General features: G+C 60.2%; 5 protein-coding genes across 23 annotated transcripts in view; 3 read left to right on the forward strand and 2 right to left on the reverse strand.

Moving 5' to 3' along the window:
* The first annotated feature begins 4135 nt into the window (after positions 1-4135).
* On the forward strand, positions 4136-22502 carry CSK (C-terminal Src kinase). Of its 3 annotated transcripts, none has more exons than XM_072809667.1 (13): positions 4136-4268; positions 17701-17780; positions 18127-18240; positions 18367-18479; positions 18781-19000; positions 19758-19851; positions 20010-20075; positions 20159-20258; positions 20350-20440; positions 20845-20918; positions 21004-21199; positions 21322-21408; positions 21624-22502. In XM_072809667.1, the coding sequence occupies exons 2-13, from the start codon at positions 17766-17768 to the stop codon at positions 21804-21806; spliced, it is 1353 nt and encodes a 450-aa protein (XP_072665768.1). In that variant the 5' UTR covers positions 4136-4268; positions 17701-17765; the 3' UTR covers positions 21807-22502. The 3 variants fall into 3 exon arrangements, with proteins under 3 accessions (XP_072665768.1, XP_072665769.1, XP_072665770.1); XM_072809668.1 differs by lacking the exon at positions 4136-4268 and adding an exon at positions 4911-5203; XM_072809669.1 differs by lacking the exon at positions 4136-4268 and adding an exon at positions 9295-9360.
* A 5116-nt stretch (positions 22503-27618) lies between these two features.
* LMAN1L (lectin, mannose binding 1 like) lies at positions 27619-40045 on the forward strand. Of its 7 annotated transcripts, none has more exons than XM_072809662.1 (13): positions 27620-27998; positions 31354-31508; positions 31626-31733; positions 31822-31880; positions 33121-33220; positions 33612-33732; positions 34546-34601; positions 35230-35362; positions 35684-35835; positions 36948-37003; positions 37865-37988; positions 38610-38737; positions 39775-40045. In XM_072809662.1, exons 1-13 carry the CDS (start codon positions 27818-27820, stop codon positions 39908-39910), a joined length of 1509 nt encoding a protein of 502 aa, XP_072665763.1. In that variant the 5' UTR covers positions 27620-27817; the 3' UTR covers positions 39911-40045. The 7 variants fall into 7 exon arrangements, with proteins under 7 accessions (XP_072665767.1, XP_072665764.1, XP_072665765.1 ...); XM_072809661.1 differs by having other exon boundaries at positions 31825-31880; positions 36936-37003; XM_072809660.1 differs by having other exon boundaries at positions 27621-27998; positions 36936-37003.
* A 147-nt stretch (positions 40046-40192) lies between these two features.
* CPLX3 (complexin 3) lies at positions 40193-45256 on the forward strand. Its single transcript, XM_072809670.1, has 3 exons — positions 40193-41131; positions 42428-42515; positions 44151-45256. Exons 1-3 carry the CDS (start codon positions 40968-40970, stop codon positions 44373-44375), a joined length of 477 nt encoding a protein of 158 aa, XP_072665771.1. The 5' UTR covers positions 40193-40967; the 3' UTR covers positions 44376-45256.
* Positions 45257-49779: 4523 nt separating this feature from the next.
* ULK3 (unc-51 like kinase 3) lies at positions 49780-56153 on the reverse strand. 10 transcript variants are annotated; one of them, XM_072809672.1, is made up of 16 exons: positions 56027-56153; positions 55570-55707; positions 55370-55490; positions 54764-54868; positions 53927-54070; positions 53656-53738; positions 53003-53158; positions 52754-52859; positions 52348-52569; positions 52188-52230; positions 51998-52062; positions 51834-51912; positions 51710-51750; positions 51322-51369; positions 51057-51207; positions 49780-50959 (listed from the first exon to the last, which is right to left on the reverse strand). In XM_072809672.1, the coding sequence occupies exons 1-16, from the start codon at positions 56126-56128 to the stop codon at positions 50929-50931; spliced, it is 1635 nt and encodes a 544-aa protein (XP_072665773.1). In that variant the 5' UTR covers positions 56129-56153; the 3' UTR covers positions 49780-50928. The 10 variants fall into 10 exon arrangements, with proteins under 10 accessions (XP_072665773.1, XP_072665779.1, XP_072665777.1 ...); XM_072809678.1 differs by having other exon boundaries at positions 51057-51123; positions 52188-52290; positions 52529-52569; positions 55570-55710; XM_072809676.1 differs by having other exon boundaries at positions 52188-52290; positions 52529-52569; positions 55570-55710.
* A 559-nt stretch (positions 56154-56712) lies between these two features.
* Positions 56713-65888, reverse strand: part of SCAMP2 (secretory carrier membrane protein 2) — a 22800-nt gene continuing 13624 nt past the window's right edge. Inside the window, exons 4-10 of one of the 2 annotated variants that reach the window (XM_072809684.1) lie at positions 65397-65525; positions 64184-64301; positions 63500-63628; positions 62697-62856; positions 61553-61654; positions 58427-58547; positions 56713-58249 (exon numbers count right to left, since the gene is read on the reverse strand). In XM_072809684.1, coding sequence (XP_072665785.1) covers positions 58115-58249; positions 58427-58547; positions 61553-61654; positions 62697-62856; positions 63500-63628; positions 64184-64301; positions 65397-65525 — 894 coding nt within the window. In that variant the 3' untranslated portion in view covers positions 56713-58114. The remainder of the gene's footprint in view (positions 58250-58426; positions 58548-61552; positions 61655-62696; positions 62857-63499; positions 63629-64183; positions 64302-65396; positions 65526-65888) is intronic. The other variant, XM_072809685.1, reaches the window with a different exon arrangement.

A 65888-nucleotide genomic window follows, 5' to 3' on the forward strand; every position in this document is an offset into this window, starting at 1 on the left:
TGTTGTTAAATGTAGCCAGAATGTCTTTTTTTTTTTTTTTTAAAGATATTTATTTATTAATGAGAGACACAGGCAGAGGGAGAAGCAGGCTCTATGCAGGGAGCCCGACGTGGGACTCGATTCCGGGTCTCCAGGATCACGCCCTGGGCCAAAGGCAGGCACCAAACCACTGAGCCACCCAGGCTGCCCTGTAGCCAGAATGTTAAATGAGCATCATCCTCCACATCCAGGAGTTTCCAGCCTCTCTTTTTTTGACTCCCCCCGGGGTGGAGACAAGTAGCCCAGGCCTGGGAGAGTGAGTGCTGAGCCTACTTGGCCTGGGGGAGGTAGGGTGTGCTCCTCTTAAATTTACTCCCCAGTCCTAAAACCCAAGGACTTTCCTTCTCTGATGATTTTTTTTTTCCCTAAAGTCTTCTGAGTTTTGAGGCTGTTTGGTGCTCTAGGCTTTGGCAGTTCTCAGACTCGAATCCCAGTCCTGGGGGTGGGTCTCTGGGAAAGGTCTTTATATCCAAGCCTCGGTGGCCTGGTCTGTAGAGCTTGGCTGCAAATGCCAACGTGACATCTCCAGGTCTCACAGGTGTCTTAAGCCCAGTTTGTCCAGAATCCAGCTTTTGAGCATTATCCTCCCTCCCAAATCCTCCCCACCTCAGCAAAGAGCACCACCATTTCCCCAGATGCTCCAGCCATACCCAGGGATTAGGCCCACTTCCTCATGTGCCCTTATTCCGCACAAATAGTGCCTAAGCAAGAGCCATCAGGTAACTCACCTTTGTCCCCAGGGGCCCATGGCCATCACCACTGGCTCCCCACTGGCCATATAATAAGCTCCAAACTCGTGTAATAAAATGTCTGGCCCACAAGGACCCCCAGGACCTGGCCCCTTCCTCCAATATCTCTCTCCCTTACTTATGGGCCTTATCACCTTGGCCTTCTGACTGTCCCTCAAGCTGCTGAGCCTCTGTGCCTGGCTCCCCTCGCCTGTTCTACTCCATCTAGCATTCACTGCCTTCCTGCCACAGTGTCTAATCACCCTGTTTGTTTATCCTGCTGGGCAAGGACCATGTGACCTTGCTTTATGCCTTCATCTCTAGCATCCAGGACGGTGGCTGGCACTGAGTAGGTGCTCAGTGTTTGTTGAGTGAGTGCCTAAAAGAGAAGTGACTGGAGAAGTTGGAAATTAGTTAGCTCTCCCACCAGAGGATACCTAGCAGGCCAGGGCACTTTATTGATATGTCCCCTAGGCCTAGGGTTTGGGGAAGTTAAAAAATATATTTCACTCTGCCGTGGAGAGGTGGAGCCAGGCTTCAAACGCAACTTTATTTGACTCCAAAGTTCACTCCTGGCCACAGCAAACCAGGGGAGAAAATAAAGTGTGTTGGGGGAAAAGGAAGATGGGTTGGTGACAAAACTGGAACACAAATTAGAGCATTTCCCCCAAATCCCCACAGTCCTTTCCCATTTCGCCAGCTGAGCCCATCTGGGGAGAAGAGAGGTCAACTTCTCCCTTTCAAAAGCCTTTTGCAAAGCTGCTGCAGTGCTTTCCTGCAGGCTGACATCTGCCCCACATGGCACTACTTTATCATTCCATCTTGACCTCAGAGGAAAGAAAGGGAAACCAACCGAGCTGAGCACCCTCCTCACCCCCACACCCAGGGCTGTTATCTTGCTGAATCTGCAGCATCTCTCATGAGCAGAAGGATATTTTGAGCCTGATCTTACAAAAGAGGAAACTGAGCTCAGAGACCTTAAGTAGCTAGCCCAAGGTCACACAGCTAGTAAGTGGCCCAGCTGAGATTCAACTTTGAGATTTGAGGCCCCAATCCGTGCTCTTTTCCCATTACACCATAGCAATCTCTGAGACTTGATGTCTCCTCAAAGGGCAGAGGTGTGACTACTAATTCCCTCCCTTTCTTGTTTTTAAGTCACTTATTTACTTATTTATTTAGAGAGAGTGAGTGGGTGTGCACATGTGTGGAGGGTGGGGGCAAAGGGAGGGAGAGAATCTTTATTTTTAAGACTTTATTTATTTATTTATTTATTTATTTATTTATTTATTTATGAGAGACAGAGACAGAGAGAGAGAGAGAGAGAGAGGCAGAGACACAGGCAGAGGGAGAAGCGGGCTCCATGCAGGGAGCCCGATGCGGGACTCGATCCCGGGACTCCAGGACCATGCCCCCAGCCAAAGTCAGCGCTAAACCGCTGAGCCCCCCCAGGGATCCCTGGAGAGAGAGGATCTTAGGCAGGCTCCACTGCCCAGTGCAGAGCCCAACTCGGGGCTCGATTTCATGATGCCGAGGTCATAACCTGAACCAAAATCAAGTCGAACACTTAAGGGACTGTGCCACTGAGGGGCCCTTGCTTCCCTCCTCAGAGGGCTAGCCCCTCCCCGGGAAGCTGGCCCAGGGGTACATTGGGTCACAGGGCCGGCCTGTGGTTTGTCCAGGGAGGCACACCCAACTCAGGCTCCTGGCATTTGAGGTTCTTTGCACACTGCAGCCGCACTGTCTCTCCAGCTCACTCTCCCACAGGCCCATTACTGTCCCTCTCAGGCCTTCAGTCTGGGTATACTAGACCTTGCCAGGATACGTCATGTCCCCCACCAGCCTGTGCCCCTCCTCTCTGCCCACCCAACCCTGGCTCTTCCTTCAGGGCCCAGTCCCTAAGAAGTGCCTCGATGCCTCCTACCTACGCCAGAGTCTGGTCTCCCCTCCGTCACTGACCACCTCCCCAACACACACACACACAACCACACACACTGTCTGCTCCTGTCGCTCAGAGCAGACCACGTTCCTGCTCCTCATTGACTAGGACATGTCACGGCGGTGCTTGACCCAGCGCCGATCACGTGCCAACTACTGCACACTAAGCACTTTACATGACTTAACTCATTTCCTCACCACAAAAACCTTAAGAAATGGGTGCTCTTATTTCCCCCATTTTACCAAATGGGAAAAACCGTAGCACAGAGGGTTTAGGTAACTTTCCCAAGGTCCCACAGCTGCCGACCACAACCTCATTGCCTCCAGGCTGAAAATAAAGTCCAAGGAAGTCCCACAAGGTTCCTTGCTTGGATCTCTTGTCCCCGCAGCTTGCAGAGACCTGTCCTGAAGCCCCACTGCCAGCTGCAGCCCTACTGAGCTCTTTAGGCTTCCCGGAGCCCTCGAGGGTTCCCCCCATGCCCTACCCTTGTCCACGCGGTTCCCCCACCTGGGGTCCCAGTTCTATTAAGTCCTCCCATCCGCCGGCCCCTCTTTTCTGCCTTCCCGGACCTCGTCCCCCGGCTCTCGGTGTCTCTGCCCCGGGCTGCCGGCCCGTCCGTTATCCCGCCGAGGCCCGCGACGGGGAGGAGGGCCGGCCGCTCCCGGAGGCTGCACGGCAGGGCCAGGAGCCGGCGAATGAATGAGTGAGCGAACGGATGCCTGCTCGCGGCTGCCAGCGAGGCCCCGTGTCTGCGGCCGGGTCGGGGGAGGGCGGCCGAGGCCCGGCCTCAGTGGCTCCGGCGCGGGGCCCGAGCCGGGAGCCGGCGGGGTTGCCCCGGGAGGGCGCGGGGCGCGGCGGGGGCAGGGCAGGGCAGGGCAGGGCAGGGCAGGGCAGCGCAGCGCAGGGCGCGGACACACCCCCTGCAGTGCCCCCGGCGCCCGGCAGGGGGCGCCGCCCCGCCCCCGCCCCGCCGCCCCGGGCAGGCCCCTCGCGCAGGCGCGCTGCGGCGGGCGGAGGATCCGGGCCGCGCTTCCTCTCGCCAGGCCTGCGAGCTTCCTCCCGGCGGAGCCCCGGGCGAGCCCAGCGTGTCCGCCGCCGCCCCCCGCCCGCGCCCGCCCGCCCGGGGGCCCGCGGGGAGGGGTCCGAGCGGGGCGCCCCCGCCGTCGGGGCCGCGTCCCGGCCAGCCCGCGGCCGCCAGACCCCGCCCGGCCCTGCAGCGCGGGAGCCCGCCGCCCCGACCCCGGCCCCGGCCCCGGCCCCGGCCCCGGCTCCCCGCCCCGGCCCCGGCTCCCCGCCCCGGCCCGGCCGCCACGTCCCCGCCCCGGCCCGGCCCCGGCCCCGGCCCGGCCCGGCCGCGCTCGGAAGCGGAACTCTGCGGGGCCGCGCGGCTACATTGTTTCCTCCCGCCGCCCCCGCCCCCGCCCCCCCGGCCGCCGCCGCCGCCGCCGCCGCTTTGTACCGCGCCCCCGGGGACCCCGCGCCCTCCGCGCCCCGGCCGCGTGCGCCGCCCCGCAGCCCGCTGATGCTGCCCGCCGCGGGGTGGCCGGACCGCAGCGCCCCGAGAGGTGAGTGCGGGCGGGGTCTGGGGGAGGGGGCGGCCGGGGGCCGGGGCAGGTCGCGCCTCCCGCCCGCCCGGCCCGGGGCGCCGCGCTCGCGTCCCCCCGCCCTGACCCCCGCCTTCCCGGTTTGAATTCTCCCGGGAGCCGCTGTCAGCCCGACGGGGGGGGGGGGGCCGGAGGTGCTGCCCGGGAGCCCCACGGACCCCTGCCCTCCTGGCCCCGCCTGGCAGGGCCGGCTGGAGCCCCAGGGAGCCCCAGGGAGCCCCGAGGGGGTCGGCGGGAGCCCCCAGGCCCTGGACCTGCCCGGCCCTCCGCGCGGGCCCGGCCTGCCTCCTTCCGAACCCCCTCCCCGCCGGGGCCGAGGCTCAGGAGGCCCAGGGCCCGAGCACCTCCTTGATCTTGCAGGAGGTTCAGCCTGTCCCCCTCCCAGACGGCCAGGCCTCAGCCGAGAGACCTGTGACCCTTGGGTGGAGACACTGGGCAGATCCTCTGTGTGTGGGGATGTGACACCGGGCCCTGGGACGGTGCCCCCCCTCCCGGCAGCCCGGTCATCTCATTCTCCCAGACGCCTCGAGGCCCAGGCCCCGTGTCAGGAAGAGGCGTGTCCGGCCACCAGATCCTTGGTGGTTAACTTAGGGGTTCACCTCCCCTCGCGTTTTGTGGACCAGGAAACTGAGGCTCAAAGTGGGAAGTTGCCACCCCAGGTCTCCGCCAGGGTCCGGCAGTCCTTCCAGGCTCCGCTCCGCGGAGCAGGACTGTTGTAGATGGAGGGAAGGCAGGCAGGTGCCTTCTCCCACCAAGGACCCAGGCCCCCAGCCTGACCCGGGGGACCTTGTGGGTGAGCACGTGCTTCCCTCCAGAGGGCTTCCGGCCCCAGCGCTGCCCGGCTCTGGGCTCAGGCCGTGTCGCACTGCCCACGGGATTTCCCCTTGGTGCCTGAGGTGGGTGCTGCTGACAGGGGATGTGGCGGGAGGGGGGCACCTTGTCTGGTGTGGCCACGGCACAGAGTGGAAACAGCCTGGCAGTCAGTCCCGACCCAGGCCTCCCACACACTGGGCCCAGCTGCCCCAGGAGCAGCCAAGTCCAGAACACGAATGGGGTCCAGACAGGGAAGGGGAGAGCCCCGCTTCCACAGCCGTGGTGGAGCAGCGTGGCCAGTGGGCACACACAGCGGGCCCGTTCCAAGCTCCCCACGCTTTGGTGGTTCCAGCATCTTTCTTGATGGGGCCCCAGCAGTAACGGGGCAGAGGCAGCACAAGGAAGGCTGGGAGGGTGGCAGGGTCCTCTTGCTCCCTGGAGGGTAGGAGGTTCCCTGGAGGCTGTTGAGCTCTGTCTGGGCCCCCGTGGGGCCGTTGGTAGTTTTGTCCTGCTCCAGACTCTGCCCGTGATGTAGTGTTTTTCCAGTTGCCCCGCCATGCACAGCGAAGGGGACCCAGAAGTGGTGGGCCTGTGAGGCGCCCCACACCCGGCCCTAACTTCCTTTCCGGCCTGAGGGCCTGGGACTGAGGCCTGAAGATCGGGCACTTTTATGCCAACTGTGAGCTATGTGGATGCGGCCCCAGGGTCCCCAGGCCTTGGCAGAAAAGGGTCTGGCGTCCGGCCAGCGCACGTGTGGAGATGTGTTTCTTATCTGGTGAGCTTGTTGCCTTCCCCCCTTGCAGAAGTGGCTGCTCTTCTTTCTGCGTCGGGTCAGGGGCAAGGAAGGACCACATGATAGTCTCCGGGGCTGCTACAGGGGGCACCAGGGCCCAAGAGGTTGAGCCACCGTGAGCAGACCGGGGTACAGGTGGGGCTAAGGCCCAGGGGTCACAGTGCATAATGCAGCCGCCCGAACAAGCTGCCAGCTGGCCTCATGGGGGAGAACGGCCTGGGTCCAGTTCTGGGCTCTATTTTTTGAGGCCTCTTGAAGCCCCGACACAGAGTTCCCAAAGAAAGAGTTTGGTCCAGGAAAGAGAAGGTAGGGAGGGACGGCTGGGTGGCTTAGTGGCTGGACGTCTACCTTCGGCTCAGGTGTGATCCCAGAGTCCCGGGATCGAGTCCCTCCCTGCAGGGAGCCTGCTTCTCTCTCTGCCTGTGTCTCTGCCTCTCTCTCTGTGTCTCTCATGAATAAATAAATATCTTTAAAAAAATAGAGAATGTAAGGAGGGCCCTGCAGGTGCCCAAGGGGCTGTTCCAAATCAGAAAGGCCGTCCCTCCGTGGAAGACGTCCCGGACGTCAGGGCCAGATCTGGGGGGGGCAGTCAGGTCCCAGGGGAAGCAAGTCTGAGCTCAGGAGAAAACTATGTGATGCTTTCTTTTTTTCCTTTTTTTTTTTTTTTAAAGATTTTATTTATTAATGAGAGACACAGAGAGAGAGGCAGAGGGTGAAGCAGGCTCCATGCAGGGAGCCTGATGCGGGACTCGATCCCGGGTCTCCAGGATGGCACCCTGGGCCTAAGGCAGCACTAAACCGGTAGGCCACCCAGGCTGCCCTATATGCTTGTTTGTTTGTTTGTTTCTTTCTTTCTTTTTTTTAAATTTTTTTTTAAAATTTATTTATGATAGTCACAGAGAGAGAGAGAGAGGCAGAGACACAGGCAGAGGGAGAAGCAGGCTCCATGCACCGGGAGCCCGATGTGGGATTCGATCCCGGGTCTCCAGGATCGCGCCCTGGGCCAAAGGCAGGCGCCAAACCGCTGCGCCACCCAGGGATCCCCCTATCTGCTACTTTCTTAATGCAGAGAGTAACAACACAGCATTACAGAAAACTTAGAAAACAAAACAAGAATTGCAGTTTCACTAGCGGAGGAAGTGTTTGCCTTTTGGAGTTCCCTGCCTGTCTTATTCCTGATTTTTTTTTTCCGCCTTCCTCACTGTGTCATTGGAGGGTGCGCACCATGGTACCTTTTTTCGTTTCGTTCTGTGTCTCTGAGCATTTCCTCACGTTGCTGCCCAGCCCCGGGAACCTCACCCCTGAGAAGTTGCCCGGTGTTCCAAAGCTCTAGGCTGCAGTGACCTCACCCGGGCCCCCTGACTAAACTCGTTTTCACCAGTTGCCCGTACAGCTGGTGTGACCACAGGCCCCCTGAGCAGCCTGGGGAATGGCAAGGAGTGGGCAGCTGCTGCAGGTCCAGGCCCAGCCACGCCATCTAGGCCGTCACCCTCTGAGATGGGCTTCCTTTATGGGCACCACAGGATGGCCATACCTGGGGCAGTGGAGACTGTGAGCAGGGTCCAGGCTAACTAACCAAGGTACTAGAAAGCACCTGGCACCGCCCCTCGCCTCCAGGATGCACTTTGTAAGGAGAGGTTGGCGTTGCTCAGAGCCTGCAGGCCGCCTCTGTGTGTGGGGGTGACACCTGGGCCCCTGGACTGCCCTGGCCAGTGCCCTGTCCCACCCCACCCACCCATCACCACCTGATTGGCTGGTCCAGGACACGGACCTGGCCTTGGGAAGATGGGTTACTGGCTGGGTTCTGGAGAGTTTGACTGGGGCGGTAACACCTGTCAAACGGTAACGCAGGTCCTAAGGCGAACTCAGGGAGGACAGAAACCTCCCGTGGAGCAGAAGGGCAAAAGCTCGCGTGATCATGATCCCCCTTTGGTCTCCTGGCAGCAGAGCTGACTGGACCAGGCCTCTCCTGAGAGCCTGGCCTCCTCCTACCCCCGCTAGCTTCAGCTACTTCCGGGGCCACCCCAAATTTCCCTACTGGAGACAGAGGCCTACTTTCCCTGGGAAAACCACAACTTGGGCAAGGAGCCCAGGCAGGCATCCTGAGCCCCAACCCAGGGATGGCATGCCAGCCTCTTCTCCCTACCCTTTCCCGGTGGCAGAGGGTGGGGGGTGAAAGGAAAGAAAATTGGCTGAGGGAGGGGGGTGCAGGGTTTCTAGCCCCCCGGATGGGAGTTGGAAGGGAACATAGACAAATCACTGGGGAAGTCTTGTGTGTTAGCGGCCTCCTCTTCGGCAGGTGTTCCCTGGGTCTGACCCGAGTGCAGACTGCTGTGCCACTCCTTGCTTCCTTTTGTTCTGCCTCCTTGGAGACCACAGTAACTGGGAGTGCCCTCCTGGGGCCATGCCATGGGCAGTGGGAGGGAATCCTTCTCCACTTGGCACTCCTGGGGCCTAAGAGACCGTAGCCCCAGATGACCTAACGGTAGCCTGGGACTAATCTGGGCAGGAGGTCCTCCCCTAGGTGGCCCATCCGATGCAGAGGTCTCCCAGGCACGTGACCTCAGATTCTAGCTGCTAGATGTTTGCCCGTGGAGCGTCTCCCTCCTCCCTGGTCTTGGCGCAGGGGAAGTGGGCATTACAACTGCCCTCCTGTCCCACAGCTTGGGCTGGGATGAGGTCACAGGGTGGGGTCCCCTCCAAGATGCTGGCCTGGCTGGGGTAAGCCCTTCGGCTGTTTCTCAGTCCCCTGGCCTTAGTTGGGGACAGGATGGGTGGAGGAGCAGGCTGCCCCCCATGCCAGGCAGGGAGCACTGCCTCCCTTCCTCCTCTCCTGTGGGTCCCTTCATTCGAGGGCTGGAAATAGAATCCGCTAAGTAATGATTAAAGTCAAATTCAGACCTAAAAATAAAGAGCTGGTGAAGGAAGAGCTAGTGTGCTCCCTGCGTGGCTGAGGGAGAAGCGAGCAGGGCGAGGCTAGCTTTGGGGGCCAAGCCCCCACTTCCCGGGAGAGGCCGGAGCTGCAGGGGGATGGCAGGGGGATGGCGAGTGCTCCGCTAGCTGGGGGGAGCTCGTTTATCCAGCAAGATGCAGCCGCCTGGCAGGAGGGAGGGAATCCCATTCTTCCTCTGGAGAGGAGAGGCCGAGGCCCGGAAGGCCCAGGCGCTCCCCTTGGCAGGTGCCCGGGGATCCGAGGGCCCCTCACAGCCCAGTGTGTTCTTTCTCCCTGCTCAGTTTCTCTTCCTGGTTTTGAGGTACTGCGAGGAGAGGAGCTTCTCATCACACCCTGGCTTTGTACGCCTCGGCGGCCTCCGACCGCAGCTTCCCTCCGTCCCCCTGCTCCCCCCACCCCCGCCCCTTCCTGGTCGGGGCCCAGAGCTGCAGGAACAAGCAGGAGGGAGACACCCCGCGCCCCGGCTGCTCTCCTCACAGCCCAAAGCCCTGTAGGTGGGTGAAAACCTGGGTGTCCTCTGACGCCTGCCTTCCCGGGCTGCTGCTTCTCAGCCCTGCCCAGCCCCACACCAGGTCTCCACCCTGGTCCCCGGGACCTGCGCTGGCATCCTGTGCTGTCCCGGCCACAGGCCGCAGGCCTCCTGGAAGGGAGAGCTCCCCTGCTGGCCAGCAGAGACCAGACTCCGCGAGGGGTCAGGGGAGGCCTGTGGTTCCACTTCCTGGCAGGGCTGGTGGGAGCTCAGAAGCTGGGGATCTGCGTAGGCTGGAGCAGCCAGGAGGACTTCCTGGAGGGGAAATGCCAGGAAAACCAAGGGTTGGAGCTTCTCCCTTCCTAGGGTTGCTGGCTCCTCTAGCTGCTGTGTGGCCATGGACAGACTCTTGGCCTCTCCGTGCAAAGCAGGATATGGAGCGAGGAGTGGGCCCACGTGTGACCTCTGCTCCCCAGAGCAGGAGGGCCGAGCTCTAGGCAGGCCTCCCTTCAGCCCCCGCTCTCAGCTGGCCGCCAGTTTTCAGGGTGTCCTCCATCCTGCCCAAGGAAAGGCTGGGGCTTTTTCTCCTGACCAAGTTCAGACAGATCTGAGTTCACATATCTGCTCTAGCCCCTTTGAAGCTGGTGGCCTGTCAGCCTGGTCCCTCCTCTGTCAAACAGACATAACAGTAAAACCTCATGGGGGTTTTTGAGGCTTAAGTACCTGCCAGGGGGCCGGGCTGGGGGGCTGTCATTCCCATGCTTTCATTTTTATAGCCCATCCTGCTAGGGGAGAGTGTTGACAGCGTCCTCCTCCGTCGGGTGGGTAGCAAGGCCGTGAGTCCTCTGTGTTGGGCTCTGTGTTTGAGGGTCCCAGTTCTGCAATGGGGAGACCCGAGAATCTGGGGGCCAAAGTTCAAGGCAATTCGTGGGCCTCTGGGCCTCGGTTCCCCCACCTGTTATGTACATAGGGGACTTGAGGTACAGGACAAGGACACTCGGGATTTTTAACTGTCCGTTGGAGGTCAGTGCTGAGAGGCTATATGTAAATGTAGGCAAATGGCCATGCAAAGACCACAGCCTGTGCAGGGTGGGGTGGGGGCAGGGGACAGAGGCCTGTGTTAGGACCTTGGGGAGGCCCCAAGTCCCCCCTGCCCAGTGCATGTAGGTAATTAGGTTCCTGAGCGGTAATTAGAAACCTTTCTGGGCCAGGAGTGTCAGCCTCAAGCCCCAGCGGTGCCTTCCCATTAGCCTTCTATAACTCCAGCCCCCGTGCCTCCCAAACCACTAGATGGGATTTCCGGTCCCACGAGCCATTGGGGGCAGGGAAGAGGCCATGAGTTGCTGTAATTTAGTTTTAAACATTTTTTAGCCATTGACTCACCCCTACCCTTAGGGCAGGGGTGCCGAAGACTGAGGAGACCCGGGGTGGGGGCTCTGCAGCCAAGGTGAGGCCATCCTCCCAGCCTTCCTCGACCCCCAGGGAGGCGTGGGCATCTCCAAGGGTCTCGGGCGCAGTTCCGCAGCCTGACCCTGAGATGTGTGTGCAGGGGCTGCTGAGGGTCCGGCCCTCCAGCCCCCTGCCTGCTGCGCGGCCGGGGCATCACCCTGTCCTCAGCCTGAGTGTCATCTCCAGAGCCGAGGTGGGGCTGATGGCCCGGCTGCCAAACCAGCCCAGCTGCTGGCGCGCCCCGCCCCCTCAGGTGCCCTGCCTCCAGGGGCGCGGGCCTCAATCAGCAGCTCAGTTTTGCCTGTTATCTCCCTGTGGCCTGTCGGAACTTCCGGGCCGGTTCAGAGCCGCTCTGGGCCCCGGCCCGAGCCTTCTGCCCTCCGTGACTTCCATGCCACGGTCTTGGACACGAAATCCTGGCCCGGTCTGGCACAGCCCCCTCCCAGTTGCTTCCACTGAAATCCCCCGGGCTCCAGCTCCCCTCCCCTTGGAAGCTTTCCCGGTTGCCGTGTCTGTCCTGTCTGTCGGGGCACCGAGCACACCTGGCCACGACGCACTGGCAGCCAGGAGGACAGAGGCAGGGCTGCGTTTTGGTGGCGGCCTTAGGCTGGGCGCAGAGGGGAAGACGGACGGATGAGCGAGGTTCTTAGGCCCTCGGGGTCTCCTGGGCCCTTTTCTCCTGTCCGTCCTGGCCGGCCAGGCAGGGTGCTGGTGGCACAGGGAGGCTCCAGGAACACTGGCTCGAAGAGTGAGAAGGCGTGGAGAACCTGCCTGTCGCTCGGCAGCTGCCCCTGCCCCCAACACGCTCCAGCTGGGTCCTGTGGCAGAACCAAAGTCTCTGGGGGCCGTGGCCCCGAGTTCCCCCAGGTCTCTTGTGCACTTCCCTTTTCAGTGGGTATTTTTAGCTGGGTGTAAACAGTTATTGAAGGCTCCCACGCCCCAGTAAGCAGTGGAGTTTTGGTGAGGGGGGCAGGGCAGGAGCCTCTTGACCTGCCCTGGCCTTCAGCACGTGATAGCTGTGGGGGTCTGCTGCTGCCCCGTGGGCAGGGAGAGGGTGGCCTGGGAGTTTGGGGGCTCCCAGTTCTCCTTGCTTCCCCGACTCCCTGCCAGCCTGGGCTACCAAGAAAGGCCTGCCTGAGGCTGCAGCCACTGACCTCAGTGCTTGGGCACAATGCCCAGCCTGTTCCTGGGACCCCAGCACAAGGACTGCTGGGAGTCGGGTTTGGGGCAGGAAATCAGAGTGAAGCGCTGACTTCACAGAGTTCCAAAGCCCCCTGCCCCCTGGTCCTTGGCGGGTGTGCTGACAGCTGCTGTCCCTTTGGGGTTAAATATAGTCCTGTCAGTTAGGGGACCTTGGTGTGGCGCAGCCGGCCTGGCTTCCTCCTCTCCTTTGTTGGTTCATTCATTCATTCAGCACTCACTCACCGAGCAGCCACTCTGGGCTCAGCCCATGCTGGGCACATGAGTCAGCTCCCAGCCCCCCCCCCGCCCCCCCCCCCCCAGCTCCCAGGCCACGAGCAGGGAGCTTGTCTCTGGAGCCTGGGGATGTGTGAGAGGCTGGGGAGGCCTTGGAGCATGGCCGGGGAACCAAGGGAGGCTCCTGGCAGAGGCGGTTTTCAAAAGTGATTTATTTTCAACCTTATTTTTAGGGGGAAGTTAGTAATAGATACATGTGGTTTAAAAAAAAGAAGTCAGAAAGGACAAAATAGCAAACTCACAGTGGAAAGTAATCTTCCCTTAAACTTGACACCCCCCCCCCCCAATCCCAGAGACAACTCGTGTTGCCAGTTTCTTCTGTCTTTCAGGGATGATCTGCGTGGATTGGAGTTAGGGATGCCTTGTGTGTCACGTACCATGGATCAGGTCCCTCACCTTGTCTTTTCTCACGGCCTTTCACTTGGAGTATTTCAAACCTACTAAAAAGCTGAAATAGGGCACCTGGCCCACTCAGTGCATGGAATATGTGACTTTTTTTTTTTTTTTTAAAGATGTTATTTATTTATTCATGAGAGACACAGAGAGAGAGAGGCAGAGACACAGGCTCTAGAGAAGCAGGCTCCATGCAGGGAGCCCGACATGGGACTCGATCCCGGGACTCCAGGATCACGCCCTGGGCTGAAGGTAGGCGCTCAACTGCTGAGCCACCCAGGCGTCCCGCGTATGTGACTCTTGATCTCAGGATCATGAGTTTGAGCTCCACGCTTGATGTAGAGATTACTTTTAAAAAATAATAATAATGGGGTGCCTGAGTGACGCAGTTGGTCGAGCGTCTGACTCCTGATTTCCACTTAGGTTGTGGTCTTGGGGTTGTGAGATCAAGCCCGGCTTCTGGCCCTGCACTCTGTCCCTCCCCGTACCCCCACTGTACTCATGTGCATGCACGCTCTCTCTCTCTCTGAAATAAATAAAATCTTTAAAGGTAATAAAAATAATAAGAAACTGAAATAATAATGTAACAAATACCCAACCATCCCTTACCCAGATTCACCAGGTCTTAACATTTTGCCATATTTGGTTTCCCTCTTTCATATACCGAGATGCGTATTTGTGGAGTTTTTTGCTGGTGTGTTTGTTAGTTGCAGGCATCCTACATCTTCATTTCTAAGTACTTGAGCGTGCACCTCTTACGTAATCACAGCACCAGGATCGTCCTTAGGAAAATTAACATTAAAATTCCATAATATTACCTTACATTTCCATTTTTCCAACTGTCATCCAATGATTTTTATAGCTACTGTCTTTTTCCCTCTGAGCCAGAATCCAGTTCAGGATCTCTCACTGAATCTTGTTGTCCTGTTCCTTTCACCTTTTTTCCCCCAGCTTTATGGAGATGTAATTGCCATATAAGGTTGTGTAAGTTTAAGGTGTACAGCGTGGTGATTTGATGTACGTGTGTTGCTAAATAGTTACCACGGTAAGGTTAGTTGACACCTCCTTCACCTCACAGAAATACCATTTTGTTGTTGTGTCACATGCCTCTAGCGTCCTGTTTATTCGAGAACATTCCCCAGCCTCTGCATGTTCCTTGGTTTTGTCTCTTACGACATTAACTTCGAGAGTCCGGGCCAGTTGTCGAGGCTGTGCCTGATTGCATCTTCCTGATTTGAGTCAGGTTAACGGGCTCCGTGGGAATCCTACCCCCGGGATGCTGTGCCCTCCTCCGGGCGTCCCGGTGGGAGACGCTCTGTCGTTGCTCTCATCGTGGGTGATGCTTGATTCGGTCGCGTGGTTAACGAGATAGATCGATAGGTCTATCTGCCAGGTCCACCTGTTGTGTAGATGCTTTTCTGCTTTCTGATTCACCTGTGGGGTGGTCTTTGGAAGCCATGTCACTGTCTCGTTCCCCCCAGCAGCTTTTCCTTGAGCGACTTGAGCTGGCTTTTTGCCCTTCCGGCTTGCTGCATCATACGGGTGCTGTGTGTCAGCACCTGAAGGTCGGGGCCCCGTCACCGCAGGGACTGTTGTTCCCTCTTAGGGATACCCGGCTGTTTATTTGCCTGGTCCCTCACTGATGGACATAAAGATCGCTTCCCAGTCGCTTGCCACCATAGACAATACCACAGGGACTTTGTAGGCACACGTGAAACAGAAGCAATGCCTCAGTTGTGACCCGGAGGTTGAGAGGAAGTTCCTTGGGTAGAGAAGAGGGAGGGAGTGGAGAGGGAATGCCAGGCGAGGTGGGAACAGCAGGTGGGACACAGGTCCGTCTGAGGTGCCAGAGAGCCAGCAGGTCCCAGAAAAGTCAAATGACTTTCCCAAGGTCACACGCAGCAAGTTGGTGGCAGAGCCAGGAATAGGACTCAGAGCCCCTGACTCCCAGGACAGCGTCCCAGCAGCCTCCACAGAGTGGCCTAAAAGTAGGTTCATGTGACTCCAAAGGGACCCCTGTGTGCCAGGGGTCCAGACCAGAGCCCTAGGTTCACAGGGGCCCCTCCCAGCCATCCTGGCTCTTTGTGTCCAACCTGGAGGGAGCTGGCCCCTGGCCCCTCAGGACCCTCGGGAGGGAGACCTCTGAGCCCGCCTGGGCTTGACGCCAGCAGGGAGGAGCTGTGCAAGAGCCCACGGCCTGCCCTGCAGCATTCCTGGGCAGGGGCGGGTCGAGGCGCCTGGCAGCTGCGTGCAGAGCAGCCCTGGCTGCTGTGGAGGTACCGCCAACCCATTGTACAGGTGGAGAAACCAGGTCCTGAAGTTTTAGGCAATAGACCAAGGGAGGGCTCAGCTCCTTCCCCTGCCTTCCAGATGTCTGGTTGTCGGAGCCTGGCCCCTTGAGCTAGCCCACCCTGGCCTCTCCAGTGGCGCTTGCCCGTCCTCTGGGCGCCCCATGGTGCCGGGGCTGGGCAGTCGAGGCCCGAGCGTGGCAGGGTGCTCCCGGGAGGTGTAAGCCCCCTTGCCTCTTGGCAAGACCACTTTGCCTCTTGACCTCGCTCAGGGTCCTCGTCTACAATATGGGGGGAGTAACAGGCTCAGTTGTTAGAGGATGAGATGAGCCATTACGTGCCAAGGACGGGGCCTGGCACAGAACAAGTGCTCAGAAAACGGCCTATTATTATTTTTATTATTATTGTCATGTCAGTGGGGAGGCGGCGGCAGCAGCTGCAGGCCAGGAAGGGAGTGTTTGGGGAGGGTGACTAACGGGGCCACAGCCACCATGCCCTCTGTGGTGGCCCAGTGGTGGCAAGCTGGGGAGGGAGGGGAGGCCGGCCGAGGGTGTGGAAAGCTGGCAGGGCCTCTGTTCAGAAGGGCCTGAGGGTCAGGGCCCCCGCCAGCCCCAGTGGAACCCTCATTTGGGTTCTGGGCCGTCACCCCTAACGAGCTGTGTGACTTCACACAAGTTGTTCGGCCTCGTGAGCCTCAGTTTCCGCTCCTGTGGAACGGGGGCAAGAGCAGCTCGCGGCTCACCACGGTTTGTGGGCCACGAGAGCCCGGCGGGCGGTTCCTGTCCCCGGCTCAGCAGCTCAGCCGTGCGACCGTGTGTTCGGTGGGGGCGATGTCTCTGCTCGGCCTCGTGGGCCCCGGGCTCCTGTGCCGACAGCAGACGGCGGCAGGTTGGCCTCGGGACGCGAAGCCCCGCGTGCCAGAGGAGGGAGGCCTTTCTGTCCGGAGGAAGGGGGCGGCTATGCCCAGCCCCGCGCCAGACCTTCTCAGGCCCGAGGTCTACTCCCTCGCAGCCTGCATGCAGGACACGCCTGTCCCCGCCTGGCAGGGTGAGGAGCCGAGGCTCAGAACGGTTGAGTCATTCTTCCGAGTTGCACACTCGACGGAGCCAGGTCCGCCTGACTGGAAGCCGGAGTGAGGCTGGGAGTGGTGGTTGTCCCGGCCGTTGCTGCCCTCAGCCGCGCACTTCACTGCTGAGGCCCCGGTTCCTTGTCTGAAGCCCCCGCTGAGCTGCAGGGTTGGTGCTGGGTGGGCACCTCCGGACTGTCCCGACAGCAGCCGGGTAGGGTGCTCAGATGGCCGGGCTGTGTCCCACTGCCCTCCCGGGGCTCGCGGCCGGGCCCCTTCCTCTCGGCTGTCCCTGTCGACCTGCCCTTCTGGCTCGGCCTGCACCCCACCCGGTGGAACCTTTTCCAGCTTGCCTTCTGTCCCCAAGCTCTCTGTTCTTCAGAGTGTGGCCCTGGGGCTCCCCGCTCCGAGAAACGGGCCTCGGCCCTGCGGTCCTTGTTCAGCTCACAGGCCAGGCACATGCACTCAAGCGTCTCCTCCCACTGCCCAGCCTGGGTGGAGGGGGTGGCATTGCAGCCTGGCCCTAGACCTTGTCCGTCCTGTCAAATGCACCTGGGAACAGGACTCCTGGGGTTTCTCTCCTAACACGCAGGGACGAGTCACTGGCCTGTCTGAGCCTCTATCCCCTGGAAACAGAGAACAGTGGCTCCAGCCCCACTGCTTCCTGAGATGGGGGCTCGGGGGGCTCTGGGCTTCAGGAAGGCAGCGGCGGTCAAGGGGGTGCCAGCCTGGGGCCACGGAGTCTGTGGCTTGCCGCCCTTGGAGCGTGGGTCAGCTGGAGGTTTTCTGGAGGGGTCACCTGCACCAAAGGAAACCACAGAGTGCCCCAGGCGTAAGGGTACAGCTCCGTGAGGTGCGGCCAGGAGAACTCCGCTCTTCCAGTGGCTCTACCCCTCCGAGGGCAGCTGCCGTCCCGCACCGTGGGCTCGGCCAGATTTTGAATTTTATACGGTCTACGTGGGATTACCCAGCCTGTGCTCTCTGTCGGGCTTTCGGGTTGATACTGTTTCAGAAATTCATCATCGTGGTTTCATTATTCGGTCTACTCGTGTTTGCTGCTGCGCAGCATGTACCGCTCTGGAAGACACCACAGCTTAGCCATCTTACCCTTGATGGGTATCGGGGCGGCTCCCAGCGTGAGGTACAGATCCTGCCTCGCCGTTGCTCTTGCACATCTGGGCTCACACCTGCCCTGTGTTCTCTTGGGTGTGTACCTAGAAGTGGGGCGACCGGGCCACGAGGTTGGTGTACCTTTGTCTTTAGACATGTTGCCTGGGCACCTTTTTATAGGCTGTGGGACTAGGAGGCCCACGGAGGACAGGTGACTTTCCCAAGTTGCGTTGCACCTTTCCTAGGCTCACAGAGCCGCCCTGGGCTCCCTTCCTCCACAGACCACGTGACTGACCTCTGGGCCTGGGGCTTCTCACCCCCAGAGCTTCTTTTGCCTCTGTTGGCCATTTGGTGGGGCTGTGAGGCCCCCATGGGCTTAGGATTGGTGACCCCTCCGTCCCTGGGGGCCCTCAGCCTTCATGCCCCTGCCTCCCCCTATCCAGCGCTCTCAGGCTGCCAAGAGTCCCAGCTCTAGGGGCCTTCGGTACGTGTTCACATTGCTGTGGGGAAGGAATGGGGGGCTCAGTGACTGGGAGGAGCCAGCTTCTCACACCCCTCCTCGGTCTTCCCTTTCTCCCTGCAGCTCTCATGGTACCAAGTGACGGGGTGGCCTTCCTGTGACAGGAGGACGCCAGATCTTCTGAGAAGATGTCAGCAATCCAGGTACCGTGGGGGCGGGGGCTGGGGCAGTTGAGTACTCCCCCCACCCCTGGAAGGGTGCTCAGTGGAGGAGAGAGAACGAGGCCTCACGTCAGTCTGCTCCCCTTGGCCCCACCCTGGCCTTCGACAAAGGAAAATTCTAGGGTGTACTGTTGGACCCAGGGCCCTCAAGGTGGGCGTACGGACCTGGGGGCAGTGGGGGGGGATCTCAGCTGGAAGGCACCCAGAGTTCTCGGGGCAAGAGGTTTACAAAGAGCAACGAGAGTCTGTGTCCTGAAGGGCGGATGGGCAGTGGGTGGAGATGGGCCCCGGGCTCCCTCCACCTGCCCACCTGTCGCCTGCCCTACAGGCCGCCTGGCCATCCGGTACAGAATGTATTGCCAAGTACAATTTCCATGGCACTGCCGAGCAGGACCTTCCCTTCTGCAAAGGAGACGTGCTCACCATTGTGGCGGTCACCAAGGTAATCGGGGACCTCACGAGGCCACACCTATGCCCTCCCGCCTCTGGGCATTCTAGCTGGGTGGGGGCTCCCCTGCAGGGGGGCCAAAGGAGGGCTGAGCGTGTGTCTGGGATGCCCTCTCCCCAGGACCCAAACTGGTACAAAGCCAAGAACAAGGTGGGCCGTGAGGGCATCATCCCAGCCAACTACGTCCAGAAACGGGAGGGCGTGAAGGCCGGCACCAAGCTCAGCCTCATGCCGTGAGTACTGCTAAGGAGCGCTCGGGGTCTGCAGCGTGGGGAGGAGGGAGGACAAGAAGCCCTGGTTCCCTAGAGGAGTCAGGAAAGCAGCGAGCGGGCGTAGGGGTTGCAGCGCGTGAAGGCTTCTCAGGCGGAGGGCGAGGCGCGGGTGCTAGGTCCCCGGGGCCTGGGAGGCCCGAAGCAGGAGGAGCGTGTGGGGGCCATGGGGAGGTGGCGCAGAGGGAGGGCCTCAGACAGCGGGCCCGGGTGGCCGGGGTCCGTGCCTGGAGCCGCCACGAGCCCTGGCCCGGCCTCCCCGCAGCTGGTTCCATGGCAAGATCACGCGGGAGCAGGCCGAGCGGCTGCTGTGCCCGCCCGAGACCGGCCTGTTCCTGGTGCGGGAGAGCACCAACTACCCGGGGGACTACACGCTGTGCGTGAGCTGTGACGGCAAGGTGGAGCACTACCGCATCATGTACCACGCCAGCAAGCTCAGCATCGACGAGGAGGTGTACTTCGAGAACCTCATGCAGCTGGTGGAGGTGAGCGGGCCCGGCTTCCGGCCCAGTGTCCCCCCACTGCTGGCTGGCCTCGGCACGTGCCGCCTCCGGAGCCTGCGTTTCCTCACGCCCCTCGCCTTGGCGAAGCACCTGCTGCGTGCCAGGGTTGACTTCTGGCCCCACGCACCCACCACAGGTGGGGGACAGAGAGGCTCAGAGCGGTTTCGGGACCTGCCTCAGGTCACACAGCTGTCAGTTAGAGGCGCCAGGGCCAGAGTCGGAGTCTCGCCCCAGAACTAGGCCTCCCTCCAGGCCTCAGAGCCACATGTCAAGCCGCGCACATAAGCCTGCCCTCATGAGCTGCACCTTGGTGGTCAGGTCACAACCCTGCGTGGCTGTGGCCACATGTCCCTGCAACTCCCAAGGCCAGTTCTGCTGGTCCTGTTGAGGCCACACCTGGCTTCCCGGAGCCCCAGCGGCCTCCCAGACGCCTCCTGCGCTCTTCTCAGCTCCTTGCCCCTGCTAGCCCCTGGCTGGGGGGAGGCCTCCTCGCGTCTGGCCAGAGGCCAGGGCTCGCCTTCCGCCTCGGGATGCTGGTGAGGCCCGTGGCCCCAGTGGAAGTGAGGGTCACAGATCTGAGTCGGGACCTCCCTAATCCTTCCCTGGGGGGACCCGGGGAGCTCCGGCCGGTGGGCTCGCCTCGGCCGCCCTCTGGTGGTTGGAGCCGGGCAGTGCGCGTAGGCGGCGGGCGCGGCGCTGGCCCTGAGCCCCCGCCCTGCCCCCGCCCTGCCCCCCGCAGCACTACACCTCGGACGCGGACGGACTCTGTACTCGCCTCATCAAGCCAAAGGTCATGGAGGGCACGGTGGCCGCCCAGGATGAGTTCTTCCGCAGTGAGTGCCATCCCCGCCCCCGTGCTCACCTGCTTCCCCGCCTCCTCCCTCCGGGCTCCGGGCACCGCCCCCAGCCCTGGAGGAGCCCTCCCCGGGTCGCCACACACTGTGACGCCTGCTCTGGCTCCACCCCTCACTGACACCCCCTCCCCCGCCAGGCGGCTGGGCACTGAACATGAAGGACCTGAAGCTGCTGCAGACCATTGGGAAGGGGGAGTTTGGAGGTGAGCGGGAGCGGGTGGCGGCCGCGGGAGGGCCGAGGGCCGGTGGAGGGTCCAGGGAACAACCTCCAGCCCTCGCCCCGCAGACGTGATGCTAGGCGATTACCGAGGGAACAAGGTTGCTGTCAAGTGCATTAAAAATGACGCCACTGCCCAGGCCTTTCTGGCTGAAGCCTCTGTGATGACGTGAGTCGGGCTGCGAGTGGGTGTGGAGGTGTCCCCCGGCGGGGAAGGATGGGGGGGCCTGGCAGCGCTGACCACCCCCATCCTGCCCCAGGCAACTTCGGCATAGCAACCTGGTACAGCTTCTGGGTGTGATCGTGGAAGAGAAGGGCGGGCTGTACATTGTCACGGAGTACATGGCCAAGGTGCGCCCCTGCCCGGAGAGCCGCCCCCGCCCTGGGCTGAACACTCCAGCCTTCCCCGCCGGGCCCCTCACCGCGCCCCTCTCCCCGCTGAGCTTTGTAGTCACCAGGCAGGGCTCAGGTTTTGTCCTGACTCCTCCTTCATTCCCTGTGACCTCATCAGGCCTCAGTTTCCTCCCCTGTGGGATGGAGGTAGTGCCAGGGTTTGCCTTAGAGATTTGTGAGCTCCGAGCTCAGGGAACTGCCGGGCGCGGGGGCCAGCTTGCAGCACCTACTGCTCGTTCCACGGTGATGCCCCGAGCCCTCCCCTGCAGGTTCCCCTCAAGTATTTACCCAGCCCACGGTTCAAGAGGATGGGGGGGCGAGTCTGACCCGTGGGGCCAGTCGGTCTGTCTGTCCTGCTTTAGGGAAGCCTGGTGGACTATCTGCGGTCGAGGGGTCGATCGGTGCTGGGCGGAGACTGTCTCCTCAAGTTCTCACTGTGAGTGAAGCAGCACCCATTCGGGGGGGCCCTGCCGTGCCGTGGGTGCCCTGTCTGAGGGGCTGTGTGGCTGGCTCTCTCCCAGAGATGTCTGTGAGGCCATGGAATACCTGGAGGGCAACAACTTCGTGCACCGGGATCTGGCTGCCCGCAACGTGCTGGTGTCTGAAGACAACGTGGCCAAGGTCAGCGACTTTGGCCTCACCAAGGAGGCCTCCAGCACCCAGGACACGGGCAAGCTGCCAGTCAAGTGGACGGCCCCGGAGGCCCTGAGAGAGAAGGTGGAGGGGGCCTAACCCTGAGCCCGGGGGCTGCTGGGTGGGGGGCCTGGGCTCCCCTCCCCCGCCTCCGCCAAATCCCGAATCCCCAGGGTCTGACCCTGCTTCTCCCATCCACGTGGCAGAAATTCTCCACCAAGTCTGACGTGTGGAGTTTCGGAATCCTTCTCTGGGAAATCTACTCCTTTGGGCGAGTGCCTTACCCAAGAATTGTAAGTTGGGCGCTGGGCCTGGGCAGGGCTGGGCGGGGCGGGGAGGGGGCTAGGGAGCCTCCTGGGCCCTGCTCGGTGTTCTGAGCTGCAGGCCTGCCCTCGGGACCTTCGGGGCCTGCTGGCTCTGAGGCCCAGGTCTGAGGGGGATCCCCGGAGCTGAGTCGGGGTCCCCCGGGGGGTCGGCCCTGCACACTCACACCACCCGCCTGCCACAGCCCCTGAAGGACGTCGTCCCTCGGGTGGAGAAGGGCTACAAGATGGACGCCCCCGACGGCTGCCCACCTGCGGTCTACGAGGTCATGAAGAACTGCTGGCACCTGGATGCTGCCACAAGGCCCTCCTTCCTGCAGCTCCGGGAGCAGCTCGAGCACATCAAAACCCACGAGTTGCACCTGTGACCGCTGCCTCCTCCCCCAGGTCGTGGGGCTGCGGGACTGAACCTGGAGCGATTGTGGGCCTGGTGCCCCCACTGGCTGGGCCCCAGCCTGAACTGAGCCCAGCGGGCCAGTGGGCCTCCTTCCTCTGCCCCAGCCTGCGCCCCCTCTGGCCCCGCAGAGACCCCGCCTAGGCCTGGCACCTCTTCTCATGGACCCACCCGCGGGGTGTCGGGAGCCCCACCGAAGGGCCAAGGAGGGAGGAGGCTGAGGAGCGTGAGGCAGATGCCCCCCGCCGCAGTCAGGCTTCTCCTGGCCTCCCATCTCTCGCCTTCTTAGAGTTTTATTCCTTTCCTTTTTTTGAGATTTTTTTCCCGTGTGTTTATTTTTTATTATTTTTCAAGATAAGGAGAAAGAAAGTACCCAGCAAATGGGCATTTTACAAGAAGTACGAATCTTATTTTTCCTGTCCTGCCCGTAAGGGTTGGGGAGAGCAGGCCCCTCTCTAGGGACCCGTCAGCCCAGCCTCGTTCCCCGTTCCGTGTTCCGTGTCCCGTGTCGCCTCGGTCGCCCGTGTTTGCGCTTGCCCATGTTGCACTGTTTGCATGCGCCCGAGGCAGACGTCTGTCAGGGGCTTGGAGTTCATTCATGTGCCGCTGCCGCCCACCCACCTGCCTTGTGAGATGGAACCGTAATAAACCACTCCATGAGGACACCGCTGCCGGCCTCGGCGCTTCCTCCGCCGAGCCTGCCTGGCCCCCCGGCCCCCTGTCCCTGTGCCATCTTGTCCATCCCCCTGTCTCTGTGAGTGGGGCTGTGCTTGCCCTGGGAGTGGAGTCGGGCGGGGAGCACGGCTGGGAGATGTAGCCGCGCTTTGTGTCAGCTGCACGAGCGAGTGTCCTGTGTCTGCCGTGGGGGGAGCCCTCACCCCCCGCCCTCCCACACCATCCTGCTGTGGCGGGGGCTTGGCCCTGGGGCCGTCCCGAGCTCGGGACCCTGTGCACAGGGTAACGTCTGGGGGTCCCAGCTGCCTCCCCCGCCGTGTGGTTCAAGGCGACAGCACGAGGATGCCTGGCACCAAGGATGGGGGAGGCGCCCAGGCCTGACCAGGTGGAAGCGGGGTCCCCCTGGTTGGAGGCAAGATAAATGTCACCTGCCTCAGAGAAAGTGCTGACCCCAGAGGGTGAGGGAGGGGGAGCCTCTGAGCCACTGGTGGTTCTCACTGTTGACCCAAGATGACACGGCGCTGGCCTGTCCCACGTGTGCCCAGCCGCGTGCCTGAGGATGAAGGTGGGGGGCCTTCCCCACTCTGCCTCGGGGGCCCCAGATAGAGGATGAGGACCCACCAGGGCATGGTCCCCCCTCCCTCAGGTTGCCCGGGTGTGGTGGTCAGTGCAGAAGCTGTAAAGATTGGGGGAGGCTCCTTTCATCATTGAGATGGGCACCTCGCTGGGTGGGGGGTGGTTTCCCTTGTCCGGGGGCGACGCTGACCCCGGCCCAGCTAGCAGGACCTGAAATCCAGGGGGTTCGGACTTGGCCGTGTGTCTCGTGCCTGTGTCTCAGCCCCCGGCAGCCCGGCCGCCAGCGTCTGCCCTCCAGCCCGGAGCAGCAGCTTCCTCGCCTCCCCTACCAATGACAGGCTCATTTCTCCAAGGCCAGACCCTTGGTTCATTCAACGACAGACATGTGAAAACCTGCTTTGTGCTAGGACTGGGGCTCGGCAACGAGCAAGACAGAGCCGTGGAGTTAGGGAGGCCATCACACAGACGACTACAGGCTGCTAAGTGCTACGGCAAAAACCATGTGTAACGGGATCGGATCTTGTCTGTGGGTCAGGGAGGACTTCCCGTAAGAGGCAGCACGGCAAGCTAGATGAGGATGACCAGGAGGTGTGAGGAGTGGGCCGCAGCATTCCAGGAAGAGAAGCCTGGACTGGAGAGAGGGCAGGCGAGCCTTGAGGCAGAGGGGGGAGGCCAGAGCAAAGGTTGGCCTTTGTCACACTGAAAGCCACGGGGAGCCAGTGACAGGCTCTGAACAGGAAGGTGTTGATACAAACACTGTGGCTGCTGGTGGAGGAGTCCCCCCAGGCAGCAGAGGGGGGCTGATGAGTGTAAGAGAAGGGGCCGGGAGGGGACGACCTCCAGAGGGATGTGAGATGAAGCCCAGGGGACTTGCCAGCGGAGTCCTCCTGCAGGTGCAGGGCGGGCAGAGTGGCCGGGGTGAGGGGGCGGCCACCAGGAGGCTCCTGTCCAGGAGAAGGCACCCGGCGTTCTAGTAAGGGCATGGTGAGTTTTAGGTGTGCCTTTGACTGCCAAGAGGCCTTGAGCAAGTTGTTGGAGCCCAGAGGCTGGAGCAGGGAATCGGAGAGGTCAGAGTGCGGCTTGGATCTGAAGCCACGTCCAGGGAGGAGGTCACTTTGGGAGGACGTGCAGAAGGAGCCCGGGACCATGCCTGGGGGAGTTCTTGACATTCAAAGGTCAAGGAGAGGAGGCTGGCCAGGCAGGGTATGGAGAGGGAGGTAGCAGACCGCCCTGTGGCAGAGGCAGGGGACAAGCCGGCAGGTCCCTTCTTCCCAGAAGAGCAGAGCCTGCCACTGGCGTCAGCTAGGAGGCCGCTGGGCCTCTAGCGAAACCGGAGTTCGTGGGGGTGCAGATTCTAGGCCTGGCTGGGGGGAGGGGGGTGAGCCCTGCGGGAAGGTCCCCGGCTTGGGAGATTCAGCTGTAAGAAGAGGAGAGGGTGACGGGATTTGAAGGCAGCAGAGGGGGAGCAAATCTGATGCCAAAGGGAGGGACGTTTGCCTTCAGGCTGCATCCACGCGCTGAGGGGGCGGAAAAGGTAGAGGCGGGAATGGTAGTGACCCAAGGGGGAGGCTTCCTTAGAGCAGGAGGGGTGGCTGGACACCCGCCAAGCGCGAGGTGTGCCGCGATGGAGCCCGCACTCGGAGGGAACCGCGGGCCGCGCCGTCGCTGGGAACAGACCCCGAGGCGTGGAGGGGGCTCAGATCTGGAGCTTGTGGCGTCCACGGTGTACGCGCCATGGCCAGTGTCAAGCCACCAACCTGACTTCGCTGAAGGCACAGGTGGCCGGGGAGTTTTGAGAACTGGCTCGGGTTCAGACACCTGCACTGGTGCGTGGCCACGGGATCCGGAGAGAAGGGCTGGGGCCAGGGCATGCAGGCCCAGAGAGCTGGATGCTCCCAGTCCTTCCACCTGCTGACATGTGAGTCCGCCCTGTTCTTCCTTCCAGTCTCTCACTTGACTTATGGCTGTTTTGTTCCTGTGCTGGCCGCTGGCCTAGCGGAGACGAGCATGTCACCCTCATAGAGAGCCCACTCAATCTCAACTTGGTGCCCAGAAATCTGGTGAAGTGGAGGGGGCAGGAGACGCTAGGTGGCCTCTCAGACACCTGGAGTTCGGACAGGGACAGAGAATGAGGCGTTTCTGGCAAAGGAAGGGCACTGCCTGGGCAAAGTGCTGAGATGCCACAGCCTGATGAGGTCCTGAAGTGTGGCTGGGCCCCAGGTGCCAGTGGGGGTCTTTTGGGAGCAAGCAAGGCTAGAGAGGAAGCAGGGCCCAGACCCCACCTGGCTCTGCAGATCCCACGGGTTTAACTTGCTACAAATGACCAGGAGCAATTGAAGGGTTTAGGACCAAGGAGCCATGTGGTCAGATCTGCATTTGAGAATAATTCTGGTTACAATCTGGCCCTGGGGGTGGGAGTGTCCAGAGTGGAGACAGAGAGACAGTGGGGAGGCTGCAGGCGGCCAGCCAGGAGGTGACTGCCGGTGGCCTGGGCTGCGGAGGCCATTGGAGGTGCAGAGGAAGGTGAGCACAGCTGACACTTTACTGAGCGGAGTGCTCACTACGTGCCACGCCCTATTGTCAACACACGAGATGTGTCATCTCACGTACCCCCCAGTCAGCTCTTGAAGATACGTGCTGTGAGTACCTCATCCTACAGATAAACAGGCTTGGAGGTTAGAGGATCAGGTAAGGTGGCCTATGAGTAGCGAGAGCAAATTGAAGAGCTTGCTCCGGTTTGACAGGGCAGGGGTGGGGGTTGCCATTCACGAGCCCCTAGCCTTGACAAGGGCAGGCCAGACGTTGGACAACAGCAGTTTGAGGTGGACGTGTTCTCTGGGGACCTCCAAGTAGAGATGTCACCACAGAGTTAGACATTCAGGCCCATAGCCCATTAACAGTAGAGTTTTGGGGATCATGAGCACCGCAATGGTGCTGGAAGCCGTGGGCTTGGGTGAACTTGGCCAGGGAACTCAGGGAAAGCGAGGACAGGCCCCAGCACAAGGAACCCCAGAGGTGCCGGGAGGGAGGGCAGTGGGTGGCAAAGGCGCACAGAGGAGGCCGGCAGGGGCGGGGATGAGGGGGGGCCCTGCAGGGGAGCCAGAAGGCTTCTCAGAGTGTAGGGGAGGGGGCGAGGAAGTGGATGCTCATGGCAGTCCACCCTGCAGAGACCGGTTGACAAGTGTCCCCTGGAAGCAAAGGACAGGGGTCATTGTCAGGCCCTCCCAGAGTGGTTTCCTTTCCTTTTTTTTTTTTTTTAAGATTTTATTTATTTATTTGAGAGAGAAAGCATGAGTGGGGGGAGGGGCAGAAGGAGAGGGAGAAGCAGACTCCCCGCAGAGCAGGGAGCCCCATCTGGGGTTGGATCCCAGGACTCTGGGATCGTGACCTGAGCCGAAGGCAGATGCTTAACCGACTGAGCCACCCAGGCACCCCTGGAGCGGTTGTGATGGGGCAGTAGGGGCAGGAGTGAGAACTGAGTGGCAGGTGAGGGAGCAGGGCCACACTGGGGCCTGCCGTTGCACAGCATGGCCGTGGAGGTGGGGACAGCGGGGTGCAGGTGGCTGAGCACTTACTGTTGAGAAATGAAGGTTTCCTTTTAGCGTGTCCTAAGCTTTTCCATTTACAGCCTTGATTTTAATTAATTTGTAGGGTTTCGGTAACTTAATCCCATTGGGAACTTAGAAAGTACAGTAAAACTTCAGCTAGCCAGATTCTTGGCAAGTGAGCCACTCTGGAAAATGAGCATTTGAGTGAAAATATTTGAAATATAGGATTTCTTTTTTTAAAACGTTTGTAGAATGGAAATAATCCTATAACCATATGCAGGAGAGAGAAGTCACAAACACCCACATCCTCACCATCCAGCGTGAACAGCAGTTCCAGACTAATCCTGTGCCCAGCACCCCCACCTCTGAGCTCTGAGCTCCCGGACACTTGGAAGCAGATCCTAAGCATTTGATCAATTTATTGGTAGAGCTTTCCTACATTTCTCTAAAAGACAAAACACATTTTTTAAAAAAGATTTTATTTATTCATTCATGAAAGACAGAGAGAGAGAGAGAGAGAGAGGCAGAGGCACAGGCAGAGGGAGAAGCAGGCTCCATGCAGGGAGCCCGACGCGGGACTCGATCCTGGGTCTCCAGGATCAGGCCCTGAGCCCAAGGCAGATGCTCAACGGCTGAGCCCCCCAGGCACCCCAAGACAACACTTTTTTAAAAAATAATGTGACCACAGTACCATTATTACTCTTAAAATCTTTAACAGCAATTCCTTATTTAAATCAAGTATTTATTGTTCAGATTTCCCCCAATAGTCTCGTTTCCCCCCAGTCGGTTAGTTAAAACGAGGCTCCAGACAAGGCCACACGTGGCGTTCATTTGCTGTTGAGACCCCCTTTCTCTGCAGGAAACTTCTGTGTTGAGGAAACAGGCGCTCGGAGGCCTGAGTGTCCGGGGACGCGGGAGGAGCGCCTGGGACAGAGAAGGCGGGACGGGGGTGGCCCGGGACATTGATCTGCGGGCAGGAGGCGGGGCGGGGCCCATCCTGAGCCAGGGGAGAGGCCGCCCGAGGGACGGCGGGTGATGGCCCGAGGTGCGCGAGAGGTCGGGGTCAGGCTGGCGAGGAGGTCGCCCCGGGGAACCGGCCTCTGTGGGGACAGGGAGAGGACGGCGACAGCAGCTCCTCCCCGCCCGGCCGCCCTGGGGCCCGCCCTGGCCTCCCCCTGCGGCTGCAATGCTGGTGGCCAGCGGGGAGCCCCTGCTCCGCCTCGCCCTCGCCCTCCTCCTGCTCCTGGGCGCCCCCGGCCCTGAGGGGGCCAGTTCTCTTCAGAGGAGGTTTGAGTATAAGCTCAGCTTCAAAGGACCAAGGCTGGCGGCGCCCGGGGCTGCAATACCCTTCTGGAGTCATCACGGAGGTGAGCGGGCCGGAGGGGGGGGACAGGCGGGATCGGCCGAGGGGAGCAATGAGGGGGGGTGGATCAGCCGCGTGGGGGGGGGGCTGGCCAGCTCCAGGCAGCTGTGACTCGGTGCTGGCGGGCCCAGGGCCCAGGGCCCCTGTCACCCACCTCCTCCTCCGCCCACCACGGCCCACCCCGCCCCCCGCCTCAGTTTCTCTCCCTGCCTTCCTCTGTCTCCGCCTAGGGCTTCTCTCTCTCCCTCTGCCTCTCCTGGACCCTCTCCTTCCTCTGCTTCTCCCGCCTGTAAGTACACACGCTCGCCCGCCTGCTGAGGCCCAGACCCACCGCCCAAGGCAGCTTGGGCAGCGCCAGCCTCCCCGCTCCCTGCTCCCCGACGGGCCGGGCTGTCCGGGAGAACTGGGGGCTGCCTGGCAGCTGGAGCAGCAGCTCTGCCCTGTGTGTGCTGGGGGCGGGGGGCACGAGCACAGTAGCTTCGGGAACTGCCCAACCAGGCCTCCGGAGTCTCCTTTCTACTTGCTCTTGTTGAAGACGGAACTTTCTCCCCACTGTGGGGCTCAGTCCCACAACCCTGAGGTCATGACCCGAGCTGAAATCAGGGGTCAGATGCTCAACCCAGACAGGCACCCGAGGAAAGGCTCCCCGAGGACTGACGAAAACCCACGCAGTACAGACGAGCTTAGGTTAGAAATGAACGAGAGGATCAAGACTAGGGGGTAAGGCTGAGGCAGGAGGTGAGTCTAGGAACACGGCTTGTCACCAGCGCGTGCTGCGTGGCCTGCCCCCTACTTGGCCATAGAGCTGGCTCAGAGCCCCCTAACAGGCAGGGCAAAGAGAGAAAGCAGATCCATCACGTATTTCTGTGTGTGTGAGGTGGAAGCTCTGAGCGGCGCGTGATTCCTGACTGAGGCCAGAACAGGTGTCCCTTTACCATGACAGGCCCCGTCAATCTTCCCTCACGGAGGCACCGGAGGTAAACAAAGGAAGGGGCCGGTTCTCGCGGCACCAAGCCAGGCCCTGCCTCAGGCCCGAGCGCGGCGCCCCCTGCCCCTGGGCCCCATCAGGCCCGGAGTGGCTCAGACCCATAGAGGGGCAGAGGCTTTGCCGAGGTCACACAGCCAGATGCGGCCTGTCCCTTCATTCGTTCACTCACCTGCCACCACCACTGCCCCTCTGTGCCGAGCCCAGAGACGCAGGGCCGAGTCGGACTCGGGGAGCCGGCAGTTTGGGGTGAGGTCTCACGCACAACCCACCTAAGGCTGACTGCACACGTGTAGTATTCAGTGGACAATCCTTGCCTCCTACAAGCCACTTCAGAGGCAGTGGTGGCTTCTAAGGGCCCCCAGGATCTGGCCTTGCAGCCTCTGAGCCTCCCCACCCCCAGCCCTGGCCTTGCTGAGCAAACAGCCGGGATTAGTAGCCTCCGGAAAGTCCTGGCAAGGCCTGGGCCTTGGGCCAGGTTCCAGGCTGGCAGGCCAGAGGGGTGGGGAGCCAGCTGGGTGAGGCCTCTGATCACCCTCCCCCCGATTCCTGCCGAGCCTGCCTCAGTTTCTCTCCCCTTTCCCTCCTCCTCCCAGATAGGTCTCCCCCTAGCCACAGCCACTGAGAATTCACACACACACACACACACACACACACACACACACACACACTCACTCCATCCCCCACCCTTTCCTCACCACCTGCCTTGCCAGCCAGGTCCCACTTTGGCTTTCAAATGCTTTCCTCACCTTGGAATGCCCCCAGGTGCCCCCACCAGGAAGCCCCCGGGCCTCGTTTGGCCACACGGGGCATCTCTCCGTCTCTCCGTGCTTCCGCAGTCTGGATCCTGAACCCCAACGTGGTTGTTCTCACAAAGCACTCTGCTGTGTCCCGGGGCCCCCCGCGCATCCTTTTCCTCCGTGGGTCCTGTTTCCTCACCTGACACTCAGAGAGGCACAAATCTGTCTTGTGGGGCAAAAGGCTGATGCTTGAACGGTTGACACTTGAACAGCTCAGGGGTTAGGGACGCCGGCCCCACACGCGTGGAAAATCAGGATGTCACTTGTGATGCCCCCAAGACTTAACTGTTAATAGCTTGACCCCAAGCCTTACCAATATGCACAGAGGCAAGTAACACATTTTGTACGTTGTACGTATTATATATCGTATTCTTACAATAAGGTAAGCCAGAGAGAAGGAAGTGTTAAGAAAATCGTAAGGAAGAGGGCGCCTGGGAGGCTCAGTCCGTTAAGCCTCCGACTCTTGGTTTTGGCTCAGGTCGTGGTCTCAGGGTCGTGAGCCTAGGCTCCAGGCTCAGTGCGGAGTCTGCTGGAGAGTCTTTCTCCAACCCCTCCTTCCTCGCTGCTCCTCCCCCTGCTCACACTCATTCTCGTTCCTTAAAATAAATAAATTCTTTAAAAATATTTTATTTAGGGCAGCCCAGGTGGCTCAGCGGTTTAGCGCCGCCTGCAGCCCGGGGCCTGATCCTGGAGACCCGGGATCGAGTCCTGCATCAGGCTCCCTGCATGGAGCCTGCTTCTCCCTCTGCCTGTGTCTCTCATGAATAAGTAAATAAAATCTAAGAAAAAAAAAGAAAAAATGTTTTATTTATTTATTCATGAGAGACACACAGAGGCAGAGACACAGGCAGAGGGAGAAGCAGGCTCCATGCAGGGAACCCGATGCAGGACTCGATCCCAGGACCCCGGGGTCACGCCCTGAGCCAAAGGCAGACGCTCAACCGCTGAGCCACCCAGGTCCCCCTAAAATAAATAACTTTTAAGAAAAAAGAGAATCATCAGGAAACCGCATTTACAGTATCATATGGCATTTATGAAAACAATCACGCGCATATAAATGGACCCACGCAGCCCAAAGCCGTGTTGTTGGAGGGTCAGCCATACTTTGGAATCGGATGAGCTGAGTTCCAATCCACTTAGTTCCTTAGCTTGTCTGAGCCTCGTGTGTAAAATGGGGTCTCTTATTTATTTTTATTTTTATTTATTTATTTATTTTATTTTTATTTTTATTTTTATTTTCATTTTTATTTTTTTTAATGGGGTCTTTTAAAAGCAGGCTGCACAAACTTGTGGTGAGGCTTCCTTGAGAAATCAGGTGAAGCGCCCCCCGTGGGTCTGACATCTGTTGCCCCCACCCGGTGAGGCGCCCCAGCTGTGGGGGGCTCCAGCTCTGTGCTGGGCTCCAGCACCCACGTCTCCGGTGGGTTCCCGCATGCGACAGCTGGCCTGTTATTTACTGGCAGGCCCTGATGTCACCTCCTTGCTCCCCCAGAGCGCGGCCCAGGCCAGACAGAGAATGACGGAGGGCAGGGGACGGGGGGGGGCCCCCGGCTCTGAGCTGTCCCGATACGCAGGTGCTGTACTGGGTCCGGAAGAAGTGCGCCTGGCCCCGTCCACGCAGAGCCTCAGTGGTGCCGTGTGGAGCAGGGCTCCCGTCCTCTTCTCGGCCTGGGAGGTGGAGGTGCAGATGAGGGTGACGGGGCCGGGGCGCCTGGGAGCCCAGGGCATGGTGAGTGGCCCCAGTCGAGGCCCGGCGGGAGCACGGGGGGTGAGCCGGGGAGGCGGGTGGCGATCCCGAGGCTCTGGTGTCCCGAGGTCCCCGGGCTGAGCAGCTGGGGCCCCGCAGGCCGTGTGGTACACCCGGGACAAGGGCCAGGTGGGCTTGGCCCCGGGGGGGCCGAACTCGTGGGACGGCATCGGGATCCTCTTCGACTCCTCGGCCGAGGACACCCAGGTGAGTGGTGATCTCCGGGCCGTCCTCCTGTCCACACCATCGCACTCCAGCCCGCACCCATGGCTCAGGCCGCTTGTCCCCCCCGCAGCAGAGCCCTGTCATCCGCGTGCTGGCCAGTGATGGGCACACTCGCCTCGAGTCGCACGGGTAAGCCCCTGTCGGGACTGACCCCAGCCCGCTCCCGGGGCCTCCGCGGTACCCTCACTGCCTACCCGAGCCCCGGCCTGGGTCCTGAGGCGCCCCCCCAACACTGCCCGGCTGTGCCCTCCTCGCTGGCCTCTTATCTGAGCTGCTGCCCTGGAACTCCTGTCTCCTTGGTCCCCGCGGGGCCTCCTCCAGGGCAGGGACCCGAGTTTGTTCGGGCTTCCCAGGAACGGCCCCACTGAGTCCTCAATGCCTAGCGCCCCCACCCTGGTGGGGGGTGTCAAAGGACACAAGGGGGAGCATGTGCCGAGTGTGGTCACTCACAACACCGCCTCTGAGCAGCAGCACCCTGGCGGCGAGGGAGTCTTAGTCCCCAATCACAGGTTGGCCGGGGAGGCCCAGAGAGGTGGAGCGACTTGCCCAAGGTCACACGGCTGTGCGCAGGGCCGAGATTGGAGGCCATGTGGCCTGTGCCCTGCCCTGCGCCACCCCTCCTTCCAGCTGACGTGGCTTCCCGTCCCACCGGGAGCAGGGCCAGCCCGTCAGTGTCGCTCAGCAAATACCCCTCAGCTCATAACAATTAGAGTAATTGCTCATGTTTATGGAGCAGAGACTACCTGTGCGCCTGGCGCCGGGCCGAGCGCTTTACATTCATGGTCTTGGTTAAACCCTCATAACAATGTTATGAGGTAGTTCCAATTATTATCCTCATTTGGAAGGTGAGGAAATTCAGGTTTGGGAGGGCTGGTCACACGGCCAAGGTGACGCAGGCTGCCCCCGGAGCTGGCCTCCCTCCCCGCCCTGCGCCCGGCTGGGGAGCACCTGCTGTGCGCCTCCGCCCCACGGAGCCTCGGCCCCCTCGGGCCCCCAGAACTTGTCTGTGCCACTGTCCCGACTCAGTCCTGCTGAGTCAGGCCGGGAGAAAGGAGAGGGAGGAGAAGCCTTACCCGCAGGCGCAGGCGGATGTGGAGGTCAAGGGAGGGCCCGGGGACCTGAGGGCAGGACCCACGCCCGTCAGGCTCTGTCCCCCAGGGACGGGGCACAGGGAGGCCTTGGCCTTTTCTGTAAACTCCAACTCCCAGCTCCGCCAGGCGAGGCCTGCTTTCCTGCGCCTCTCCTCCTGCTAGAGAAGCAGACTCGGCTAGGCCACGGGGACCTGTCCCGTCCCGGGTCCCCAGGACGCCTGCGCAGAGCAGCCCCCGGGACCACCCCCGCGACCAGACCTTGGGTCCTGCGCCCACAGGGACGGAGCCGGCGGCGAGCTGGGCTCCTGCCGCTGGGACTTCCGCAACCTGCCACGACCCTTCACGGCACGGATCACGTACTGGGGGCACAGGCTGCGTGTGAGTGGCCCCTCCTGCTTCTGCAGCTTCTCTGGGTGGGGGCTGGAGGGCTGGAGGGCCCAGAGCTACAGAGCTGCTGTGCGAGCCCCGTGACCCCAACAGAGTCGTGCCCGTGCCGCTGCACGGGGTTCCTGGCACATGCGGGCTCCTCCTCCCTGCACACACTGCTAACTCCCAGAGCACATACTTACGTGGGCTGGAGTGAGACCAGGTGAGCGTGTGTCCCCCCACCCCCGTGCCATTCTGATGCCAAGCCCTGCAGCCACCTGCAAGCTCTACTTTAGAACCAGGGGAGCTGGTGAATCAGAGATGGGGACAGTGCCCCACAGCTGGGGTCAGGGGAGAGGAGAGGGTTCTATCTGCAAGGGGCTCACTCCTCTGTACCCCTCAGGTGTCCCTGAGCAGTGGCCTCACACCCAGTGACCTAGATGAGGTTTGTGTTGACACCGGGCCCCTGCTTTTGGCTCCTGGAGGTTTCTTTGGGGTCTCGGCAGCCACCAGCACCCTGGCAGGTGAGGCCTTCTGGGCAAGTGAGGGCAGAGTGGTACCTAATGACTCATCCTGCGCACACCTTCTAAACGGCTCTGGGCGTGGGGCTAGCCACTTCCTCTCTATGTGGCCTGGGAAGTCATGCACAAGCCGTCTCTGGGCCTCTGCTGCCACCGGGGGAGGTCACGTCTGCCTTGCAGGGCTGCTGAGTCTCGAATAGGATAAGCACCAGAAGCCTTTATTCCGGTGATGGTCTCATACGTGCCCCCAGCTGGGGACTGTGGGGCAAGCAGAAGAGGGCAGCCACGAGGGACATTTAGGGAACCGGAGCAAAAGGATGTAATGTCATGGAGAGTCCACAGAGAGACCCACAGCTGGAAAGCAGAATAGAACCCGAGAGTGGGAGTTCTTGAAGGCCAGGACTTTGGTCTTTAGGCTCTAGGCCCTAGGGAGCCATGGAAGGTTTCTGAGGAGGAGAGTGAAATGATCAGAGCCCTGCTGAGGGGGTGGCCGCTGCGTGCTTGCTTCTGCCAGTAGAGGCCACGCTCTGGGGCCTGAGGGTGTCAGTCTGCTGCCCTGGCTCTCACCCAGGACTGTCCAGTTTACCCACTCACTGTGGGGCACCCACCTGGCTCTGTGTGTGGGTCCACCCTCACTGTCCACCCCCCTGCTTGTCTGCCCCCCACACGTTTCCTATGAAGTGAGCAAGACGAAGGATAGAGCTGCCCAGATCTCCTGCCTGCCCAGAATGTAATGGGGCCTGGGGGTGAGGGCTGAGCACACAGGCCACTGGGCCGAGGGGGGCGTCTTACCTTCCCTTCTCTCCCCCCTTCCAGATGACCATGACATCCTGTCCTTCCTGACCTTCAGTCTGAGTGAGCCGGGTCCTAAGGTGATGCCAGCCCTGGGCCGGCACTTCAGGGGAGAGCTAGGGGAGAGACAGCCCGGGGACCCCTCCCTGTCGCAGAAGCTTCTGCTCACGTCACGGTGTTCCGTACCATCATTCCAGCCTTTATCTCTACTGAGAGCTGTCTGTGTCTCTGAGCTCTGCAGCTCTGCCCAGGCCAGGCTTTATTCCGGGCCGTGCTGGGGGCCAGAGGTGACCTGGCACCAGGCCCTGTCCTGGAGCATCTCCCAAGCTGGCTGGGGACTGTGGGAACATGAAAGAGGGGTCCTGACCAGCTAAGGGGAGCAGGGAAGGCCACCTGGAAGACAGGAGCTTGAAGAGCAGAGAGAGGTGGCTGAGTGGGGAGCCGCCCGGACAAAAGTCCGAGTCCCGAGAGAGCTGCTGGGGTGTCAGGCGGCAGCAGGAGGGAAGGGGTGGGGATGGGGCAGCCACAGAGCCGGGCTGCAATTGTAGGGCCTCGTGGCCCAGTGAGGGAGACCCAGCTGGGGCGCTTCTTCCCTGGCTGGGATGGATGTTTGGTCCACCAGGATGGGGGCTGGGGCTCTGGGGGAAAGCTCCCCTCACCGCAGGCCTCCCACGGGTTTCAGGCCTGACTTCTCTCTTCTTTGTCCAGCCTCCCCGCCATCCCCTTCTGGAGATGGAGGAGCGCCGGCTGGCAAGGCAGCTGGAAGGGCTTCGGGCGAGGCTGGCCCTTGGCACCAGGGAGGACGCGATGCCAAAGCTGAGCTCCAAAGTCCAGGAAGAGGGTAGGGACCCAGGGAGCAGGCAGGTGGGGCAGGGGCCCATTGGAGCATCACAGGACCCTCTTCCCTTCAAACCAGGAGTCCTTTAAGTAGTGGGGAGAGGAGGGCCTGAGGAGGCCCCATCTAGCAGACCCCGGGTCCTGGGACTCGGTCCTATTCCCACCCCACGGGTGGGGTTCCTCCACGGGTTCACATCTTTTCAGGGGAGAGTCTTGGAGGCAGAAGCCTGACTTTCTGCCCACCCTCTCCAAGAAGCCCCCCAAAGATAGGACCTCCTACCGCGGTGCCGCCGGCTGCCTGTCCCAGCTCTGCCCCATTCTCCAGGGGAGCGACGCTTTGGCCTGGAGGAGACGCTGGGCAGACATCGCCAGATCCTGCAGGCCCTCCAGGGTCTATCCAAACGGTTGGCCCAGGCTGAGAGGCAATGGAAGATGCAGCTGGGGTCCCTGGGCCATGCCAGGCCTGTCGGAGCCTGGGTGAGTGGCCCCCTTGGGCACCCAAGGCCCTGCCTGCAGGCCTGGAAGAGTGAGCTCCCTCAGGCACTGGGCCCCTGGCACCGGGGGGCTCCCTCTGTCCAGGAGGAGGAGCAACCACTGTACTTGGGAACTAGTCTCCCCCAAGGCCTGGGGGGAAAGGAGAGGGGGGTGCAGTGCCGCAGGTGGCAGGATGGGCTGGATCTGCGAGGCCGGGGAGCATGCAGGGGGCTAGCCCTGTGTGAGCAGGTGCCCCCGGATCCACGTGGCTGGGGCTGGGAGAGGCACTGCCGGGTACCCGGGGCCCTGGACAAGTGCCAGAAAGAGACCGGGTGCTAATTTGCATGTAGCTCCACATGTGACTTGGGTCACGTACGGATGGCTGGCTTAGTGCTCAGATGCACCCGAAGCCTCGCTTCATCGCCACTGCCCTCCTGGCTTCTCCTCGGAACAGTCATGCCCCGTGGCATGCCCAGCCTGGGCCGGAGAGCTGGATGCTCGATGCCAGGCAGGGAGGCCAGGGGCTCCTGCGAGCTTTGCTGGGCTCTGACAGCTCGGGGCTCTCATCTGTGTCCTCGGGCCAGAGCGGCTGAGGCTGGGCTGCTGGAGCGGCGGGGTGGCGACGGGGCCACACTCCAAGGCCAGGCCGCTCTCTGACCCTACTTCCAGGCCCAGAACTCCTCCTGCCAGGTTCTACCCACCCCGGAGAGGGGCGGTCACTTCTCCAGGCCTCTCAGCGAGACAGAGGCGCAGGCACTGAGGGCTGTTGGGCACTGGCCCCATCTTGGACTGGGCCCCGAGTGGGAGTAGGTAGGAGAGGACTCGACTGGGCCTTTGCTGCCTCCAGGGGCAGAACCACTTCTGCAGAGGGCAGAGAGCCTATGACCCTCAGGGATAAGCCGTTTGAGAGGAGGGAAGTCCAGAAGCCCAGCCGGACGGGGGATAAACTCAGTATGTCAGATAATGTCCAAAGTGAGCAGGGGCCAGGAAAGCTGGTAAGGCCTTCCAGAAGGAAGAGGGCTTCAGTGTCCCTGGGGAAGAGGGATTCTGAGGAGAGAGGGGCTGAGCCCTGGGCCCCAGAGAACAGGGTGGCACTCCTGCAGGACTCTGCCAAGGTCTGCGCCCTGCTCCACAGACAGAGGACTCTGCTCCAGGACCTGCAAGAGATAAGGTAAGGGCATCTGCGAGGAGGGGCAGAGAAGTCCCGCTCCACCCACGTGCTCAGCCTCCAGTTCCTCCGGGTTCCCTAGTCCTCTCCTCACTTCCTGAGCACCCAGCACAAAGTCTGGTGCACAGGGAGGGGCTGGGGCACCGTTAGGCTTGTTGAGTTGACTTGAACTTAATTGACTCAAGTTTAAAGTCTTGAAATTCCTAGTTTAAAAGTAATTCTCCCTGGGAGGGGCCCTCATGAGAGCCCCTATCAGACACCCCACCTCCCCAGGGAGGGTTGAATCTGAGCCCTCCTTCAGTGACAGTGCCTGGAAGGAGGCCGTGCTTTGATGACATGCTTGGAGCAACCACAACCAAGATCAGGCCCAGCAGGAGGGGGCAGTCCCTGTGTTCTTTGTGCCTCCACCAGCCCCCCAACATCCCACTTTGGGCCAAGCCTCAAGGGCTCCCCAGAGAGCTCTGTGGACAGGGAGGTCACCTTGATGCCACGGAGGAGGAAAGCTTCAGGCTGGATGCTGGATTCTGGGTCCCTTACTCACATCTAGACGCTTGATGGTGGGAGGATGGGAAAGGGGAGAGGAACTAAGTCCCCTGGGGGCTGGGGATGGAAAGCAGAGCCCAGGGAGCCTAGAGTCGAGAGAGGCAACTTTACGGAGAACTTTCTCGGAGCTAGAACTGTCTGAGGACACAGGAATGTTTGGGGGAAGAACACCAGCCCCTGAGAAGGGGCCCTATAGATGGTGCCTGTTCCCCACCAGGTGCTGCAATCAGGGATTAGGGAGGAATCAGGGAGGAAGGGTTAGGAGGTTTGGGTACAACCAGAAGGGATAATGAGTCACCTCCCCTGGTCCCGCCTCCCCAGGGATGCAGCTGCCCGCGTGGCCTCAAGAGCCCAGCTCTTCTATCTGCCCGTGGGCACCAAGCATCATTTCTTAGAGCTGGCCCAGATCCTGAGCCTCCTGCAGAAGGACGTTCAAGGCCCACTGGTGAGGGGGAAGGTAGGGATACCATGAGGCCCCCGCCCTTGTGGCCCAGCCCCTGTGCATCCCCAGGTCCTCCTGCCTTTGTGCTCCCGTCCTAGGACTGCTGGCAAGCACATCTGTGTTGGGGTCTGTCTGTGTCTGTGATGGAGATCTTACCTTCTCTCTGCCCTCTCTGCTCTCTGGAGGGTTCCAGAGACTCTCGATGCCAGCAGAACCCTGGAGACCATTTGGTCCAACCCCCTCAGTGACCAGAAGCGAAATGGGAGTGCTCAGAGCTTGGTGGTGAAGCCCTCTCTTCCTGGTGCCCCTGCCCTGTCTTGCTTTTACATTTGCCCTCACCGTCTGTCTTTCGCTCTCTACTTCTTTCTCATCTCTAGAGCCTTTCAGAGCCCCGATGATCCCAGGCCCTAGGCCTTCCCAGCTGTTCCCACAGATGGGCCATGGGAACTTGGGTGGGGGAAGCTGCTTTGTACCCTGACCCTCTCCAAATTCTCTGGAGATGACAGCCAGGGTGTCCCATGCCTGGGAAAGGAAGTAGAGCCCACACAGATGGCCCAGATTCCAGGTCCCCTCTTTCCTTTTGGGTAAGAAGCTGATACAGGACTTTAAAATGTCCCCTTTCAGAAAGCAGCAGCCAAGCCCCCCTGCTCACCTCGCCAAGCCCCAGGGGCCTCCTCGTGCCTGCAGCCTGGCATCTTTCTGCTCTTCCTCCTCATTCAGACTCTAGGCTTCTTCTGTTACGAGTACTTCAGGTGGGTCTTCCTACGGGTAAGACATCCTACACCTACCTGGCACCTCTTAATTCTGGGTCAGAGCCACCTGATTTGAGAGGTGGGGCACTGGGGCCCAGGGGGAATGTGCCTGGCCTGACAACTGCCAAGGAGCAGCACCTGGGCCAAGACCCATTTTTCTGATAGGCTCTACTGGTCACCTGCCCAACTGCTGGCCCCATCTAAGTCCCGCCCTCACAGAAGTCACTTGCTGGTGTGAGAAACTGATGAGTAACTGGTAGTTATGTGGTCGGTGCCATGATGGCAGGAAGCTCGGGGCTATGACAGTACAGGAATAAAGCCCTTGACCCAGCTTGGGCAGATAGAGGAATTGACCTGGAAGGGATGTTGGATATGGGTCGTCAAGGTGACTAGAAGGTTTCCAGCCTGTCAAGATAAGTAAAGGCATCAGTGCAGAGGAACAGCATGAGAAGAGCATGGAAGCATGAAAAAGAAAGCACAATATCCTGGAGGAAAAGTGACTCGCTCAGTACTGTCAAAGCAGGGTGGGACCAGTTTGTGAAGCCAAGTGAACAGGATTTAAAAGGTGGGGGGAAGTCACTAATTCTGCTTGGTGGGTGTTTGTTGAAGGAATGAAACATTTAGAGATGGAGAAGGTGCTAAGGTGCTCAGAAGTGGGACTGACAGTCCTTATTGATGGAATGTCAAGACAAGAAGAATCAGGGTGGTCTGGGGGTGGTCCTGGAGGAAAAGTGAAGTGTGCTGAGCTTTAAAAAGCAGAGAAGAGACAGCCTCCAGGTGAGAACAGCAAAGGTACAAAGTGGAAATGATGACAACCTTATGCATTAGGTAGGCTTATAATGGTGGCCATAAGGCTGGAGCCACCTGGACAGAACTTGAATGCCAGGGGAAGAATGTGGTCCTGATGGGGCAGGCCAAGGGAGCCACGGAAGGTCTAGAACAGGGGTGGAGAGATGCTAGAGAGGTGAGTTTGGAGCCTGGTCTCAAGAACCCCAAAGGCAGAAATCCAAGTAATCTTCTTTTTTCCTTGACAATAGGTGGGAGCTGGAAAAGAGCCTTCAGGACTGTTTGTCCACAGGCAGCCATCAGTGTCCTGCACCACACGTCCCTGGGGCCCTGGGGGTTCTGAGGAGGGAGCCTCTCTCCCCCAGTATGCGTGCACGACTCACCTGAAAGCCCGGAAGGAGGTGGATGGTGTCTAGGGGGGAGACAACTTGGCCAGTACCCTCTCCTTCTGGGTGCCCAGCTCCTGCTCACACCTTAGCTTTGGGGGAGCTCTAATCTTATTAAAAGTGATTTACATCTCTCCATGCTTTGACATGCTCATTGACCTTCTGGCTTCACCTTACTTTCTGAAGGCTTCCACTTTCTCCAGACAGGTACCTGGACAGTGAGCTCCAAGCAGGTAAGGAGGTCAAGGAATGGCTTCATTGCCAAAAGACCAAGATACCCCAGGAGCCTTGAACCCTGGACAATGGGGGGAGAGGAAATCACAACCGGGTATAATTCTATCCCCAAATTCACCCAGCACAAAGAGTGGTACCTCCAGGTGTCCTTCCTGGCTTAGCCAAGCCAGCATCATCATGAACAACCTTCTGCCTGCCACCTCCTGCAGCTCTAGGGGTCAGCGGGGCTGGCATGGGAAGGAGGCAACCCATGGTACTCGCTTTGGCAGCACACACTAAAATGAGGCAACCCATGGAGATATAATTGGGATTCCCCCCTCTCTGGTCTCCCTCCCTTTCCCGGCGTCCACCTCTCTGGGCAGCTGCTGGGGCAGCAGGTTGGGGACAATGGGGCAGAGCCCAGGGCTGGATCTTTGCCCCTTGCTGCCACTTGGATCAGCCAGCTGAGATCCTGGCTATCAGGGACTCAGAGGGGGAAGTGAGGGGAGAGAGGGGAGCAGAGCTCCGTGCGCCTCGGTGCGCCCCCGTCCCCGGGAGACCCCACCCCCGCGGCCCTAATCCGCTGTCAGCGATGCCCAGGCGGAGCTTGGCGTGGAAGGAGGCACGTGGGGGAGGCGGGAGTGCGGAGCGGGCACGTGGTGCAGCCTCCTCAGCCCCGTGCATGCCCCCCGCCCCCCGTGAGGAGGGGTTTGGGGAGGCGGGGGCTGGAGGCTGGAGCGCGGGGCCCCGCCGGGCCGGCGGCAGGAGCTGTCCGCGAGCCCTAGTGCTGAAGTCGGTGCGGACGTGCCCGGCTCCCGGCGCCCGTGCCAGGGCCAGCGGGGACCATGGCGTTCATGGTGAAGACTATGGTGGGCGGCCAGCTGAAGAACCTCACCGGGAGCCTGGGGGGCGGCGAGGACAAGGGGGACGGGGACAAATCGGCCGCCGAAGCGCAGGGCATGAGCCGAGAAGAGTATGAGGAGTATCAGAAGCAACTGGTGGAAGAGAAGTGAGTGGGATCCCTTCCTGGCACCGACGACCTTCCCCCGAACCCCCTCCAGCCACTTGACCCACCTCTAGGGCGGTTTCAGACACCGAATCCCCTTACCCTACTTTTCTAGATGCGGTAAGAGGCTGGGATGCGCTTTCTAGGCTGTCCCCACAGCTGCCCTATCTTAAACCCGGGACCCCGTCCCAGCCTCGCACTCTGGGCAGAGGGAGTGGGGGCAGGGGCAGTAGGGACCTGGGATGGGGTGGGGGCACGTGCATTTCTGACGAAACGAGTAATCCCTTAATCCGATCTGGTCCTAGCCGTCTGCGTCTTCCAACTGGAGCTCCTCTGAGTCTGAGATTCCGAGAAAAGCGATGCAGCTGAGGCGGCTCAGAGTTAAGGAGACAGGTCTTGAGATGGGGCGCTCATAGATATTGAGACTCAACGTCGACTGTGTGCAGGCAGTGCTGGGGCCGAGAGGCATCTGAGGCTGCTTAGTTCAGATCCAGTTTTGCTTTGTTTTGTTTTGTTTAGCTGGGTGACTTTTGACCAGTTACTTAAACTAAACCTTTCTGTGCCTCAGTTTCCTCCTCTGTAACACGGGGATGGCAACCATAAAACATGCCCTATATATTTTTTAAGATTAAATTATTTAACGCATATAAACCACATAGCACAGTGCCTGGCACATGGTAAACCATTAAATATTAGCTATTATTTTGCTTAATCCTGATAATAGTTTTTTTTAAAAGATTTTATTTATTTATTCATGAGAGACACACACAGAGGCAGAGACACAAGCAGAGGGAGAAGCAGGCTCCATGCAGGAAGCCTGATGTGGGACTTGATCCTGGGACTCCAGGATCACGACCTGGGCCAAAGGCAGGCGCTAAACCGTTGAGCCACCCAGAGATCCCCCTGATAATAGTTTTGTGAGTGGCAAAGGAGGAAAATAAGTGATATATCAAAAGTGGTAGTGCAGCCAGGACGCAAACCCAAGCGTGTCCCGAGTACTTGCCCTCACACAACACAATCTGTCAGGAAGGGAAAAGACAGACGGGGTTGGAGGCCTCGAGGGACACATATTAGGGTCTGCAGAGCGAGCCACACTGGCTGACACTCCCGCCCCCATAGCCCAGTGTGGCAGGTGCAGAGATAACAAAGGGCCGCGATGATGGGGGGAGAGGCAGCAAAGCCTAACCGAGGTCCACCTCGGGGTGTGCAGAGACCCCTGCGTCCCTTCCCTCACAGACCCCACCCATTCTCCAGGCCCTTGAGATGACTGCGCCCCGGTGCCCCCCCTCTCCCCCGCAGGATGGAGCGGGACGCGCAGTTCACGCAGAGGAAGGCTGAGCGGGCCACGCTGCGGAGCCACTTCCGAGATAAATATCGGCTGCCCAAGGTAAGCTTAGGAGCTGGGCTGGTAGGCACATGGGGACCGTGAGCATGGGGCTCCCCACTCTTTCTCCCCACTCTGGGCACCACAACTCTCAGCTCCTGAAACTCACAGAGTTCTTGGTTGGACCTTTCCTTCCCTGATCCAGAGGCTGGGGCTTGGTGCTGAGGGGGGAAGCCCAGGCTTCCCAAGACTGGTCAGTTTGTGTTTCTGGAGCTGGTTCACGCTCCTTCTCTCCCCCATGTGTCCCTCCCCCAACCCCTAGTCAGGCCCAGGCAGAAGTGGAAGGCAGTAGATTTTACCACAAGGGTGAGTACAGTCGAAGCTCCTGAATACCCAGGGAGGGGGGTGGCGTAGAGACTGCGGCACCCTCTGTGTGCCAGGCACTCGGCCTTCGTGCCTTTGTGTAACCCCTCAGTAGCGCTTCCAGGTAGCCGTTGCTCACACTACAAATCAGGAGACTGAGGCTCAGAGAGATTAAGGGACTGGAAAGACCACACAGCCAGCTAGGGTTGGAGCTGGGGTCAGAGCTCAAGCTTGTGAGTGCTGAACCTCAGTTAACTGCAGGACCCGTGGCTGCCTTCCAGGGCATGGAGTCTGTCTGCGGAGAGGAGGATGCCCCTTGGTTGGCCAGGCAGCCAGGAGGCTATCTTCCATAGGCAGTGCAGCACTAGATGGGCATGTAAGTGTTGCCTAAGGAGGAAACTGAGGCACAGGCTATTCCCAGTGCCCAGAAGCTTCCACCTGAATTGCAAGACCAGACATTTGAACATCACATTCACTCATTCAGCAGGTGTTTCCTGATCCCCTGGCTGCCTCTGACTCGCCACAGGGCACCAGTCTTCTGAAAATCTCTCAGAGAGGGAAAAAAACAAAAAACAGTCCAGAGAGCCTGGAAAGCTACTGAGTTAAAACTCAGCTAGGAATGGAGGCATTGCTCAAATGCCTGCACCGAGCATATTAAAAGACACAACTCCTGCCATCAGGAAACTGAGTCTAATAGAAGAGGGAAGACATGGCTGTAACTGAGTAGGATATAAAGTGGAAAGTGCCAGGGTCCCCAAAGGGATAGAGAAGTGCAGTGGCAACCAGTAGGTGTTGGGCAGAGAGCACAGATATTGGAATCCATGATGTAGGGTTTTTTGTTTTGTTTTGTTTTTTTAAGATTTTATTTATTTGAGAGAGAAAGTGCATGAGTGGAAAAGGCCTCAGTTTCCTTGTTTGTAAAATCGATAACAATACCTACCTCACAGGGTTATTTTGAATGTCAGCCATACGATAGGCACTTGATAAACGGTACCCATCACTATGACCAGTACACCCTCCAGTGTAGGTAATGATACCCTATGACTTAGCTGACTGGGACAGTTTGACTCCTAAGCATTTTCATTTTGCTTTATTCACTATGCTAGTGTCTTCAGTATCTTAGAGTGAAGTTAAGCAGTATAAAAGTGCAAGGTGTCCATGTCCCAGTGTCAAAAGCTTGACCCTGGGATGTGGGGGTGGGGACTGAACTCACTGGAACATGTGGCTCAAGAATCCTGGGGTCTGGAGCCCAGTCCAGGCCTCCTCCCTGTCCCTTCAACTCTGGGTCTTCCTGGACCTCCAGCCCCACTCCACCTCTTCCCCTCTTCCCTTCAGAATGAGACAGATGAGAGCCAGATTCAGATGGCAGGTGGAGACGTGGAGCTGCCGCGGGAGCTGGCCAAGATGATTGAGGAGGACACAGAGGAGGAGGAGGAGAGGGCCTCCGTCCTTGGGCAGTTGGCCAGTCTCCCTGGCTTGGACATCAGCTCACTCAAGGACAAGGCCCAGACCACATTGGGAGACCTCAAGCAATCAGCTGAGAAGTGCCACGTCATGTGACTACTTCCCTGGGGGTTGCCCATTGGGGTGACCACAGGGCTGGGCCCACATGAGGGCTGAGAACATGTTTCAATGTCCAGGGACCCATACCCCATCTCAGTTTTATTTCCCCCTGTCCCCTGCTAGCTTGGGACCCTTCTCTTCCATGGCCCAAGCCTGCCTTCTGGTCTATCCCTTCCACTGGGGCCAAAGTCCCCATTCCTCACCCTTTCCCTCAGGAACCAATCTCTCTACTCAGCCTGGAGAGGCCTCCTAAGATTGTAGGAATAGGCCCCTTTCCCTCTGCCCATGGCCCCAAGTTGGTGCACACAGGAACACCCATCGAGAGACACAGACATGGAAACCATAGCATGTGCAGAAGCATGCGCCACAGATGAATCCTGGCACACACAGACACACGCACACAGGCCAGCCCCTCTAGACACCAACACTCAGATATGCTTAGAGAGGTCCTTAGGCAGACACCCGCAGTAGACAAGAGGCCCAGATCTGAGGCTCCACATTCACTCTCCTTGAAAGCCTCTGCTCTTTCTGGGTTTCACTGCATCATCTCTAAAAAATGGGAATGGACTAGCTAATTTCTAAGACTCTGGCTTGGCCTCTGGGCCCTTGGAGCCAACCCCCCACTCCTCCTTGGGCACGACAACAGCTGCAGCCGTGGCCGCCAGCGGCTGCCATTGTGCCGTGGGCTCTGGCTCGCGGGAGCTGAGCGGTGCTGTGTGAGGGGCCGAGTGCCAAGGATGAAGCTGGCACTGAAGTGGCTCCAGGCCTTCTCTGGACCCAGGCCCAGGCAATTTCTGTTCTGTTCCCGTAGAACTCTCTCTGGATTCCATAGCTGGATCTCCTCTGTGAGCTTCGTGAAAAATAAAAATTTGAAATGATGTACCGTCCTCCCACTTCTTATAAACCTCCAGGAACCGTGGGGTTCACCACCCTCCTCACCTATAGCTTCATAGCAACGCCAGCCTCTATAAAATGCTCAAGCTCAACCCTCTCGGGGCCCTGGGCAAGGGCGGGTCCCGGCACTGACCAAGTACCAGGTGCAGCCTGGGGCGGGATGGAACAGGTCTGGGCTTTGAGGAGGGTGTGGCAGCCAGCTGGGTGGGGGTGCACGTGGAGAAGGCTGGGCCTCCCGGCCATTCCTTGGAACCCCAGGAGGGTCTCTGGCCAATCACAGCTGCCTGTGGCACCTGCACCTGTCCCCTTCTCACCTTGGAGATGGGAGGTATAACAAACAGAAGGCAAGGCAAGCGCCTTCGGGTCCTGGCACTGCTGTGTGACTTTGAGCAGCTCCTTTTCCCTCTCAGAGCCTCTTTTTCCTGCTGTGAAATGAAGAACTACCCCCTCCCTAAATAATAATGTTTCAAAGGATGACAGCTCGGAAAGCCTTTGGCACATGGTAAACCATCAATAAATGACAACTGACTCCTTAAAACAAACAAACAAACAAAACCAAAGAGCGCAAATCTCATCCTCCTTACCTGTGGGGGGTCCCAGAAACCAACCACAAGCAGCACCCCCCCCACCCGGGCCCTGAGCAGCAACAAGTTGCTGCGGGCTCCCCCCGGGCGTCCCTGCTTGGCACCAGCCCGGGAGGAAGCCCGCCACGACTTCTAGGCCAACGGCCATACGGGGGGGTGGTTTCAAGGGCAAAGTTTCCATTAGGCCTCCCCTTGTAAAATAAGAACAAGAAACATAAAGCCTGTTCAGTAGGTAATGTGGGGAGAAAAAGGCAGAGGGAGAGGAGAACGGGAGGATGGAGAATTGGGGGTGGGGGGACGGCGGGGAGGGGCAGGCCGAGGACAGGCCACCCGGGTATCTCTGGGGCCGGGCCGGCCTCTGAGCGGCTCCCGGGCTGCCCCCCCCGGAGGAACCCCGCCGCCCTGACCTTCCCGGAGCTGGCGGAGACCCAGGCTGGGGCCGCAGGCTGCCTGGGGGGCGAGGGCCTTCTCGTCAGCAGCAGGGCCCGCGTCAGCGCTCTCCCCCCGGGGCCCTTCCGCCTAATGGGATCCGACAGCGCCTTTCCCCTCAGTGGTTTGCAGGACCCAGCGCGCACAGGCAGAGGGGCCGGCCGTGGGGGGCTGGGGTCACCCCTCGCCCAAGCCTCACATAGCGAGCGGGTGGGGGGCCCTGAGCCCCCTCACTGGGTTCCTCCCCGTGCCTGGGAACCCCAGGAAACCCTGACCTGTGTGTCCCTGGAACAGGGGCGGGGCGGGGGGCTCCCGGGCAAAAGGCAGCAGCTCTGGGGCCCGGGCCGGGGTGGGCACGGAGGACACGCCGAGGGGCCTCGGGCTCTGCTGGCCTCTCCCCGCCTCCTCCCTTCATCCCCCGCCCCCAGAGCTTCTCCATCAGCCCGTCCTTCTCACTGGTGTCCTTCTCACTGGTGCCCTCCCCGTTTGTGCCTCATCCCTGGCCCCTACCTGCCCTGCACGGAACCCTCAGTGGGGGGCTCCTCCGTGCTGTCCCCCCAGGCCCTCTACTCTCTGTCCCCCCCGGCCTAGGCACACAGCCACTTGGCCCCAGACTGGTCCACCCACCTGCTGTGATGTGAAGGCCACAGAGAGAGCCACCGGCCCCCAAACTTCCCTTTTCAGAGCAATTAAAACCCTGCCATTGGGGCAGCGTAGCTTAGGGGAAGCCGGTTACCCGCCGGGCCTCTCGCTTCTCGCCTCTTGTCCTCCTCCCCTTCTCGTGCTGGGCCGGCAGTCCGAGGGTACAGGTGTTGAAGGGGGACGAGACAGCCCTGCGGCCGGGCCCCCGCCGCGCTTCCTGGAAGAGAGGGACGACAGGTGGCCGGCCTGGGCCCCCAGCCCCACCCGACTCTCTGGCCCTGTAACACAGGTGATTTGGGGAAGAGGGTGACCCTTCCCCTACTCCGGTTCCCTTCCTCTGCCCCCTTCCCACTCGCCCAGCTCAGGCCTGCTTCTCAGACGGAGCGGGGTACAGAGGGAAGCAGTGACCTCTGGAGGCAGCAGGTCCCCAGGGAAGAGCTGGGAGGGTGATGGGGTTTGGAGTCCAGAGGACCTCCCCTCCCCCCACTGGCCAGATGGGCCCCCCTCGGCCAGGGAGGCCGGTGCTGGGGACACCGGGGGAGCGTTTGCTTGCTCAGCCTGTTGGATCTGGGGTGGCGGCACGGGAGCTGCTGCCTTGTCCTGGCCCGGGGCCTGCCCAGCACAGTCGGTCCCAGAACCCGCGGGGCAAGGTGCGAGGAGAGCAAGTGAGCCGGGGTGGCCCGATCTGGGGGAGCCTTGGTGTGGAGGCCACTGCAGCTGTGATTAGCAGGAACCGTGCCTCGGGGTGTGTGTGTGTGCGCGTGTGCACTCCAGAGTGTCGGTCTGTCCAGGTGGGGCCTGCGTGGGTCTGTGAACCTGATCGTGGCTGTGGTAGTCCTGTGTGTCTGTTGCCTACGGCCTGTTAGTGTCTGTGGGATTTCTCGAGTGTGGGTACGAGTCACCCCAGAGAAAGCGATGTGCCCCCTCCCTCCTGTGATTGGGCCACTTCGCACGTGGGGGCAGGGACAGCAGCTGGCTTCTGGGAACACGGGGACAGGCGCTCTCCTAGATGACCTCCTGTGGGAACCACATCTTCCTACTTAGCTGGGCACAGGGACACCTCAGTTTGCTCCAGCGGCGGCCTGTCCGCTTCTCCCGGGGCCCTGGGGAGACAGAGGGACCCAGGCCAGGGGCTCCTGCAGCCCGGCCTCGTGCTGGCTCCGGGTTCGGGGGCTGAGTGGCAGCGGGAGGACAGGCCGGCTGGCGCACGCAGACATCGGGCTGTGTCTGTCCTGCTTTGTGCACTTTCTTTTTTTTTTTTTAAAGATTTTATTTTATTTTTTTAATTTTTATTTATGATAGTCACAGAGAAAGAGAGAGAGAGAGAGAGAGAGAGAGGCAGAGACACAGGCAGAGGGAGAAGCAGGCTCCATGCACCAGGAGCCCGACGTGGGATTCGATCCCGGGCCTCCAGGATCGCGCCCTGGGCCAAAGGCAGGCGCCAAACCGGGGATCCCAGCTTTGTGCACTTTCGAAGTGTTAAAGGTGAGAGTTTCCAAATCTCACTCTCAGGAGGAAACACATATTTTTTAAAAACCAGTTTAGGGCAGCCCGGGTGGCTCTGAGGCTTAGCGCCGCCTTCGGTCCAGGGTGTGACCCCGGGGTGGTGCCGGGATCGAGTCCCACGTCGGGCTCCCTGCAGGGAGCCTGCTTCTCCCTCTGCCTGTGTCTCTGCCTCTCTCTGTATCTCTAATAAATAAATAAAATCTTGAAAAAATAAAAATAAAAACCAGTTTAGCTTATTTCCCATAGATCTCTGCCATTCGAAGAGAACCCTGGAGCGCAAGCCCCACCTCGTCGGGCTGGGCTGCCTCCTTCCTCGGCAGGTGGCTCGGACACAGGACCAGCCACCTACACGTTCCTCCCGGGGAGGGCCCTTCCCCAGGGCCTCCTCCCCTGGCCTCGGCCTCCCAGGCCTTTCCTGTACCTGGCTGGGCCTCTCCTCCCCACGGCCGCCCGCACGCGGCCTCAGGCTCTGGTCGGGCACAGCCCATCAGCTGGTACACATCCACAGCGGGGTCTGCAGGCCAAGCCTCTGCCCCGGGATCCTTCTGTTCGACCAGCCTTTTGGCCCCATCCCCCCATCCTCCCTCCTTCCCACTCCCTCCCACTGACCCACCCTCTGAGCCCATTCTCCCCCTTTCCCTCATTTTTCTCACTGAGGCTTTCTTGTGCGGCCCACTGCCGGAGATCAAGAACATCCTTCTCCCTAAATCTGAAAATGACATTTTGTTGAACTTAGGTCAGGCTCCTATACAGGAGGTCGTTTAATCCTTACGAACCACTACAGACACATCTTCATTCCCCGGAGAAACTAGCTCATCCACGGGCCCCAAGCTTCAAGGGCCAGCGGGCAGGGCCAAGAGCCTCGCCACGCCTCTGCCCACTGCTCCACACTGCCCCCCGACGGCCAGGCCGAGGCTTCCGGGGAATCCGGTCCCAGCCGGTTTCCTTCCTGTAAAGGAAGCCCGTTCTGAAGGCCTAGGGAACTGCTGCCTTGGTTGCTGCCCCAGGGGATGGACTCCTGCTCCCCTCAGTCCCCAAAGATGCTCCTGAATGCCGCTCCCATCGACACCTGGGAGGCGGAGGGCAGGCTGCCGGAAACTGCTTCAGCCCAGGGTCCTGGGGAGCTGGGCTTGAGCACTAGACCCCCGAGAGGATGCCCTTTCCCTGGGTCTGGCTCACTGCTCACTCACAAGGCCCGGGGGAGAGGGGATGGCGAGGCCGGGGGATCCTGTCTGGGGCCTTCCCCTGCCCTCCCTCAGGTTCCCCAGCTTTTCCTGGGGCCCCTCCAGCCCCAGTGAACAGGGGCTACCTCTCTTTTTTTCCCAGGGCAAGAAGAGAAGCACAAGTTCAGAAAATAATTTAATAAACAACGAATTATATTCTTTACACCTAGTCTCCTGCAAGGAAGACACCTCTTGCCCCAAGGAGGCACTAAAGGGCACAAAGGTCAGAGATCACCAGCACCCTTGTGGACTTTTTTTTAAAAGAACCCCCAAGGAACTCCACGTGTATACATTTTTCTCCAGATTAAAGTCACTGCTGTCCTCTTAAAAGCCCACGTGGGGAGCTGAGGAGGTATTCACAGCCCCATTGTAGAGCTGGGGAGACTCAGTCCAGAAAAGGGGAAGAGACGTGCACAGGGTCACACACTGGAGTAGCAGCAAGGGCAGACCCAGAACCAGGTTTCCTGGGTTGCTAGCTCCTCTGCAGCCGGATGGGTCAGGCACCCCCATGCCTCCCCCCTTCCAGGCGGGGACCAGCTCTGTGGCAAGTAGGGGCGAAGGCTAAAGGCTAAGGACCGCTCTCCTTGTGCCCCCTGGGCCAGAGCGGGAACAAGAAGGCATGGCTTTCTGAACTCTGTCCCAACCCTGCAAAGTATATTATCTTCAGGTCTGAAGGATTATCTTAAACTATCGAGAGGGCGGCAGGGGTCAGCTCTCAGAAAACCTGGTGAGCTCTGTGGGGTTGAGTGCCCAGTGTGGGGTGGGTGGTCCCTGAGGGGTCTGGGGGTGCCCCATTCCAGTGCCAGGAGGGAGGGAGTTGTGGTAAGGGTTCCCGGGAAGGACAGGGTGGGCCCAGGGCACAGCTGCCTGCTGACAGGGAAGAGCCAGAGGAGAAGCACCCTGCAGAGGGCCCCCTGCCCTGTTCTCAGAGCAAGGCCAGGGGCTTGGGGCCCCCAAACTGACAGGCTCAGCAGCCTCAGTCACCAGGATCAGTCACAGGCTCAGGATCCAGCAGTCACCAAATCACAGAAGTCACGCAGAGGAAAGTCTTTTCCCCGAGTCCTGCTCCCCTTCCCCCATGGGCCAAGGCCCAGCACTCCCCACCAGGGGACACAGGCCACCAGGCCACCTGGGAAGTGCCAAGTATCCTGGGGGTGTGTGTCTTAGAGCTGCCCATGCCGGAAGCCTGCTCTGTAGCTTTGCAGGGGGCCACAGGATCCTGGGCGTCGGTCCAGGTGTGTCCGCAGAGATGGCTGGCTTGTGGTCGTCCGGTCATCCTTCTGGGGTCACTGCAGGGTGCACGCTGTGGGGAGGAAGGGGGAAAGCTAGCCTCAAGTCTCTGGCAGAGAGGCAGAATTTGGGGCTGCCCCCAGCCCTTCCGAGCCCAGGGCAGGACTCACAGGTACGAACGGACTCGGACAGTCCCTCCTTGTCCAGGGTCTCGGCTGCCCAGCGAGACTCCCTCATCTGTGGGACATACAGGCGGCCCAGGGGTGAGGGGCAGCCAGGCGGGCCCAGGCCCCACCGAGCAGACCCTGAGTGAGTGACGGCCTGAGGGCAAAGGACAGAGAGGCGATGGGGAGACTCCGGGACAGGGAGGGACAGGCCAGGGGCGCCGGGGCAGACAGCTGCGGGCAGACAGAGCCAGAACCCAGACGTGCCCACCTTGACCTGCTCCTTCAGGTATTCGGCTCGAGCCATGAGGTTCTGAACCTGCCACGGGAAGACATGCTCAGGGGTGCGGGCCGTAGGGGCCTGAAAACTGCTTTCCTCCTCACTGCAGATGCCCTCCAGAACCCTCCAGCCAACCCGAGCCTCCTCCCCCTGAGCTCGGTCTCTGCTCCCTTCTCCAGGAGGCCGATCCCCCTGAAGCAGCGCAGCCCACTTTCCCAGACCCCTGGCACCCGAGCCCCTGAAGGAGTGCACAGGGCCACTGTGAGGTGTGACTCCCAGATGTGGAACACCCTGAGGGAAGCTGGGGAGGTCCCCCAACATGGGGGCAGGGGGAGAGGCAGGGAGAAAGCTTCCCGACCCTCCCAATCCCAGTGGGCACCTCGGTGTGAAGCAGCTCCCGCCTCCGGCCTGTGGGCTCCGCTACGAAGAGAGGGAGGGCACGCGGTGAGGGCTGGGCAGCCCGGGCTCGGGGCGACCACGGGGCAGCGACCACGGGGCCTCACCTGCCAGCAGCACCAGCAACTCCCCCAGGGCACGCTGGTACAGGTCCAGGGCATCCTGCTCCCCACCAGCCTCCTCCTCCTACGGCCACAGACACACCGGGTCGCACAGGGTCATGCCCAGGACGCTTCCTGCCCCACCTGGATCCCTGGCACTAGATACAGACCTTGGCCATGGCAGCCGAAGCCACTTCCAGGGCCGCGAGGAGCCGAGGTTTGTCCCGGGCCATCTCTGGGGGGAGGGCAGAGGCTCCGGGTGAGGGGCGGCCTGGGTTTCACCTCAGGGAGCCTCCCCCACGCTGCCGCCCCTCCTGCTGGAGGTAAAGGGCAGGGGCTGAGGCCAGGAACCAGGCCTACCTCTGAGCAGGTCTTGCGCAGAGGTCCCCTGCCTCAGCAGGGCCTGATTGGAGGACGAGACGATGGCTTTGAGCTCCTCAGCCCGGGACACGTACTGCCCCACCTGCAGGCGGTGAGGGGCTGAGGAGAGGCTGTCCCCCCAGCCCCACTCCTGCCTCACCTGCACCCACCTCCCAAGTTCTCCCTCCGCGTCCCTGGTGGCTGCCCCAAGCTGTGACGTCCGGGGGCTGCAGCGGCGGGCCTGGGCCTCCCTGGGAGAGTCTGCCTCTCGGCTGCAGGAGAGCCAGGCTGCGGAGATCCCGGGATGGCGCCAGTTTCCTTTGGGAGACGCCCTCACCCACCTTTGCCTTGATCGCTTCCTTCCGTTGGGCATCCACTTCGTCTGCAGAGAGCGGGGGTTATGTGAGGAGTGCCCCGCCGCGCCCCAAATCCTCTGGAATCCTCAAAAGGACCCAGCGTCACGTTTACCCTCCACAAAATCCTGGGGGGCAAGGGGGCTGCCTCTGGTGCCCACCCGGTGCAGCTGCGGCCGCCCCACCACTGCGGACCCGGCCCCGCGCACTCACAGTGCAGCGCGGGCACGAAGAAGTCCAGGGCTTTGCAGTAGAGCGATAAGGCGGCCGCGGCGTCCCCGTCCTGGTCCTTCTTCACAGCCTGCACCACCAGGGCGGTCTGGGGGACAGGAAGATCAGGAGTCAGGCCACCCCCATGCCCACCATGAACAGAGAAGGGCAGATCCTCTGTTCACCGCCTAACGGGGCTGCTGAGCGCCCCACCCCCGCCCTCATTCCACCCCGTCCCGCTGGCCTGCGTACTGCTCGTGCCAGGCTCTCCCCACTGGGCATGTGCTCCAGGTCCACCCAGGGGTGGGCAAAGAAGTCCTGGAAGGAGATGCGACGGTTGGGGTCCCGCTCCAGGAGCCGCTGCAGCAGGTCCCGGCAGTCTCGGGAGAGTGGGGGCCGCAGAGGGAGCTACGGGGTGGGGAGACCCATCACGCGGGGCTCTAGCACCTCAGCTCCCAGCCTGCGCCCCTGTCAGGACCCCCTGGTCTGGGGTCGCCCCAGAGGTCCACCTGTGCAGGTGGAGAACCCGAGCCTCGGGAAGAACAGTGACAGGACAAGGTGATGGAGCCGGTGGAGGGCCACGCCCTCACCAGAAGCCTTGGTGTCGCAGAACCCTGGTTATGGGTCCTTCTCCCCTCCCTGGATCACTCCTGGGAAAGCTGGGCCTGGCCTGCTCTGCTCTTCTCCCACAGGGACCCGCACAATAATCGGGGGATGGGGAGGGCAGGCCCTCTGCTCCCTCTCGTGAGCCGGTCTGGGCTCCCAGAACCCTAAGCCTCCACCTCCCCTCTGGAGCTTGTCCCCGCACACAGGGCCACCCGGAGCCCATGCCCCGGGCTGTGCAGGTGGCAGTGAGGGCTCTAATCTCAGGGCCGGGCAGGTTGCCAAGGCCCTCCAACACGTACCTCGATCACCCGGTTGCTCCGGATCTTCTCTTCCAGCTCCGTGAATGACCTGGAGGCAAAGGGGGGCTGCCCGAAGAGGGCTTCTGTGGAAGGGAGGCAGAGGGCAGGCTGGGGGGGGACAGGGTCAAGCCTGGCCCGGCCCACTCCTGGGGGCGGTGGGGGGGACCCGCAGGGTCACGTGGGTTAGCACCCTTCAGGAGTGGCCCGGTGAGGCCTTCCCTGAGGATACGCGGTGGAGGCCCCAGGTTGGGGCCAGGGCCAGGGCTCTCACCATACAGGATGACCCCCACGGACCACAGGTCCACCCGGGCGTCGTACTGCCGCTGACACACCATCTCGGGGGCCATATAGAGGGGGGAGCCACGGAGCACATGCTTCTCGTCCCAGGGAGACATGTGCTGTGCAAAGCCAAAGTCTGCGGGCAAGAGGCCAGGCAGCAGGGCCCCAATTCTAGCTGCTGCCGCTCCTGCCCCTAAAGCCTCCCCTGGGTCCAGGGCAGGGCTCCTCCCCACCTGCAGGCTCACCAGGATCAAGCCTACTCTGTAGCCTCTGCTCACACCCCTTCTCTCCAGATTAGCCTAGAACACCCTCCTACACCTTCCTCTGGGAGCTGGAACAAATTCCACCCACCCCGCATAGCCCTCTCTGGGGATCTTTTTCCAGGAAGGCCACCCTGATTGCCCTAGCTATGAGGCTAGAGCCCAGTAGGGCCTAGAAGATGAGAGTTTATCTTGCTTTCTGGCCTCCCAGGCTCAAGTCCATTCTTCTCCAAGTCCCGTCAGGGCCACAGCCACCTCCTCCCCCACCTCCCACCCTCCAGCACTGCCAGACTGAGCCCATCCTGTTGTCACACACGGAGTCTCGACCCTGACCCGAGACTGAGGCCTGACCCCGTCCAGTGCACTGCTGGAGTCACGCGTGGGGAGCCCGAGAAACGTCCTGCCTTTTGGTGGTGGGGCCCATCTCTCTCTGCATCTCCCAGCCCATCACTGTTTGATGACTCAACAGAGGGTGCCATGAGAACAGGGGCTGCTGAGCGAGCCCGGGCAGAGGGAAGCCTCTGCACACCCACCCTCCAAACCTCATCCCTGCTGTTCTAGACTCACACCTGCCAGTTTAAGGTGGGGCTTCTCCAAGGAGCTCAGCAGAATGTTCTGTGGCTTCAGATCCAGGTGAGAGATATTCTGTTCATGCAGGAACTGCAGGGCACTAGCTGGGGAACAAGGCCCACCCAGAGAAACAGGTCAGAGGAGCCCACCCTCCCCTGCCTCTGACCCCTCCCCTCAGCCTTCCATCTGCCCCTTCAAGCCTGCCCAGCCTGACCTCGGCTCTTTAACACTTAAGGATCAGGTTCCTGCCACTTCTAAGAATTTGCCCCCCAGCACCCTGGACCCCTGCATGTCCCCTCCCCCTCCTAGGAGCCTCCCCAGCCCTTGGGGTCTCTTCGTTTTCCTTAGCCAAGTACTTGAGTCTACCCCCGGGCCCTGGGACATGCTAGAGTTCCTTATGGAAACCGGGATTCCCCCCACAGGAGGCGGCGGAGGGTGGGGGGGCTTCTCTCTCCACCTCTCGTGGCACCCCGAGGCCAGGGATAGGCACACGGGAAAGACCGGGCCCTAACCGTCCAAGCTGAGACAGAGACAAGTGCGAGGGGTCAAGGCGGGTCGGGGCAGGGGTCACAGGAAGGGGTGTCGGGCGGGGTCAGAGGCTTTACCCAACTGCTGCATGAAGACGCGAGCCACCTTCTCGGGCAGAAGCCTGCGGGTGTGGATGAAGCGGGACAGGTCGCCCCCTGCGCAGAACTCCATGATGAGGTAGATGTGGTCGCTGTCCCACTGCGCGACAGGCAGACGGCAGCTGGAAGGGGGCGTCCCTCCAGCGCCCTGTGGGGGCCCCCCCACCCCGGGCGCGCACCTGGAAGTCTCGGAGCTGCACGATGTGCGGGTGTCGAATGCCCTTGAGGATCTCGATCTCCGTCAGGAGGTTCTCCACCGAGGCCTTGTTCAGGCTCTTCTTGGCCACGCACTTTATGGCTACGACCTCGCGGGTGTCCTTCTGGGGCGGCAGGTCCGAGGGCTCGGGCACAGCCGGTGCCCGCCGACCCCCCCCCCCCCCCGTGCGGGCTCCCAGCGCGGGTCTCAGGCCCGCGGGGCACCGGCTTCGGGAATCCCCGCCTCCGCACCGAGCTGCGCCCCGGGGGCCCCTCCGCCGCCGGCCTTCTGGAACCGCGGCCCAGCCCCCTCCCAGCGCCGCGTCCGCCCCGTGCGGCGCCCGCTCCTCGGCCGCTCGCGGGGCCCCCGGGCCTCCGCCCGCCTCGACACACCGGGCTGTGCGGCCGCGTGCAGCCCCCGCCGGCCCCCGCGCCGCCCACCTTGGCGTAGGCCTTGTACACGGTGGCGTACGTGCCGCTGCCCAGGCGCTCGGTGAGGATGAAGCCGTCCAGCCGCGGGGGCCCCCAGCCGGGCCCCGCCATCCCCGCGCCCCGCGCCCGCGCCCGCGCCCGCGCCCGCGCCCGCCGCTTCCGGCCGCCCCGCTCCCGGGCTCCACGCCGCCCCCAGCGCCGCCCGCCGGGACTGCAGCGCGCTGGGCGGGGCTCTGCCCCCGGCCCCGCCCCCGCCGCACGCGGCCCCGCCCCCGGCCCCGCCCCCGCCGCACGCGGCCCCGCCCCCGCCCCGCCCCGCCCCGCCCCCGCGGCCTCCGCGAATCCCGGGGTGGGCGCGCCCTGGCTGGTCTCCGCGGGCCCGAGGCCGGCAGCCGTGGCCGCCCGCGGGAATCCCATCCGGGCTGTAGGGCTCACGGGAGGGGCAACGGCGGGGAGCGCGGCTGAGCAGCTGCGCGGGCTGGGGTCCGAGTCGCGGAGGCTCCCCCAAGGGCCCCGCCCGCCCAGAACCGTGGGACGAGACGGAGCTTTTGGCCGAGTAGCCTCGGGAGGCGGCTTGGGGGCTCCAGGCCGGCGGAGCAGGGCCCAGAGGCGGCACCCTGACCTGACCGCCTCCTCTCGTGCAGGCTCCGTGGGCCTCCCCATCCCCCCAAGTATACCAGACAGGGGGATCCGTGTTGTCTGAAAATGTCGTTTTATTTAAAGCACAAAAATCGAGACAGAACATATACATTTGTACACGGGGGAAAAAATACCAGAAAGTTTACAAAACCTTGATCACTGCCACGGCCTTCGGCGGCTCTGGGGCTGAGCGGGCTGGCAGTCCGCGCGCCGCGTCGGAGTGGGCCCCAGGTGCCAGAGGCAGGCAGTTGGCCAGCTTTTTGAAAAGTGCCCTCAGTCCACACACCCACCCCTGTATGCAGCCTTCGGAGGGCAGGGTGCAGGGCTTATCTGGGGGCTCCAGGTGCCCATCCCACAGACACGCCCACGGAATTACCAGGGCCAGTGACAGGAGACAGGTTCAGCTGGGGGTGTGGGCGGACCATCCCATAAGTGGCTCTGGGTCCAGCAAGAGGGTACAGTCCTGGAATGTTTCTCCGGCCCTCCCGAAGAATCCTATTGCTGAGGGTGGAAGGCAGAGCAGGGAAGAAGCCGAGGCCTTGGCAAAGGGCTGCTGTTCCTCAGGAGGAGAGGAAATCAGGATAAACAGGGCCAAACCACAGCAGGACAGTCAGACTCCACCCTGCCAGACAACTGCCAAAGGCTGGGCAGGACCACCTGGGGTCAACGTCCTCTATCCCTCCCATCCCCAAATCCCAGGCAAGCCCACTGCACATTCAGTACGTCCATGGAGGGGAGGGCTCAGAGAGGCCCCAAGGGGCACACATGCCACCCATACTGGGGGCAGGTGCAGGGGACACTGATCGGCTCTAAATCTGTGAGAAACATAAGGCAGGGAAGAGCCTACAGGTGATGCCCGAGGCTTTGGAGGCCTAGAGACCACCTCAGAGTAATCTGGGGAACAGAGCTTTCCATCCACTGGAGCTCATCTAAAGGGGAGCCCTTGGGCGACTACCCCAGCCTGGGCAGGAAGGTAGAGGCAGGATTGTGGATGCCACAGGCTGGGTCCGTGGAGCCAGTTTCAGGCTAGGCGTGCTGGGGAGGAGTGGAGCCCCAGGAACCCGGCAGAAATAAGACTCCAGCTGGCACAGGTCCAGGTCAGCTGGTGATTCCAAGTGTGCACATGTATGTGCACATGCGTGTGTCTGTGTGTGTATGTGCGTGCGTGGGGGGGGTGAACTTCATTCCCACTGCTTCGAATCCTACCAAACCACCACCAGAGAAGACAGCTTTTTTTTTTTTCTCTTCTGTAAAAAAAAAAAAAAAAAAAAAAGCCCTGTCCCTCCCTCCGCTTCCCTTGGGCAAAATGGGAGAGCTGGTGGCTGAGGAAGGAGGAAGGACCCCGGCAAGACCCTCCCTGGGTCTGTGCTGAGCATAACCATTGTTTAAGGCACCCACGGCAAGTGCAGCTAGAAGGCAGGCGAGAGAAAAGGCTGGGGCAGAGAAGGAGAGTCAGGACTAGTTCCCTTGAAAGGCTCCCCGGGCAGCAGAGGAGGCAGCGCTGCGGAAGGTCCTGTTGCTGAAGATGCCCTGGGAAAACTCCTCCTGGGCCTGCTGGAAGCTGGCCCCCGTCCGGCGGTACAGGGAGTGCACCTGCGGAAAGAGGCTGCGGTGAGAAGTGCACCCTGGATGCCCACTTGATCTCCTACCCAGAGCCTTGGTGACAGTCACTGGACCTCTGGGACTCGGGGAGAGGGGAGCGACTGCCTCCAGTGATGGGCAACCCCGAGGCGGAGGCTGGAGAGAGCTGCCCCAGTGCCCACCACTCACCCGCTTCAGAAGGAAGAGTGAGAGCACGGCACACAGGGTGAAGAAGCCAGCCACCACCATCATGATGATCGACACAGCCAAGTGGTCTTGCTTCAGTGTAGACAGGGCTGCGATCCAACCACTGCAAAGGGAAGAGGAAGCCAGAGAGGACACAGTGGGAGTAGGCCCCAGAGGTCCTCTTCTCTAAGTGGCCACTGTAGGCTGACCAGCCACCAGCCAGGCACCTCCCTGCAGCATAGAGCCATGGGCCAGAAGCCCTTGGCCTGTGAAGGCTGAGAGGCCCCACGCTGCCCCCAGACAGGAGTAGTATGGGGGGCGAGGAGGGGGGCTTTTCCTGCTGTTACAAGGGCAGATGGAAAGCTGGGCTGCTAACTTCCAAAGGCTCACCCCCTGGGGAAAAGGAATACTGGCCAACCCATTACACTCATCCTGTATCACCTCAGCTCCTCCCACTGAGGGCCCAGGGCAGCCCCTCTGCCTCCCGTCATTCATGTCACCTTCCTGAGCCCCGGGATCCTTACCTATAAAAGGGGATATTTTCACACTTCCTGATTTAAAAACTTACTACAAAGCCACAATTCTCAAAATAGTGCACTACTGGCACAAGGACATATAGATCAATGGAAAAGAACCGAGTCCAGAAACACGCCAATATGTCTACCATCAACTGATCCTTGACGAGGGCGCCAAGACCACTACATGGAGAAAGAACACTCTTCAACAAATGGTGCTGGACATGCACATGCAAAACCATGAAGCTGGACCTTGACTTCAGCTACACAAAAATCAACCCCAGATAGATCAGAGACACCTAATATGAGCTAAAACCAGAACACTGGGCAGCTCGTGTGGATCAGCGGTTTACTGTCGCCTTTAGCCCAGGGCGTGATCCCGGGGTCCTGGGATCGAGTCCCATGTCAGGCTTCCTGCATGGAGCCTGCTTCTCCCTCTGCCTGTGTCTCTGCCTCTCTCTCTGTGTCTCTCATGAATAAATAAATAAAATCTTAAAAAAATAATAAAAATAAAACTAGAACACTTAGAAGAAAACAGTTTACCCTCCATGACTTTGGATTTGGCACTGGTTTAGATAGGACAGTGAAAATGCAAGCAACAAAAGAATAGATTTCATCAAAATTTAAAACTTTTGTGCATCAAAGGACACTATCACAAGAATGAAAAGGGGAGGGGGAAATGTGTTAATCTGATAAGCTAGTATCCAGAATATATAAAGAACTCAACAACAAAAAAAGCAACCCCATTACTAGAGAAAGACCTGAATAGATATTCCTTACATATGGCCAAAAAGTACATAAAAGATGGCCAACATCATTAATTATTCAGGAAATGTCAATCAAAACCACAGTGAAAGGGGCATCTAGGTAGGTGGCTCAGTCAGTCGGTCTTGAGTTGTGGGTTTGGGCCCCATGTTGGGCTCCATGCTGGGTGTGGAGCCTACTTAAAAACAAAAACAAAAACAAACAAACAAAAAAAACCATCACAGTGAGATTTACCTCCAGGTTGAGAGCAGAACACAATAAGCATTGGTGAGGTTGTGGCAAGACAAGAACCCTCACATGCGGCCAATGGACATGTTAAAGAAAACATGGTGCAGCCACTTCAGGAAACCGTGGCTGCCCCGCCCCATGTCTTACCACATGACCCAGCAATTCTACTCCAGATACGTACCCAAAAGAACCAAAACCAGATATTCAAAGACTTTTATAAAATGTTCATACCAGCACTATTCGCAACAGGAAAAAGGTGGAAACAACCCCAGGCTCTGTCTAGTGATGAGCAGATAAGCGGATGGATGATTATTCCAGAAAAAGAGAAGTACTGATCCGTGTTACAACATCACGATGAGAAAGGCTGGGCGCAACAAGCCGCCACACATTGCATGGTTCCATTTACATGAAATGGCCACAGAGAAGCCCCGTCACTGCCCGAGGCTCAGGGGAGGACTGCTGAGTAGTACAGTCTCCTTTGGTGTGACACAAATGTGCTGGAACCAGATAGAGGAAAGGGCTGTGTAACATTGTGGATCTACTAAACACTGCTTAATTTTTTACTTTAAGATGGTTGAAGTGGTCAATAAAATAAATTTTATCTTCTGTGTACTTTATAATCATCAAGATGGGGTTCCAGCCAGCCAGCCATGGGGGTTGGGAAGGGAGGTGAGGAAGGCCCTGGGAAGCTGGGGGCTGCAGAGCTCCTGAGGAAGCCTGGCGGGGCAGGGGTGAGGGCTGAGCAGGGGGTGGGCTGGGACCAGAACTCAAGCCTGCTGAATGCGGGTCAGGAACAAACAGCACTTAGGCCACAGCCTGTCTTCCAGGATCTCACTGAGGATAGTGAGGAATGGCATTCTCAGAGAGAAAGGGGCCAGCTTAGAAACAGCAGGGCGAGCCGGATGAGGGGTAGCGGGAGAGCAGGGTGCATGCTCCAAGTGCAAGGTGAGTCAGTCCCCTCCCTCCGCTCTGGGTCGGCCAGCTCCACTGGAGGGTGGGGACCAACGTAGTACAGCTCTTCCAGCCTCGGGCTCTCAGCCAAGTGGCAGCCCGACCTTTCTGTCATGTTCCCTGTGCACTGGGGCAGAAAGGAAAACATCAACCAGCAGCTTTTCTTTTTGAGGCTAATTTAGAGCTGAGGACTACGGCACCCAGGAAACTCAAGCCAGCTCCATGCTCAAAGCAACCCGGGAGAGGCTAGGGCTCCAGCTCCTGACATTACAGGGTCTCTAGACAAAGTCACGGCACAGAGTCCGCAAAAGGCCAGGGCCTCCGTTGGCAGCTGCCCAAACCCGAGGGCTCGCCTGGGGCCTCCAGAAGTAGCACCAGCCTCTGGGAGGGCGCGGCAGGAGCAGAGGAGGATGCAATCCACCACAGGACAGAGCCCTGCTAGCCTAAGGGTGCAGGGCAAGTCCACCCACAAAACCCCAGAGAGTGGTGAACAGGCAAGGCAGCAAGTGACAACCGATGAAGAGTCAGAGGAGCCCAGGAGAGGACGCCAGCCAGCCCGCCCCCTCCTGGCCAGGGGGGGAAGGTCCTCTGGGACGGGAGCCAGGAGACAGGGCGAGAGAGGCCAGGCCACCTGGAAAGCATCATTCCCTCGTGGTGCCCCAGCTCTCACCTGTCCCCCAGGCCAGGGATGCCAACCAACTGGATGATATAGATCACTATTTGACAAAAAAATATGAAGAAGAACACGAAGAAGCTGAAAGAGTTGTCGGACCTGTGGAGAGAGGGGGAAATTGGAAGTCACAAACGGGCTCGGGGCTTACTCCTCAGCATTCCTGATTCCGCATGGCACAGGGAGCCAGGAGGCAGGATGGGAGTGCAGAAGAGCTCCTGGGGACCAGACACACTGTCCAGGGGACATAGACATCTATAATCATAATCAAAAAGGGCTTGTCACTCTTGCTCTTGTCACTCAGTTTAAGAGATCGTGGTTGACCCCTTAACCAAAGAGCTAATAAAGTTGCTTCCCAGAGGACAATATTAAGAGGGGTCCATTTCCCGGAGTACAGATTTGTATTTCATAAAAGGAAATCTATGCCAAAGGTATAAATACCTAATTATAAAACCATTGGCCAGAAAAGTTATTCGGGGGGCGCAGAATTCTCAACTGAACCACCGTCTCCAGGTCCTCAGGGCTGGAACACTGCCTGCCGAGTGCATGGGAGGGTTCAGCCACTGCCCTGCCCCATCCCTGGGGCCTGCTAGGCTCCCAGGCCCTAAATGAAAACATCAACTCAACTTGGAGGCACGCTTCCACAAGCCCTAGGGGTGTGCGAGGTAGACCCACAGTCCAGTGTCCATTCTAGGTCAATCACTTGGCACTCAGTGAGCTCAAGCGAGTTCCTGAGGAGGGGCGCACACAAGCTCCCAGTGATAAGCCATGGAGAGCTTATCAAAGTCAGACCTCCTTGGAGCTGCATGCCCGAAAGCTGAAGGGGGGGTGAAGAAGCCCATCCGTCTGAAGTCCTAATGCATCAGACTTAGGCATGGGAGCGGCGGGGGCACAAGGCAGGCTGCGAATCCCTCTCCAGGTCTCCCCTGCTAGTCCAAGGACACTGTCCAGAGCAGACCCAGGCACAACTCAGGAAAATGGCTCCTGACCTCCATCTGCTCTACTGTGGGTGGGAATGGGAAAGTGGATTTCCCTACCACCCTGTTCTGCTCTAAGATTGGGATGGGAGCCCAGGGCGTAAGGCCCTTGGCTGGCTACCTGGGATGCCAGTCACATGCTCACCCCTTGCCCCAGCCCCACTCACCTGAAGGCCTTATAGATGGGTCGGTACCAACAAAGGAAGGCACAGGGGGTGAACATGATCAACCACAGGATCGAAAGGCCAAAGTCCACTCCCTTGGAGCTGTCGACTAAGAACCAGGCCAGGCAGGCAAGCAGGTTCAGAAAGAGAGTCACCGAATGCACTGGCGAGGGTGAGGAGAGAGAAATGAGGGTGAGGAGAGAGAAATGGGCTTGTGCCAAGGGGACTGAAGGTTTCCCAGGCCCGGCAAACCACCCCTGGAGGGGATGCGAGGTCCACACAGTGAGGGCCACAGTGGAAACACAACAGGACCCTGGTCTACATGGAGGCAGGGTGAGCTCCTGGGGCAGCAGAACCAGGGACAGAACCAAGTTCGTAAAAGGTGAAGGGACAGCCTGGGTACATGAAGGTGGGAGTGGGGAGGCAGACTCAAGGGCTGATCCACGGGGAAGAGGCCTTTCTCTCGGTGATTCTTGTCCCTGGCCCTGCATGGTGGAGGTACAGGGAGTCTTCTATTCACCCACGCTCCTAGGAGCCGAGGGGCCTAAGGGAGGGAGGCCTTCACCCAAGGAGGACCCTTCAGGGCAACGAGCCCCACGGGAACTCTGAAGCCTCCTGCTAGGCCTGCCCTCCTCGATCTGTGGCGGGAACTGGCCCTTTCAGGGCAGGGAGTAGCCTGTGGAGGGCCAATCCTGTGGGCGGAAGGCGCCCCCTTCAGCCCAGCACTGAGAGGCACTGAGGTCTGTAGCGAGGAGCAGTCAGACCACAGACAGGGCTTGAGCTCAGAGGGCACGGGCAGGACTCACACATCCAGAGATAGTAGAGCATCTTGCATATCCGCTGGTAGTCGGCAGGGATCTCGACGGAGAAATCCTGATAGAAGCAGGGCTTGACAGGGCACCAGAAGGGCAGGGGTGGCCAGTTGTTCTCTCTCACTGTGTGCAAAGAGGCAATGAGGTAAGGCCTTGGCTTCTGCAGTGGCTTGCTGGAGGCACACTCTGGTACTTTATGGGCCAAACCAGGGCTCCCAGAAGGGCACCGGCAAGTGAGGCTCAGGGGTCTCTATGGGGGGAGTGGGTGATGGGCCAAAGTGTGATGGGGCACGGAAACCCACAAGCCCACTCTAAGATAATGGATCCCAAATGCCCTGGGAAACAGAGCAAAATGGCCTAAGTGGTTACTTTTATGAGCTACCAGCCCGTAAGCACCAGGGGTCATCATCATGAAGATGAGAGGGAAGCACATGCAGGAGCAGGGCCTCTACTCTAGCAAGAACTTTCAGAGCTGGGGATGCCTGCGGAAATAACCTCCACCGTGGACCACACTGCCGGCCGGCCTCCCGGCCTCCACCTCCCTGCTCTCCGCACCGGCCCCAGCACCACGGAGATGACCAAGACCCAGCAGCGCTCCAGGGCTGCCCCGGGACAGGCACGCTCAGGGCAGGCTCCTGCGCCCCACACGCTGGCCCAGAGGCTGGCCGCCTCCCTTACCATGTAAGCTGGCCACCGTGCTCTGCAGCTCCCGCTCCTTTCGCTCTAGCTCAGCTGCCTTCCTGTCCAGCTCTTCCTGCTGCCGGAGCAGGCTTGCCTGGGCTGCGGAGGCCACGGCCTGGGGGGCACAGAAGGCACGGGCAGCCAGACATGGGAGATAGAGGGGTGGTGTCAGACTCAGCAGGACGTCAGAAGGGCCTTGCCCCATGCAGGGAGAGCCAATCTCAGCCCCACGGCGTCTTGGGAACCAGAGAGCATCACAGAGACGCCAAGGTGACCTGCGTCCTATGCCTCTACACCACCTCCGTTCCCTTAGGCATTCACCAGCCTTAACCAGGGCTCTCTTCTCTCCTTCCTCCCTGAGTTGGAGCAGAGAGAACTATCCCCTGTTCTGGAATCCAGGCAAACTTCAATTACCCGTTAGGGTAACAGCAAAGGGGAAATGGCCTCACAAGAGACTAACCTGTAACCAGAAACCAGAGAGCCACACCTCATTTGAAGAGCCTGGAGGGTGTGTGTGTGAAGGGGGCACAGTGCAAACCCACTAGCAGTGAGCACAGAGAGGAGGCACCTGAGGGTAGGCCTCGGGGATCTAGGCACCACCCCTCCCCACCCCCAGACCCTGGGAGATACCCCTGCCGCCCACCACCAATCTGTGAAGGTTACATCCCAGGACCGTCACCAGGCTTGGAGGACCTTGGAGGTCGTACAGAGTGCAGGCTTCATCCCCTGCGCGGGACAGCAAGGCCCCGGAGTGAGGAGGCATCTGGGGAGCTCTGGGAGGCTGAGCCGAGCTAGCCCCAGCAATGCAGCCCAGGGCCCCAGTCCTGCCAGGTGCGAGAGCCCCTGGGGCTCGGGTCCTCATGAAGTCTACAGTCCTCAGGGAGCGGACACGAAACCGGTCATCTTGCAGGACGAGAAGCCAGGCATACGCGTACATGCATATGTATATGTGTGTGTGTGCGTACACATACAGACGCTCGCTCTCCCACTCTCTCCAACGAGTTCTCCGAAGAGCTAAGGCTGCCTCTGGGAGATGATCCCAGGCACTGGGGGCCAAAGCAGGCCCAGAACTGACCACGCTGGGCCATGCTGAGGGTCTCAGCTGTCCCTCCCAAGTCCAGTCAGACAACGGGAACAGCTTGGGACCCATGAGAGTCCAAAGCCTGGCTCGGGCCTTGCCCTCACTCACGTTCATCTACGCTTTGCCTACCTTCGGAAGCTTTCGCATGTAGCTGTCTCTGAGAATACTATCTCCTCCTAGTAGCATCTGCCTCTCTGAGAGCTCACTCACTGTCAGGAATCTGGTAGGCAGGAACTTGCTGGCCTGTCTAAGCAGGAGCTGCAACACACAACTCCACTGTGGGTCATGCTCACCGGGGCGGCGAGCACCACAGGGGCAGGGCAGTGAGGTGATGGAGTAGAGGGTCAGGCACAAGGCGGACAGGGTTCACGGTATTTGGTGAAGGGATAAAGGAAAATAGGAGGGAAGACAGGAATAAAAGAGGTAAAAAAATAAAAATAAAAAAAAGATTCTGGGGCCCAAGTGGAGAGGACAAACTAAAGCTCCAGAAGGATCTGGAATGGCTCAACAGGGGCAAATGCTCTAAAGACACCAAGGACTCCAGCCTGGTAAGCAGAGCTTATGTTTTGGTGGTAGTGGTGGGCGGGTGTAAGGATCCAGGGTGGCTGAGCAGAGCCTCCA

The sequence above is a fragment of the Canis lupus genome, chromosome 32 (assembly GCF_048164855.1).
Source record: "Canis lupus baileyi chromosome 32, mCanLup2.hap1, whole genome shotgun sequence".
Taxonomy (NCBI): Eukaryota; Metazoa; Chordata; class Mammalia; order Carnivora; family Canidae; genus Canis; species Canis lupus.

Excerpts from the sequence above, each read along its gene's own strand:
- CSK (XM_072809667.1), top strand. Across the intron at positions 19,852-20,009 it reads CCAGGATGAGTTCTTCCGCA|GCGGCTGGGCACTGAACATG; the intron begins GTGAGTGCCATC and ends CTCCCCCGCCAG. Across the intron at positions 20,076-20,158 it reads TGGGAAGGGGGAGTTTGGAG|ACGTGATGCTAGGCGATTAC; the intron begins GTGAGCGGGAGC and ends CTCGCCCCGCAG.
- LMAN1L (XM_072809660.1), top strand. The coding sequence starts at position 27,818 with ATGCTGGTGGCCAGCGGGGAGCCCCTGCTCCGCCTCGCCCTCGCCCTC. Across the intron at positions 33,221-33,611 it reads ACTGGGGGCACAGGCTGCGT|GTGTCCCTGAGCAGTGGCCT; the intron begins GTGAGTGGCCCC and ends TGTACCCCTCAG. Across the intron at positions 35,363-35,683 it reads CTCCAAAGTCCAGGAAGAGG|GGGAGCGACGCTTTGGCCTG; the intron begins GTAGGGACCCAG and ends CCCATTCTCCAG.
- CPLX3 (XM_072809670.1), top strand. The coding sequence starts at position 40,968 with ATGGCGTTCATGGTGAAGACTATGGTGGGCGGCCAGCTGAAGAACCTC. Across the intron at positions 41,132-42,427 it reads AAGCAACTGGTGGAAGAGAA|GATGGAGCGGGACGCGCAGT; the intron begins GTGAGTGGGATC and ends TCTCCCCCGCAG. Across the intron at positions 42,516-44,150 it reads ATAAATATCGGCTGCCCAAG|AATGAGACAGATGAGAGCCA; the intron begins GTAAGCTTAGGA and ends TCTTCCCTTCAG.
- ULK3 (XM_072809671.1), bottom strand. The coding sequence starts at position 56,128 with ATGGCGGGGCCCGGCTGGGGGCCCCCGCGGCTGGACGGCTTCATCCTC. Across the intron at positions 55,711-56,026 it reads TGTACAAGGCCTACGCCAAG|AAGGACACCCGCGAGGTCGT; the intron begins GTGGGCGGCGCG and ends CTGCCGCCCCAG. Across the intron at positions 51,208-51,321 it reads ACCTGAAGGAGCAGGTCAAG|GCCGTCACTCACTCAGGGTC; the intron begins GTGGGCACGTCT and ends CTTTGCCCTCAG.